At 37.2% G+C, this 72089-nt stretch overlaps 4 protein-coding genes and 1 long non-coding RNA gene across 5 annotated transcripts; 1 reads left to right on the top strand and 4 right to left on the bottom strand.

Moving 5' to 3' along the window:
* Nucleotides 1-5623: 5623 nt before the first annotated feature.
* Nucleotides 5624-6091, bottom strand: LOC115996036 (probable disease resistance RPP8-like protein 4). Its single transcript, XM_031235181.1, has one exon. The coding sequence runs from the start codon at nt 6089-6091 to the stop codon at nt 5624-5626; it is 468 nt and encodes a 155-aa protein (XP_031091041.1).
* Nucleotides 6092-11402: 5311 nt separating this feature from the next.
* On the bottom strand, nt 11403-20463 carry LOC115996035 (pentatricopeptide repeat-containing protein At1g50270-like). The gene is made up of 2 exons (XM_031235180.1): nt 20245-20463; nt 11403-14142 (listed from the first exon to the last, which is right to left on the bottom strand). The coding sequence occupies exons 1-2, from the start codon at nt 20461-20463 to the stop codon at nt 12274-12276; spliced, it is 2088 nt and encodes a 695-aa protein (XP_031091040.1). The 3' UTR covers nt 11403-12273.
* Nucleotides 20464-34208: 13745 nt separating this feature from the next.
* Nucleotides 34209-48836, bottom strand: LOC115996034. The gene is made up of 9 exons (XM_031235179.1): nt 48821-48836; nt 48457-48594; nt 48027-48385; nt 47822-47931; nt 35834-37323; nt 35599-35777; nt 35306-35547; nt 34953-35196; nt 34209-34847 (listed from the first exon to the last, which is right to left on the bottom strand). Exons 1-9 carry the CDS (start codon nt 48834-48836, stop codon nt 34209-34211), a joined length of 3417 nt encoding a protein of 1138 aa, XP_031091039.1.
* A 9875-nt stretch (nt 48837-58711) lies between these two features.
* LOC115996454 lies at nt 58712-65607 on the top strand. Its single transcript, XR_004093621.1, has 2 exons — nt 58712-59131; nt 65290-65607. It is a non-coding gene; the product is annotated as an uncharacterized LOC115996454 (long non-coding RNA).
* A 396-nt stretch (nt 65608-66003) lies between these two features.
* On the bottom strand, nt 66004-67239 carry LOC115996033 (uncharacterized mitochondrial protein AtMg00810-like). The gene is made up of 4 exons (XM_031235178.1): nt 67138-67239; nt 66955-67078; nt 66836-66886; nt 66004-66704 (listed from the first exon to the last, which is right to left on the bottom strand). The coding sequence occupies exons 1-4, from the start codon at nt 67237-67239 to the stop codon at nt 66004-66006; spliced, it is 978 nt and encodes a 325-aa protein (XP_031091038.1).
* Nucleotides 67240-72089: the final 4850 nt, after the last annotated feature.

Genomic DNA, 72089 nt, shown 5'->3' with positions numbered 1-72089 from the left:
CCATAGTGACTCATCAATTGCTCCTACAAGTCCGGCCACTATAACAATTGCAAAAGGCAATCCCTTGAAATCATTGACAATGTGTCTCCATATTGCCTCGACTTCGAAGTGAAATCTTGCAGGATGAATCCTTTGAAGAAATAAATCCCAACTTTCTTCTGAATTTAGAAACAGCAAGTTTAGAGAACAATAATCATACGATCTTGCATGCTTGGCCAGTTCATCATGTCGACTGGTCAACAATATTCTACTTCCATTACAATCTTCTGGAAATGACCATTTAATTTTGTCTCATTGGTTAGTGTCCCATATGTCATCTAGAACAACCAGATACCTACTACCAAGTAACCCTTTGCGTACTTGGAAAGGTAGGTCGTTGTTGACTTGATGGATGAATTCTTTCTCTTTTGGCTCAATACATAACAAAAGTTCACAAAACATTGTATAGTTGTCATATGTTGCAGATGTAGACACGGTTGCCCAGGCAAGAACATCAAAATGAGATTTAACTAATGGATCTTGGTAAAAGGTTAGAGTAAAAGTTGTCTTACCTATTCCCGCCATGCCAATGATTGGTACAACCAGTCTTTCTTTAGATTTGTCCTCAAGGAGTAACCGTTTGATAAGTTCCAATTCAGCAGTGCGCCCTACCATTGTGCTCTGAAGCTTTGAGGCTGTGAAGGGAGGAACTATTACTACTTTCAATCCTTTCCCTTGATGAAAGAATACTGTTATAAGGTATATTCATCACATATGGTATCCTATATATTAGGAAAGTTGGAAACTAGGGTTTTGAGGTTGTAGTATATGGAAACCTGTTACCATACAGAATGGCCTCCAAAGTCATATATATAGGATGGTGTACTCTCCTCAAAACCTTGTGAGACATAGAGCTGCCAGTCAAGGTATTCTCCTAAAACCTTTGAACATGGTATCACAGCCTAGGTTATAAACAATTTTTTTTCGCTCCATTGTCGTTACCTCCCGTCCAGGACGAGTCGCTGGTGACCGGCGACCTCACCCGTGAAGTTCGGCGCCAATCTGCCCGGCGAATGGGCCTCACGCGCCGCCGCAACCAGCCGCCCTCCTCCGCACGCACCGGCGCGTGCGCTTCCTCCGGCCACCGGAAAATTTTCCGGCCACCTTCTCCGAGCTCGCCTTGCTCCAGGGAACTCGGATCTGGTCTTGGTTTGACTAGTGTTGCTTCGGTTATTGCGGGTCTTCAATCAGGTTGTCTCGTACGCCCTCCGGTTACTGTTTTTTGTCTGTTTCTGATCTGTTTGGGCTCCATTTTTTGTGGGTATGGCTGAGAATAAGTTGATTGTTGTTACTGATATTGTTCCTGTGAATTCCAAAATCACGGAATGTAAGCTTAATGAATATAATTACTTAGAGTGGTCTCTGGTCATTAAGCTTTATCTCACTAGTTTGGATAGAAAAGACTACCTCACTGAGACCAAAGAGGATGCTAATTGGGTAAAGGATGATGCATGTTTGCTCTTACAAATTCGTAATTTTATAGATGAGGGTATTCTTGGGTTCGTTAGTCATTGTTCTTCTATTAAAGAATTGTTGGATTATTTGGAATACTTGTACTCTGGGAAGGGGAATATCACTCATATGTATGATGTTTGCAAGTCTTTTTACCGTGCCGAGAAGCAACATTTGTCTCTCACTGCTTACTTTATGGAATTTAAGAAAACATATGAGGCCCTTAATAAACTCATGCCTTTCACTGCTGACATTAAAGAGCAACAAAAGCAACGTGAACAATTGGTTGTTATGAGCTTTTTGGCAGGTTTTCCTTTTGAGTTTGACACAACTAGGTCCACGATTCTTAGTACATCTGAAATCCCTACCCTAGCTGATGTCTTCCCTCGCTTGATTCGATCCGAGTAGTCCAAGATACCTGAAGTTCCCATCCCACCTAATAGTGCTCTTGTTAGTCATAATCCTCACAATGGGAATGGTGGCAATTCCCAAGGGCACACTTCCGGTCATCCTCACAGTGGGAACAATAGATATTCCCAGGGGCGTACTTCCACCATTGTGTGTCACTATTGTCAAAAGCCAGGGCATATAAGGAGGGACTGTAGGAAGTTGAAAAAGGATCGTAGGAATTCTTCTGCCAATGTTGCATCTACACCTGAGGCATCTTCAAAGACTATCATGGTCTCTGCTGATGAGTTTGCCAACTTTTCTCAATACCAAGACTCTTTGAAGCATTCATCCTCTTCGGTCACTGCTATTGCTGACTCAGGTAACCCGACCTCTTGTCTTCTCTCATCATCATCCAAATGGGTTATAGACTCGGGTGCCACAGACCATATGATAGGTAATTCGAGTTTATTTTCCTCCATTTCTTCGTCTCCACATAGTTCCCCTGTCACCTTAGCGGATCGGTCCACCTCCCATGTACTTGGGTCTGGCTCCATTACGCCAATCCCTACGCTCCCCTTACAGTCTGTCTTGCACCTCCCTAATTTCTCGTTCAATTTGATTTTGGTCAGCCAGCTTACCCGTGCTTTAAACTGTTCTGTTACGTTATTCCCTAATCATTGTCTGTTTCAGGATCTTATGACGAAGAGGGTTATTGGTGAGGGGCGTGAGTCTGGGGGTCTCTTCATTCTTGACACCAAGAGGTCAAAGTTGGTTGCTTGTTTGGGTGCTGTCACTTCGGTATATGCTCATTGTCGTTTGGGGCATCCTTCCCTCCCGTTGTTGAAGAAATTGTGTCCGCAGTTTCATAGTTTGCCGTTTAACGTTGTGAGTCGTTTGAGTTTTCTAAGCATCGTCGTGTGCATTTGAGTCCTAGAGTTAGCAAACATGTGTCTACTTTGTTTGAGTTAGTACATTCAGATGTTTGGGGTCCGTGTTCTGTGACTTCTAAACTTGGCTATAAGTATTTTGTTACCTTTGTTGATGATTTCTCTCGAATGACATGGTTATATTTAATGAAGTCTCGTTCTGAATTGTTTGATGTGTTTCGTGGATTCTGTGCTGAAATTAAAACTCAATTTGGTATTCATGTCAAAATATTACGCAGTGACAATGCTAAAGAGTATTTCTCGTACCCCTTTTCCTCTTATATGCATGGCATGGGTATGTTGCATCAATCCTCTTATGTTGACACACCTTCCCAAAATGGGGTAGCTGAGCGCAAGAATCGGCATTTGCTTGAAACTGCAAGGGCCTTATTGTTTCAAAGGATGGTTCCTAAGCAGTTTTTGGCCGATGCTGTTTCCACTGCCTGTTTTTTAATCAATCGCATGCCCTCTGTGGTTTTGGATGGGAAAACTCCGTACCATATTCTGTGTCCATCACAACCTTTGTTTCATATTGACCCCCGTAAATTTGGTTGTGTATGTTTTGTTCGAGATGTCCGTCCTAACCTCACCAAGCTTGATCCAAAGTCTCTGAAGTGTGTGTTTCTTGGTTATTCTCGTGTGCAAAAGGGGTACAGGTGTTACTCTCCAGAGCTTGGTAGGTACCTTGTTTCTATTGATATCACTTTTCACGAGGATGTTCCTTTCTTTCCTTCTTCTCCGGATGCCATTGGTCTGGGGGAGGATGAGGGGGATGACATCCTGATGTATACAGTCACGACATTTGTCCCTATGCCTGTTCCTACTTCTCCAGTTTTACAAGTCTATTCTCGTCGCCCTCGGCCTGCTGCTCCCATTCCTGCTTTGCCTCAAGCTCCTCTTCCTGCCTCGGTACCTACTCCAATCCCTGAAACCACCTCTGAGTCAGTTGATCCATTGTTGAATGATACCCTTCCTATTGCTGTTCGAAAAGGTAAACGCAGTTGCACTTATCCTATATCCTATTTTGCATCGTATGCTCAGCTGTCCTTTGTCTGCTGTTCTTTTGTTGCTTCCCTTGATTCTGTGTCCATTCCTAAACTGTTAAGGAAGCCTTGTCTCATCCTGGGTGGTGAACTGCTATGATTGAGGAGATGAATGCTTTGGATCACAATGATACTTGGGAGTTGGTTGCCATGCCTGCAGGTAAGAGGCCTATTGGTTGTAAGTGGGTGTTTGCTGTCAAGGTAAATTCTGATGGGTCTATTGCTAGATCGAAAGCCCGTCTTGTGGCTAAAGGATATTGCCCAAACCTATGGGGTTGATTATTTTGACACTTTTTCTCCTGTGGCTAAGCTTACTTCTGTCAGGTTACTCATTTCAATGGTAGCCATTAAAGATTGGCCACTGCATCAGCTTGATATCAAGAATGCCTTTTTGCATGGGGATCTTCATGAAGAAGTGTACATGGAGCAACCTCCTGGGTTTGTTGCTCAGGGGGAGTCTGGGAAAGTATGCCGAATTCGAAGATCATTGTATGGACTGAAACAAAGCCCGCGAGCATGGTTTGGAAAGTTTAGTCAAGCAGTGGAGAGCTTTGGGATGGTGAAAAGTAAATCAGATCACTCAATGTTCTATAAGTGGTCCAAGACAAGCATAATCTGGTTAGTGGTCTATGTGGATGACATTGTCATTACAGGGAGTGACACCGAAGGAATTTCATCTCTTAAGTCATTCCTTCATAGTCAATTTCAGACAAAGGATTTGGGACCACTAAAGTACTTCCTGGGTATTGAAGTCATGAGGAATAAAACAGGTATATTACTGTCTCAAAGAAAATATGTACTTGACTTACTGTCTGAAACAGGGAAACTAGGGTCTAAACCATGCAATACTCCTATGATACCAAACATGAAATTGTCAAAGGAGGGGGAGTTGTTTGAAGATCCTGAGAGGTATAGGAGATTAGTTGGGAAGTTGAACTACTTGACAGTAACTCGTCCAGATATTGCATATCCCGTGAGTGTTTTGAGCCAATATATGGCATCTCCAACTGTTGAGCATTGGGCAGCTGTAGAACACATCTTGAGTTATTTGAAGGGAGCTCCAGGACATGGAATTTTGTATAAAAATCATGGGCACACTAAGATCGAGTGTTTTACTGATGCTGATTGGGCAGGATCCAAAGAGGATCGTAGATCAACAACTGGATATTGTGTTTTCTTTGGAGGTAATTTGGTTCCGTGGAAAAGTAAGAAACAAAATGTGGTTTCTCGTTCGAGTGCAGAGTCTGAATATAGGGCAATGGCACAATCAACATGTGAAGTGATGTGGATAAACAACCTTCTGAGTGAGGCTGGTTTTAAAGCTCCAATCCCTATAAAAGTATGGTGTGATAACCAAGCTGCTCTGCATATTGCTTCAAACCCAGTGTTTCATGAACGAACGAAGCACATAGAGATTGACTGTCATTTTGTTCGTGAGAAGATACAACAAGGGTTAATTTCCACTGGATTTGTAAAGACTGGAGAACAACTCGGGGATCTATTCACGAAGGCCCTAACTGGGACACGAGTTAGTTATCTGTGTAACAAGTTGGGCATGATTAATATCTTTGCTCTAACTTGAGGGGGAGTGTTATAAGGTATATTCATCACATATGGTATCCTATATATTAGGAAAGTTGGAAACTAGGGTTTTGAGGTTGTAGTATATGGAAACCTGTTACCATACAGAATGTCCTACAAAGTCATATATATAGGATGGTGTACTCTCCTCAAAACCTTGTGAGATATAGAGCTGCCAGTCAAGGTATTCTCCTAAAACCTTGCAGATGTAGACACGGTTGCCCAGGCAAGAACATCAAAATGAGATTTAACTAATGGATCTTGGTACAAGGTTAGAGCAAAAGTTGTCTTACCTATTCCCGCCATGCCAATGATTGGTACAACCAGTCTTTCTTTAGATTTGTCCTCAAGGAGTAACCGTTTGATAAGTTCCAATTCAGCAGTGCACCCTACCATTGTGCTCTGAAGCTTTGAGGCTGTGTGAAGGGAGGAACTATTACTACTTTCAATCCTTTCCCTTGATGAAAGAATACCATTCATTTGCAAATCTTCGTTCAGATACTCCGTCAACTCTTCAATTGCATTTCCCAAGATGTAATGAGAGCTTTCAGTAATAGTACTCGTACTCTGCCCTCTTCTATAACTATCAATTACTTTTGATTCAATTTCATCTTCTATTCTCAAGGCAACATCTTTAAGCCTTGCTTTGCAGTCTTGCATCGACACATCTTCAGCGTTGAATTGATTCTCAGATTTCTCAAGAAAGTCAACCAACTCACGTAGCCTTCCATGGAGCGCTTCCGCTGCGTTTGTGTCGTCAAGAACAACATGTGGGTTGGGTGGTAAGAACTCAAGCTCTACCGTTCACATCAGTGAAGTCACGGCGAACCAAGCCATGCCTTACTCGATCTTAATTTCCTGGATCTGCTGCATCTTATTTCTTCTGTTAGTTTGTGATTATGTCTGTAAACTGCAGTTATCGATCTGATATACACTATTTATCTTTCTCTGCTGTTGACTTTTGAGGGTGTTGAACTGCTCAATGCAATTGATTGATAACCAAATAATTACGTGGAGATTAAAAAAAGTAAAAAACCACATGGACTAGTGGAGATTAAATTGAACAGAACGCCCCCTTAATGTTAACGAATGATTGGTACACCAGAAACTCGTTGACCATTTAGGAATTCAGGAGTATGCACATCCCCGAGTATTCCATTATTCGAATCAAATTTACACACCGTGTCGCAACTAAGATATGTTTGATCTTGCGTTGTATTCAAGTTGTTCATGTATTCATTAATTGAATTGACAACATGTAGTGTTGGTGCTAGTATTACACGACTTCAAAAACACTATTATCACCGCTACCGGCACTGGGCATAGGGAACGTACTATCAACGATTGTTACTATCGAGTCCCCATTTGACGGCAATAATATCTCGAATGGTATATTAACTTCATTATTACCATCATTATGATTACAGATGACTCTATCACCAATTGATGATGCAAACCATTTAGCAAATTCTTTAGATTATTGTTCCAAGCCTAACATCAAGTTCCCTTTGGTCGTAAACCACCATTTGGAAGTACGTTTCCTATCAAATGAAAGTTGTGACCGTTTATTCTAAATATGGATGGTGTCTGTCCAGTATCTACAGTCCGAATTAATAACTAATCACCTTTTATAATCACAACTTTAATGTATATGAGGCTTTTTTAGGGTGCGTTTGGAAATCCGGAAAAGGACTTGTGAAAAATAGTTTTTGGGTTTTATGTGTTTGGCAAGAGGGAGAAAAATGAGGTCAATGGAAAATGATGCTTTAGTCAAAGGAAAATAGGTATGTTTGGGGGGAAAATGACTTTCTTTTTTTTTTGGGGGGGAAGTCATTGTCCAAGGGATGCACGTCAAATTTTGTCAAAATAGTGGCTTTTAGGGGGGTGTATTCAATCATAACTTTTATAGAGTTTTAAAGACTTTTATCAACTTTAAAAGTTTGTCGGTATTCAATTTAGACTTTTAAAGACTTTTTAAAAGTCTACCTGTATTGGATCCAGATTTTTCAAAACTCTTTAAAAGTATACTAGTCTTCGATCCAGACTTTTATAGTCTTTAAAAGTCTACTGGTATTCAAAAAGTTGTTAACTTTCATAGACTCTATCAAAATAGGATTTCTGTAGACTTTTTCTTTATTAATATAAATAGATGAAATCCAACCCTTCAACCCCAAACTTTTCAAGATTCTCTACAAACCTTTTTTCCTCTATCTCAATAAACTTTTCATCAATTTTACAATATGTTTCAAACTTTGCTACGAAAAATTATTTGTTCATGTTGACAGTAAAATTTTGTTTTGCTGTTCGCAGCAGAGATTTTCTACTGCAACCAGCAACAACTTGCGGCTGGTTGCAGTAGAATTGGTAAAAATTTAAAATTTAAAAATTTATTTAATATAAATATTTATGTAAGAAAAAATATATATATTCAATGCATTGAAAAATATACTACCTCCGTCCCAAAATGGTTGTCTGGTTCGTTTAACGAGGCTTGACTGAAGTAATTTTTAATACAATTTTTCATAATATTAAGTTTAGCATTAATATATAAAATTTATATATTTAGAAATTACATTAAAAGTACTATTAAACACAAAAAATTAAATTTAAAAATAATAATAAATTACTAAAGAAAATAAGCAAAGAAGAAAGAGTTGGTTTGACCAATGAATAGTAAATAGGACAGGTAAAATGGGACAGAGGGAGTATTATTTAAGGTTTTATTTAATATAAAAATATTTTGTAATTACGATTGGTTGTATTTTTTTTTTTGCAATGCATTAATTTATTTATTATTTATAAAAATATATTTTTGTAAGAAAATTATAAATAATATATTAATAGAAGTTATGGAATGTTTGTAATGGTGTATTTCATTTAGAGTTTTAATGACTTTTGTAGAATTTTTAATATGAAAAAGTTTTTAAAAGTCTACAAATGTTTATCATATGGATATTTATAAACTTTTACAAAGTTGATGAAAGAAAGATTCTAGGAAAGTCTACAAGAACTCTATAAAAGTCAATTAAAATCCATCACTTTAAAAGTCTTGATCAAATACACCCCCTTAGTTTCTACAACACTGGTCTGCAGGTTAGGGTTCATGCAACCCTAGCCCGCCCCACATGGGGCCGACATCGCTTTTTTTTTTTTTTTTTTTGAAATTCAAAGTTCAAAAAAGTAAGTAAAGTCTATAAATATTAACATTATGAATTTGAAATCCAATTTTAAAGTCTAACAAAAATTAATATTAATTCAAAGTTCAAAAAAAAAAGTAAAGTTTACAAATAATATTAATTTTTTCGTTTATTTAAAAATTAAAATAAAATTACATTTTAAAATTTTTAAAATGTTATATATATATATATATATATATATAGAAATAATTTCAGGTGCGGCCGTGCTCTCCCGTGCGGTCACACACCACTGAATGTTACGAAATAGACCACTCAATGTTAAAAAAACACACCACAATGAAACACACCACAATGTTAAGAAACACGCCACAATGCATATTTGTGTGGTGTGTTTCTTAACATTGAGTGGTGTATTTTGTAACATTGAGTGGTGTGAACTGCACGGCCACACGGGAGAGCACGGCCGCACCTGATCATGACTTTTATATATATATATATATATATATATATATATAGGGCTTGGCCCGCGGGACTTAGAGGGCCAAGAGTAAAGTTCGCAATTTTGCGAGCCATATTTTTTGTGGTCCTAACCTGAGAAATTTGTAATATATTATACGCTCTACAATTCTTTTCATTTTCCAGCTTATTTTCCGAAAAAATGAACCAAACACAAAAATACAGTTTTTCTTTGTGCAGCCAAACACCGAAAAGAAAAATATCTTTTGAAAAATGACTCATTTGTCAGAAAATATTTCTAGAAGGCATTTTCCAAGTTTTCAGAAGTCAATTGAACTTTGTCAAATAGTTCAAGAAGTTGTTTAGTCTTTTTTTTCCCCCAAATACAAACCCTCTAACTTCAAGAATATATTGTTATAAATATTTATTATGGACATTATTATATAGTATTGTAACGTTTGTAACAGCTTGTAATTATTACCATTATGACATTCTTAATCACCTTGTATATATATAGACTCTTGTTTAGAAGGAGATACACAGATGAATAAAGTATTACCCCCCATCTCTACTTACTTTGTCTTTTACTTTTCCTCTGCAAATTTTTCTTGATTAATATGTTTGAGCTGATAGGTCTATTACAACATATATAAGATTATTTAGTTTCTAGCCCCATGAAATCGTCATTCTAATTGCAGCTGAAAAGCCTCAGCATCTTCGATAAAAAGTGATAATAACAAACCCCTTACTGTAATCGTGACTATTGGGTTTTTACTGATTTTAGTCATTGACTTTCATTTTTATCATAAATAGTTCTTCGTTAAAATTTATATAAAATGTGTTTGAATCTAAAGATAGGCAAAAGGGTCAAACTCAAATAGGCTTATGCACTACAATTAATTGTTCATTCAGTACCATGAACTACAATATGGTCCATCTAAACCCTCAAACTTATTATTTTGGAACAAGCAAACCCTCTAACCAATTTGTGACCTGTAATTGCAGGTATTACATGTCATCTAGAGTTTCGACGAACCTCCGGCGAACATCCGACCAAATTTCTGTAACTATAGTCACAATATCAATGACCGACGATCGTTGACTGTCGCTGTCGCCGATCGCGTTCTACCAAAGATGGCTAGTCGCCTTCTCTGGCCGTGCAAAAGGCGACCAACTTGGTCGCCATCTCCGACAGTAGAGAAGGCCATGGTGACCAATTGGTCGCCATCTCCAATCGCCGGAGATGGCGACCAGCCTTCTTCGCCAAAACGCGACCTGCGATGACAGTCAACGGTTGCTAGTCATTGATATTATGACTTTAGTTGCCGAAATTTGGTCGCATGCTAGGCGAAGGTTCGCCGAAACTCTAGATGACCTGTAATACCTGCAATTACAAGTCACAAATTGGTTAGAGAAGTTGCTTGCTCCAAAATAATAAGTTTGAGGGTCTAAATGGACCATATTGTAGTTCATGGTGCTGGATGAACAATCAGTTGTACTACATAAGCCTATTTGGCCCTTCTGTCCTAAAGATATTATCATCAAATTAATCAATATAATTACAATTACATATTTTAGAGAATTATATGGCAACATAATTAATTTCAAATATTAATAAAAATTAAGTTAATATATATATAAATCATATTGTAAAATGTAAAGTAAAATTATGATGAATATATAAATTATTCTCATATTGTTAAGCTAAAATATTATTCTGCTTAGATTAAAATCTCTAAAAATGATAACCACAAGGTCACGAATTTGAGTCCCAGCCTTCTTGATTTGAGTCGATCAACTAGACCATCTAACCTAGGGTAACAAGGCAATGTACACCCTTGAGTAGTGGTTAAGCATTTCCCTCGTCCCAAAAAATAGCAGTAAAGTCATATTGTGAACATTTCGGGCAATGACAGGCCCCATGCTGATTGCTATTAATAAGAAAATTTGACCAAAGAAATTTGGCAATGATTCTAATACCTCAACCAGCCCCTTAAAGTACAAGAGCATGGCAGACAGCAGTTCTCTGAGATGCCAAAACAATTCCATGTAACCAACCATATACACCTTCCATCTCAAACCTTGGCCTATCAAAAAGTGAAAAATCTAACATGGAGAAAACTATGCCGTGATATAAATGTTGACCCCTTGTAAAGAGCTCTGCTTTGAAAGAACAAGATTTAAGGGAAATAGAGAAGCAATAAATATCATTTTTTTTCCATGAATCCTAATAGAGAAGTGCATAACTCTTGCATCAATGACCTATAACATTAAGCAATTACACAGTCACAGTGTGTGTGTATCTGAGGTTCTCAGGGTGAGAAAAAATTCACAGTACAGTGCTTAGGAGACAATAATAGTTCTTAGGACATGGTAAATTTCAAAGTTCAATCAAAACTTAATTATTGACCCATGATGAGGATGAGTCTAGCACTGCTGATAACCCACAATAACCTTTATATTTCACAGCCAGAGACTAGCAAGAAGTGGCTTCTTAATTGCACATAATATATCTCAAATAAGAAGAGAAAATGTATTACATGACTCTTCGAAGAAATAAAATCTTCACTCTAGTCCAACTTGAGTCTAAGGCTAGTAATTCCTATCTTCTTTTCCCTTCAGGTTTAGGTTCTATACTTTTCTTTCAATATTATAGTCCCATCCGTACAGCTAGGACTGCTAGGTTAAGAAAGAACCTTTGAGTCTACTAAAAGAATACTTTGCATCACAAATATTGAAAGTTCCACTTCTTTAATTGTTTGTTCTCTTTCCTTCATTAAAGAGCATCTGACATGTTACCTTTTCTTGTGACAAAATGTGGAATCGCCCACCTCATGCGCCCACACACCCTGACCCGACTGTTTGTGAAGGAATAAATCACGGTGACTCAACTGACCAACAGAGACTAGACTTTTTGCTCACTGCGTACAAGGAGCCCCCACCATTTTGAGAGATTACTCTCACATTGCCGCTAATTAGACTCGATTCTTGGTCTCTTGTGACAAATTTCATCTCTGTGGCTAATTGAGCTGCTCATGCGGGCAACATGATACCTTTTCTACAACCATGAGAGGGAGGAAAATCCATGTACTATCCATTAATATACATTGAAGACACAGCAAGTTCAATCTTGGTGGAATGGATTGCACTTTCACTGCCATTCTATTGTACAAGGGAATTTTCATTTGAGTTATCACCAGTGAGAAGACTACTATGGTGCTAAAACATTCCATCATTGTCAATTTCTCTTTATGCATATTCTCCAAGTGCTTCAAGTAGTGATTTCCCTCTGTTTATTTCAAGCCAACTAGAACCAGGGATTTTCTTAACTTCCCTACTCTCCATGATTTCTCTCAGATTTCCCACGTTTTCCCAATGGTGCAAACTAGCAAATGTGTTTGACAACAATACATACGTTGCAGGATCGTTTTTGTTAATATTTAACGCTTTCTCTGCAGCTCGCTTAGCAGTTTCTGTATCCCCATGAAGCACACATGCCCCAAGCAAGGTTTGCCAGACCAACAAACCTGGTTGATATGGCATTCCCAGAATTAATTCCTCAGCTTCCTTGATACGCCCGGCACGGCCAAGGAGATTCACCATACATGCATAATGATCTTGTATAGGAACAATACCATATTCGCGGCTCATTGAAGAGAAAATACTCCACCCTTCATCAATAAGCCCCCCTTGGCTACAAGCATAAAGCACACATATTAAGGTAATAACATTAGGCTCCACCCCTCTGCTCCTCATTTCATGGAAGATTTCAAGGGCTTCTTTTGGGCATCCATTTTGTGCATACCCCGCTATCATTGCTGTCCATGAAACAATGGTGCGCTCATTCATTGATTTAAAAACCATGAAAGCACCATCCATGCACCCACATTTTGCATACATGTCAAGCAAGGCATTATCCACACAAACATCAATATCATATTCCAGTTTGATTCTCAACCCATGAAGCTTCTCCCCCTCTTTCAAATATGCCAGATTGGCACATGCATTAAACGCAGTTGCAAGAGTGAATTTATTAGGCCTCACACCAGCCATTCTCATCTTTCCAACAACCTGAAGAGCCCAGCTTGGCTTCTCATAATTCAAAAGCCCTGCAGCCATTTGAGTCCAGGAGCGCACGTCTTTTAAGTGTATCTCCTCAAATGCTTTCAACCCTTCACTCAATCTTTGACTCTTCAAATACATATCCACCAAAGAGTTCCCCACACACACTTCACTCCCATGGCCACACTTTATGAGCCAAGCATGAACTTGCACACCCATTTCAAGGTTCGGATGCTCAGCCAATCCGGTAAGCACGCTTGAAAAAGTGAATTTATCAGGTCCAACACCATTTCTTATCATCCTAAGCCAAAACCTAGGTAATTCTGAGCAGCAAAGCTGCACGTAACCATCCAGCATAGCATTCCAGGTCACATTATCCTTATTTGAACAATTCTCAAACACCTCCTTTGCTTCTTCTAATCTATGATGCCTTAACAAACCCGTCAAGAAAGCATTCACTAAATAAATATTAGACTCAAAACCAAACTTAACAATCAACCCATACACTTGACATAAGTGTAGCAAGCTCAAAGAATCCGCAAATGAACACGCATGAAGTGCGCTCACAAAGGTGAACTCATTCGGCTTTATTCCACTGCTGTGCATCCTAAAAAACGAAGAGAACGCCTCAACAGGAAAACCCTTTTGCACGAAGCCCGCAATGAGGGCAGTCCAAGATACAACGTTCTTCTCCGGCATATCATCGAACAGTTTGAGTCCGCCCCCTATGTCCCCGCATTTCACATATGCATTGAGAACATGGTTGTGGAGATACAGAGAGAAAGCCATGCGGGGCGTCCTGAAGAGCTTTGCGTGGATTGCTTTCGCGTAACCTAAGTTGGAAGTCTCCACGCATTTTCGTAGAGCACAAGCGTATGCCGCTTCTTCTCCCTCCTTGTCGGCGTACCATGTCGTTGAGCTGAAGTTGGCTGTCCGTTTCGGCGGTATTGATGAAGCAATGAAACCTTTGCTGCCATGGAATTGGAATGAAGCAGAAGTTCCATACAAATGGGGAGAACGGAAAACAGTGCGTTTTCCGAGTTGAGAATGAAGCATCTGCACATATTATGGAGAGGATAAAACAGACAAAAGCTTAGATAAAGAAATTTGAGTTTTTTTTTTCGCTTTTTTTTCGGAAAAAGGTTGAATAAACCCTCAAAAAAAAAAAAAAATGACCAAGCAGGCAAGCACCTTGCAGATGACATGTAATAACTCTCCCATATGAGAGATCATGAGGGCGATTGACTCTTTGTGCTTCAACCAGTTGAGAAAATATTTTCTCCAGTTTTCTGGAAAATTAGAAAACAGAAAACATGTTTATTAGCACAGTTTTCCATTTTCAAAACAGGAAACAATTTTTCAATTTTCTAGAAAATTGAAACACTATTTAAAACTGTTTTCTAAATGGAAAACAGAATCATCTATCATCTATTAGACTATATATCACTATAACCACATATTTATTCATTACTATAATTACATTCATTATCATCTTCTTTTATTTATCATCATTTTTTATCTTTTCTACTTAAATTACTTATTTAAACATAACTTATTTGCTTATGTTTAAAATTATACATCATTCACATTATCAAAATTAAAAATTAAAATCTATACCACGTTTTATATTTCGATTGAACTCAATTGATTATTAGTTTGGATATTTTTAATTATGTTATATCGGATACAAGTTTGGTCCAAATATTGGATATCGAAATTTCACATTTATTATTATATTAGAATTCAAAATAAAAATTATATATTATATACGTGTTATTCAAATGAATATATCCAAAAATATTTTAAATATTAGCTCCAAAAATATTAATATTATCTAAACTAAATTTTATGTGAACTTAATAGGTTATTGGTTCATATACATTTTTAGTTATGCTATACACAAAAATAAATTTAGTTCGGATATCAAATATAAATAAAAATTACATATATTGAACTTAAAAGTAAAAATTATATATATTATATTTAAACCAAATATATTTTAAAATATTAGTTATAAAAATCCCTCGAAATTAAACTTATGTTAATTTTATAACATTAATCTAAAAAATAAATTTGAAAAAATAAGTGTTAGTAAACAAGTTTTCTAAATAGAAAACAGAGAATAGAAAACAGGGAATGAAAACTGAAAAATTAGAAAACAGAAAACAGTTTTCTGTTGGTAAACAAACCCTAAGTTTTTTTTTTTGCTCATAAAGATTAACACTATTTCCAAATTAAAGACACACTGGAAATTCCAAAAATCGAAGATCTAGGCAGATACTTGGGTGTTCCTTCCTTACACGGTAAACTGAAGATTGATACATTTGATGGGCTTATCAGTAGACTACGGAATTAACAAACTCGCAAGGTGGCCATGCAAGACCCTCTCTTTCGCTGGAAGGAGAACCTTAGCATAGTCTGTTCTATCAGCCATCCACTTCTACACAATGCAAACCACCATACTTCCAAATGGTGTGACAAAAGCCATTGAGAAACTGATACGTGACTTTCTATGGGGTAGTACCAGTGAAGGGAGAAGCTGCAACCTTGTGGCATGGAACAAGGTCACCCAAGATAAAAATCGTGGAGGCTTAGGCATCAGGAACCTAGAATATATGAATATGGCTTTCCTAACTAAACTGGACTGGAGACTACAATCAAACAATGAGGGGCTCTAGAAAGAAGTTATTGACAGAGTAATCACGCAAGCAGACCCAAGACAATGAGTGGACGTTCAAACTAGCTGTTCAGCATTCACTCCAACGGCTCCTTAGCACTCCAATGGCACTCTAACGGCTCATCAGCATTGATACTCCATTTTACTACGCTCAGCATTGATGCTCCATTTACTGTGCATTGAAGATGGAACGTTGCGCTCAGGAATATAAAGGACGCTCACAACACTTGCAGGGACACGACACTTGAAGTTAGACAAAAAACATATACTAAACTCATTTGTACTCTAACACACTATTTTACTCTTATATTGTGCTTCATAATACAAAACATACCGGTAACACATTATTACCGTCATTGGTGCTCTCGTTGAGAGCCGAGATCATATCTCAGGCAAACTTCACACATCACAAACACCTCTATGGCGTCGCCTTCTTCAAGCAGTGTCCTGCTCATCAAGTGTCGTTCGCCTCCTGCTCATCAAGCCACACTTTTCACAAATCACAAAACACCCAGCTCATCTCATCACTGTCGATGGTGCAATTCGGATCCAGCCTTGCTCTCATGGTTCTCATCGAGTGAACAATGGTCATCCCGAATCCAGCAGCTCTCATAGTTCTTATCGAGTGAACAATGGTCATCCCGAATCCAGCAGCTCTCATGGTTCTCATCGAGTGAACAACGGTCATCCCGGATCCAGCAGCTCTCATGGTTCTCATCGAGTGAACAATGGTCACCCCTCGGGTGATCTTCGTAAATAGCTCAACAGTAATCGCATGGGAGATCGCCGCAAGGGTGATCTCCGTAGCCAACTCAACAACAACCACGGGCGCTTCTTCCTCAAGTGCGTCCGCCTCCTTCACTTGTGCGTTCACCTCTTGTAAACAGTGGCGCTACCCAGTGAACGCTGCTCCCATCCAAGCAGTGGACTTACAAGTAGTGGCGTTATCAAGTAAACACTACTCTCATCCAAGCCGTGGACTTCCAAGCAGTGGCGCTTCCTCTTCAAGTGGCGTCACCTCCACGAGCAGCGTCACCACCTCGAGCAGCGTCACCTCCTCGAGCGGCGTCACCACCTCGAGCAAAGTCACCTCCTCGAGCAGCGTCACCACCTCGAGCAGTGTCACCTCCTCGAGCAACGTCACCACCTCGAGCAGCGTTACTTCCTCGAGCAGCGTCACCTCCTCGAGCGGCGTCACCACCTCGAGCAGAGTCACCTCCTCGAGCAGCGTCACATCCTCAAGTGGTGTCACCTCAACGAGCAGCGTCGCCTCCTCAAGTGGCGTCACCTCCACGAGCGGTGTCACCTCCTCGAGTAGCGTCACCACCTCGAGCAGCGTCACCTCCTCGAGCAGCGTCACCACCTCGAGCAGCGTCACCTCCTCGAGCAGCGCTACGTCACCTCCTCTAGCAGCGCCGCCTCTTTAAGTGAGTCGTATCCTCCTCAAGTGCGTTTGCTTCCTCCACTTGTGCATCCGCCTCCTGCACTTGTGCATTCGCATCCTCCACTGGTGCATCTATCTCCTCAAGTGCGTCTGTCGCCTCCATTGGTGCATCCGCCTCCTGCACTTGTGCATCCGCCTCCTTCACTTGTGCGTTCACCTCCATAAGCAAAAGGACCCTGTAGTTGGTCATGGTCTGCCCTGATCAATTTTGTTAAAAAACAAAAATAATAATAAAAAATCTAAGCTCTAATCCCTTAGGGCCGCCACGAGATCCGATCTCGCTAGCTACCTGACGGGAGAGTGTTTTTCTGAGCCCAGCCAAAGGCTTGGATTCAAAAAACACCACACTCTAATCCCTTAGGGCCGACACGAGATCCGATCCCGCTAGCTACCTGACGGAAGAGTGTTTTTCTGAGGTCAGGCCTCGGCCACTTTCGGCCGAGGTCACGCCTTGGCCAGTCGTGGTTGCGGCTGACCTCGGCCACTTTTGGCCGAGGTCACGCCTTGGCCAGTCGTGGTCGCGCCCGACCTCACCCACTTTCGGTCGAGGTCACGCCTCGGCCACCCTTGACAGAGTCCCGACCTCGGCTACTTTCGGCCATGGTCACGCCTCGACCGTCACGTGGTCAAAAAAAAAACAAAAACAAAAACAAAAACAAGAACAATTTTCGCACAAGTCATTACTCCAAAACTACCTCAATCGCTCTCGTTGGCTATGGAGTGGGGGGACTAGTGACAGAGTAATCAGGCAAGCAGACCCAAGACAATGAGTGGACATTCAAACTAGCTGTTCAGCATTCACTCCAACGGCTCCTCAGCACTCCAACGGCACTCTAACGGCTCATCAGCATTGATACTCCATTTTACTGCGCTCAGCATTGATGCTCCATTTACTGTGCATTGAAGATGGAACATTGCGCTCAGGAATATAAAGGACACTTACAACACTTGCAGGGACACGACACTTGAACTTAGACAAAAAACATATACTGAACTCATTTGTACTCTAACACACTATTGTACTCTTATATTGAGCTTCATAATACAAAACATACCGGTAACACATTATTACCGTCAGTTATAAAAGCTAAATATGCCATACACAGCCCCGACCCATCTACATGGCAACCTAAATCATCAATGTCAAATGCGTGGAAAGGAGTTTGAAAGCAGCTCCATTTCTCATAAAAGGCACCACAAAGATGGTGAGGAACGACAAAAACACTTTCTTCTGGTTGGACTCTTGGCTAGGTTACTGTCCTTTTGTTGAGCACATCTTGGTTAATCTCCACCTACCAGAACTCTATGCTAGAGTTGCGGACTACTAGATTGAATTAGTTGGATGAGATTTTCAAAAATTCTCTAACATTTTACCGGTGAAACTAATTGATAAACTTGTAGCTGTTACGTTAATAGAAGGAGACGAACACGAAGATATGCTTGGATGAGGCGATGAAAAGACTAATGAATTCTCTATTTCTTCAGCATACTCACTAATCACAAAGACATCAGATTCCAATGGCTCCAATGCTTGGAGTAATATTTGGAAACTGAAAATCCCGAGCTACATTCACACTTTTCTTTGGTTAGCAAGACAATATAGGCTTATGACCAATATGAACAGGGCAAAACGGGGCTTCACAGAGTGTAACAAGTGCAGGATTTGCGCCGATAAAGTGGAATCTACAGAGCATATATTACGTGATTGCCGAGAAGCCATTCAAGTTTGGGAATAAGTGTTACCAAGCAGGCTCCAGAGAACCCAAAGCCTCCCCTTTGTGGAATGGTTCAATGTAGGGATCAAGGGATTCAATGGCGGCAATCGACAAAACAACAATAGAGTTATCTTTGCAATGACAGCTTTGTGGCTATGGAAATCGAGGAATGACATAATCTTCAATGGAAAACGATTTGGGGTAGGGCTGAGAAGCTACTGGGTGCAAGCTCAGGAGGAAGAAATCAACATAGCCTTTGGAAAAACGAGAATCACAAGCCCTCAGCCATATTGTAATTCTTAGAAACTGATCAAATGACAAAAGCCCCTAGTGGGATGGATTAAAATGTAAGTCTTTTCCCTAATACAATATATATTATATATTGTGGGCCTTAATAATGTGGTGCAAGTAGACTAGGCCCATTAAGCTATAGGTTGGATTGGACATCTAGGTTTAGTCCAATCCACCATATGCCTATATAAGCCTTGCATTGGTGGGATGCAGGACTGACAATCATATAATACCTACAGACATGGTACTCACACTGTCCAAAAAATACCAGTGGCTAGAGATCAACACGATCTATGCTTTTGCTATTACGAGGTTAGGTTACTCGTAGATTCATTCTGTATATGTTTAGACAGTATTATTGTTCTTACATTTGGTATCAAGAGCCTTTATAATCTCTGTCTGGTTATTGCCTGGATGATTGTTTGCCTAAAACAATATTAAGTTTTCATATGCATTAAGTGTTTTGTATACGATTTTGGACTGTTAAAGTTTAATATTTAGACTGCTAAAAATTATTATTTTTTAGCATTAAGCACAATTTTAATTTCTTTTGGATTCTGAAATTATGTTTTTTGTGACTGGTTGAAATTAATGTCGAAATATGTTTCTAAGAATTTTTTGTTATTTTGAGAACTTTATGCATATTTCAAATATTATCGTGTTTGCTTTTATGAATTATTAACCAAATTTTGTTGCCGTAATATTATTCATTCTATTAATTGCGGTTGGAGGAATTTTTGGAATTTGCGCTGCTCTTCTATTATCGATCATGGGAGCTTAACGTTGCCGGACTTTGGACGGAGCAGTGTCCACTTGCTATGACGTAGTCACATAGTGGTGGCGTCGTGGGGAACTCTGAGCTTGTGATTGGCGCTTCACCGTCCATGGATGAACGAAAAACGATGGCAGCCTTAGAGTCACAAGCAGTGCGCAGCGTCGGCGATCACGGCATCAGCGGACCCAGAGTGTCGGTGGTCCTAGCGTTGCGGCGAGGAGGGACGCTGAGCCGGCGATGGCTTTGGATTCCCAACCGGTGCCTCTGCTGCCTCTCCATCCTCCTTCAGGCGATATAGACTCCGGACTGTAGCTGCTGCGTCTCTGCGCGATTCCTCTGGTGCGCGGAGGTGTCGCGAACAACGGCTAGACGCGATGACTGGCAATGGTGGTTGCTGCAACAAACGGAGAACGGCACATTGGTAACAAAGATGCGCTTTGGAAAGTTGATGCAGTTTTCCTGCTTCCTGGTACATTTCCTATTAAAGTGTTTTTTGCAATTTTCCTTTATTCATCATATATTTGGTTGGAAATTGCGTGAGGATAATGAATTTTCTTTATTTACCATATATATTTGTTTGCCTTATTTAATACTTAATTACATATTAATCTTTGTACATGGTAATTATGTGATTTAAATATTGCCATCTTAATGTTACCTTGATTAATATTATATATTATTTTTGGCAAATGGTAAATATATAGTAATATTATACATATTAATTTTGGTAAATGGTAATTATTTGGTTTAATATTGCATATTAATAGTACCTTAATTAATATTGTATATTATTTATGGCATGTAGAATATGTATGGTAATTGCTTGTTTTGGAATATTAATGCCATTTAATTTTTTCCTTCATTGTGGTATTAAATTCATAATTAAATTATTATTCAATTTTGAACAAATTATTAAGTTTTAATTTGTTTGAATTTTAATTTTAATATTGAATATTCGGTTTAAATTGTATTCAGTGTTACAATTTAAATATTTAATTGTGGAGTTTGAGTTCGTAATATGCATAATCTGAGCATGCTATATATGTTTTTTTTTATTGCACTAATTATATTATTTGATTGTTATAATTATGCCTTTAGAAAAGCATCTTCATTAAAATTGAATTTAGAGCCTTTTAGGTGAATTTAGTGCCTTTAAGAATAGATTATGTATATTCTTACTCTTTCAGTCAATACTCCATTTCTTTTGGAGGATTTCAAAGCACATAAAGTACATAAACTCTTCATAGTACTACCCTATTTAAAGTCTTATCCTTAGGTCAATCTACATTTATATAGATCAACCAAACGATTTTACTTCAAATATGAGAACACATTATTTAGGGAAGTTTCTTGGGGAGGAATACTAGTTCCCTGGCCCTGGCTTTCACGCCTTGCTGGCTCAAACCACCATATTGCTACTAGTCCCCTTGCGATGCTACTCTGTCTAAGGAGTTGGTTTTTAATGTAGTCTTAGCACCAACCAACTTTCCTGGGAGTATACCTAATGATTGTCTATCATGTTTTGGTTTAATTTGTTTGATTAGGCTTTAAATACCCTTGCCATTGTGATTATGTTCAGTTTTGGTCAGTTAAATAGTAGCTACAACATCTTTAATTTACTGAAATTTCATATTAAGGATTAATCACATAAAGTTTAAGCAAGAAACCTTGTAGTTAACTCTGCGTTATATAACGAAATTTAGCCCACAGGTAATTTTGTTATATTTAAAGGGTTAATTAGGATAAAATACTAAGCTATGATTATAATTTGCCCACTGCGATTATGCATCGGCATATAGCTTGGTAGTTTTGTCATTAAGGGTGGATAAAACTTACCCAAACCGTACTCATTCCGTTTCCACCATTCAGTTTTGGTAATATTATGTACTTCAGTTACTCTCTCTTAAGAAGGTGTCTTACCATAATTTGGTTGTCAATTGTTAAATATTAATGGTGGTTATAATGTTGATTATTACCATCAAATATGTTAATTAATGAAACCTGATGGATCTCAGCGCTGCACTATGCTTACTTCCCAGGGTCCCGTGACTGTCGAAAGTCAAGCACGCTTAACCACAGAGTTCTTTGGCTATCTGGTTGCCATATCCTACTTAAAACCAATTGGTGATAGGTAGGTGGACATTAACCATTTAACCACATCCCTCCATGGTAAGCCACAGCGCCACGTCTCGAATCGAGCAGGGGCTGAACTCGACCAACCCCGCCGACGCCCAACAATCCCCCTCCCAACACTTGCATCAACCTTTGATCACCAAGCCCAGCTATGCAGCATGCCTGACTCGGTCCGCCTGACCTATGCCCACATCCCACCTGGAACTGGACTCGGCTTTCGCCTCGCCATCAATTCGAACCCGTGACCTACTCTGATACCAATTGATGGATCTCAGCGCTGCACTATGCTTTCAAGCACGCTTAACCACAGAGTTCTTTGGCTATCTGGTTGCCATATCCTACTTAAAACCAATTGGTGATAGGTAGGTGGACATTAACCATTTAACCACATCCCTCCATGGTAAGCCACAGCGCCACGTCTCGAATCGAGTAGGGGCTGAACTCGGCCAACCCTGCCGACGCCCAACAAAACCATTAATATTAATATGGTATTCAGTTATAAATCCTGAATTGTTTCCAATTAAGTTTATGTGACAGTGTTCCAGTTAAGAAAATATTTTGGTCATTATTATATTCTTGGCATTTTTCGGACTTTAAATTTTATTAAGTTTCAAAATTATATCCGAGAATGTTTCTACAGTTAGTGGTTTTAACTATTGTTTTTTTTTATATTTAGTCTCCTATTTAATGTGATAATAATATTATGGCTATTGCTTTTTTATTATTTGTAATTTGCCATTAATGATAATAATATTATTAATTGGGTTATGGAGAATCAATTCAGTAATTTTGGAAAAACATATTTACTAAGGCAACTGGCTATTGCCACTAATCGCATAATTCTTTAAGTTCTTTGAATTATGATTTTAGTACGTTAGACCCATAATTGATTAAGTATGAATAAAGAATATTTAGTGTAAAATTCACACTTTCTAGTTGGTTCATACTTTTCAGTTAGTTTTATACATTCAATCACATTAATGGCCTGTTTGGTTGGATGTAGTTTGGGAGGAATTGCAATTCATTGAATTGCAATTCAATGAATTCCCAAACTACAGTGTTTGGTTGGAGGGAATTGCAATTCCGCAGAATTGCAATTCCCTCCAAATGCTGAATTGCAATTCATGGGGTACCCCCCATGAATTGCAATTCGGTGGAGAGGAGGGGCAATTTGTTGGTGTAAAGACAATTTTGTCCCTCCTCCCATAATCTTTGTCTTTTTTTTTTTTAAATTTGAAAGAATTATTATTATTATTATTATTATTATTTGAAAGAATTATTATTATTATTATTATTTGAATGAATTATTATTATTATTATTATTATTATCAATATTTTTTGAAAGAATTACTACTACTACTACTACTACTACTACTACCACAACATAAGGGTATTTTAGTCATTTTGTCACTTCTTACCTTTCAATTCCCTCTACTCATATTTCTGCATACCAAACACTGTAATTTCAATTCCTACTTTATTCAATGAATTGTAATTCCACCGAATTACAATTCTTTTCCCCCCTAATTCCTTCCTCCCAACCAAACGCCCTGTAAGTGCATAATATTAAGTTTAATTATGCAATTTTAGTTTGTGAGAGTTTGATTTACAAATGACAATATATACTTTTGGTTAGATATTGTTGGAATTTGTAAATTCGGTCTATTTCTCATAAATTTGATCTTTATGTATTAAACCATTTTAATGGGATTAAAGTTTGAAATTTCAAAGTATATATTTATTACTTTACTATTCAAAAATTTGGGTCTCTTTGGTTTGGACTCATTAGAGTTTGAATATTAAGTTTATGCTTTAAAAGCTTATATTAAAAATTATCTTAAGTTATGCGATTTGTTTAGAATATATGAGTTAAATGCCTACTTTTATGCATATTAATTTGTCCAACGCATAATATTTTGTTATGCAAAATATTTTTTTTATTATGCCTTTAGCAATGCATAAATTTAGGATGGAATTATATTAGTTCCTAATTAAATTGGACTTATGCATAAACTTTAGTTACGGTAGTGCCTGAACTTAGCACATTTGGTCAGTTGATTTAGTTCACCCATTTAAGCTTTAATCATAGGTGAACCATGCAATTTTGGTGTATACCCTCCAAATTTGAGGTTTATACCCCCACACAGTTATACATTGAGTGCATATGAATTGAGGAGGCATACTAGTTTTATGGCCATGACTTAAGAACATTTTGTGCCACTAGTCCCATTAAATATCATATATTTGGATTTTCTCATCACGATCTGGTATAATCTGTTTTTTATTTTTTTTATTCCTTGCCAATGTGATTTCATTTCGATCAGTTCATTAAAGAATAGCCATAGTATCTTTAATTTACTGATTTCTCTTAAGCTTGAATCACATAAAGGTTAGGCATTGAATTGATAATTGTCTAGTGATCCTATAATTTTAATTTGGTTGGGGAGTAACCACAACATTCTTTAATCAGTTAAAATTATATATTGAGTGGTTTATCTTGATCACATAAAGTTTTAGACAAATCATTTGTAATTAATTGTATTTAATATGATGGAATTTAGCCCACAGGCAATTTCGTTATATTTGTATGATTAATTAGGATTAAATAGTGGACTATGATCATAATTTAGCCCACATGCAATTATGTATCGGAACGTAGTTTAGTAGTTTTATCAATAATGATAGAAATAAATAAATTTATTTATTTTATGGTTATTTATAAATAATTTACATCTCTATCATAACGTTTAATTTTATGATGCAAACTTTAGATCATATTTCTTAATTTACCCACAGGGATTAAGAAAAAGAACATGATTTCTTAAGCTTTATCATAATAGTTGTAATGAATCTCGTTGATTAAAACTTTAGCCTACATGCAAGCCTCATATCACTTGATTCTTCAACTCATTTGATAATTGTTTTATCATAAAATTTCAGTTGGATCTAATTAAGTAAAACTTTAGCCCACAGGCAAGTTTTATGTCTCTAGATTCTTCTGTCTATTTAATAATTGAGATGAAATTTTATCATAAGGGTTTTAATTGGATTTGATAGAATTAAAACTTTAGCCCACAAGCAAGTTTTATGTCAATAAATCCATCACTCATTAGATAATAATTTTATCACAATTTCTTAGAATTTATAAATTTAGTTCAATTATACTTCTAAGTTTTCATGGTTTGCATTGGCAAAACATGTATTTAGTTACTTCCCAAAATTTAACCACCTTTATTAATTATTTCGCGAATCTTGCTTGGTTAGTTGGACTAACTGTAGTAAGTTACGTGATATATTCGATATACCTATTTTGGTTTCCAAGAATAAAATGTACCTCTTCGAGCCAAATTCCAACTGGGTTTTGGAAAGTGTATTTTATTATTTTAGTATGTCCAACTATGGTGGGGAGTCATGTCCTCATTAGTTATTACTTTAGTTGGATTGGAACCAAATATTGATTACTTAGTATGCCCAACTAATGGTGGGGAATTATATCTTCATTATTTAGTTGGTCAAATCAATTCTAAGTACGTATATCATTAGTTGGTCAAATCAATTCTGCTGAAGAATATTTTAATCAGTGGGAGTGATCATTTAGAAAAAGATCATTAAGATGCTCCACTAAAGATTCCACAAGTATCAATATTGTATTTGTTCACATAAATTCATAAGTTCAAATAATTGAACATTTGATTGTGCAACATATTTATGACAATGTTGTAACAATATTAAGGAGTTTATTAGAACAAAACATTTAACTTGTGATACACTGTTATTTAAATAAATTCTTTAGCATTTAATAGAGTCTTTATATTCTTCAAAATTGATCCTGGGCCATTTTGATTTATAAGGGCTCAAGATAATTTTGCAAGACATAAAAGTAAGACTCATAATGTTCAGTTCATTATAAAGTGGACCTTGAAGTTATTTGGGAAGTTATGGTGTATATTTAAAATTCCACATTTATGGACTTAGAATTTTAGTTTATTGTCTAAGTTGTTGGAATGCTTCTATGACTAAACTATCTTTTGGCTATTTTGATGAGTGAGAGTGACAGACGTGTCAACTCCAAGCTCTTGGCCTTTAGAGGTAGTGCTTAAGTTAAGTTATAAAACTAGTCATGGAACATAGTTAGCATTATGCTAAGAGATCTCTACTTAAGACATAGTTAACATTAATGATCTTAGAGATCATAAAATGTTGGGTTTGTTCATAAAGGACTTAAGTTGGGGAATAAAAATGCATGTGATGCATAGAAGATATTACTCTGTCGAGCAGAAGACATATCGCTATGATTCGTGTGTTTTGTTCTTTGATGAGAGTTGTGCTAGTACTTGCACCAAGTGGGAGACTGTAACACTTTTCCCTAATACAATATATATTATATCAATCATTATTGCATGGACAATGGTCCACACAGTTGTGTAGACCATATATAAAATGTACATTTTAATATATTAAAGGTACATTATTTTTGTACATAAAGTCCATTATTTAAGTACTGAAAGTACATTATTTTATATATACTATGAAATAATGTACCTTCAGTACAAAAATAATGTACTTTTTGTATAATAAAAATGTACCTTATATTCATGGTCCACACAGCTATGTGGACCATGGTCCACCCAATAATTTGCCGCTGGTATAATGTGGTGCAAGTAGACTAGGCCCATTAAGCTATAGGTTAGATTGAACATCTAGGTTTAGTCCAATCCATCATATGCCTATATAAGCCTGCATTGATTGGATGCAGGGCTGGCAATCATATAATACCTACAAACACGGTACTCACACTGCCTAGAAAATACCAGTACACCATCTAGGGTTCTGAGTCAAGTGTGAGACAAAACGACTAACACAGGCAACACAACAAGGCATCAACTATGGCTGGAGATCAACACGATCTATGCTTCCGCTATTACGAGGTTAGGTTACTCGTAGATTCATTCTGTATATGTTTAGACAGTATTATTGTTCTTACATAAAATAAATGTGGATGGTAGCTTTGACCCTGTTTCTAATAAGGAAAGCTACAGCAGACTCGCTAGGAACGAACAGGGGAACGGCTGAGAGGATTCACTTACGGCATCGGAACCTGTCAAGCACAAATAGCTGAAGCATGGGCGTTACTCAAAGGCATACAACTTGCAAAAATCCTGGGTGGCAAACAAATTTGTTTGGAGAGCGATTCAAACGAATTGTGGATGCGATCACCCAAGGGACGGGTTTCAGAAACCTAACGGATAATATCTTGCATGCATGTAGGCGCGAACTCATGAATATTGAGCTATGGCATCTCACTTTTACCCCAAGAGAACTCAATACTGCAGCTGATACCTTGGCTAAATCGACAGTCGGCCAAAGGGGCATTACCCTTCTTAACCATCCCCCCGAGGCCATACAGCAAATCCTTGAAGACGATAGGTTTGGCATCCTAGTTTGGCGCCAGATGGACGATACAATATTGTAATAGGGTGTTCCTAGGGGTGGGCACGGGTCGGGTTCGGGTTCGACCCGTGCAAATAATAGGCACCCAAAGTATTTCGGGTCTATTCTTTTACAGTCCGAAACCGAACCAAAAATTTTCGGGTACTTTTCGGGTTCGGGTGTTTCGGGTACGGTTTGGGTCGGGTCGGGTTTAGGAACCCAAACTTTTACTATTGTTTTAAAAACTTTAAAATTTTTGGAAATTTAAATCTATGTAAGAAAATTCTGAAAACAGATGCAAAATTTAAAAACAAATCTATAAGATACTCCGTAAAATATGCAGAACAATAAATACGGTGCACTACAACCCAAAAGGGCAAAATACATTACCTAATTAATTACAAATTTACAATAACTAAAAGAGACAAACTAAACAAAGCTTAGTGAAATAAGATTGAGGGAAAAACTAAGAGTTTTGTATTGATCCAAAACTAAGCAAATATTGATCCAGTGATCTACTGGTACTCATTTGCCTGCTAATCAGAAGTCAGGACCCCTTACAACAAACAACAATAAAAGTATAATGCAGCCAGTTAGTAAACAAAAGCATTAGACTATCAAAAGGACAACGGAGCATATCAAATTACCATTTCAAATTTGCATTTTAAGATAATCTAAGGGGAAACTAATAAAAGTATCCCAAAGCATTAAGGTATATAATAAAAACTCATAAAAGTCATAAATTCAAGAATTAAGACTTTAATAATTACCAGTACATTCATAAATACATAAAATTCAAAAAAATATATATAAGGCTTTTTTCTTTTCTTTTTTTTTTTTTTTTTTTTTTGCAAAATTTAAGACTTAAACACTACATTCATATATAATCACATTTTAACATATATATACACATATAATCACATTTTCACACACACACACATATATACAAATAACTCAATTCAGTAATGTTATAATGGAGCATGGATAGTGAAAAACTTAGACTTCCGTGTCCTAGGTCTAAGATTGTAAAAGAGTCTTCCAACTATTAAATCTAATTGCTAGATTTGTTAGATGACCTTTAACTATTTACTGAACTAGTGCAGCGAAACGAACTTAGAGTATTAAGCAGTTAATGTATAAAAAGATAATAAAGCAGGAAGAACACCGAGAATTGGTAACCCAGTTCGGAATCTCAATTCCTACATCTGGGGGGCATCACTCTGATTGCCCAACTCTTCATTGATCAATTCTGAAAATGTACCACAAGTTTACAGTAGAGAATCACGTGGTAACTCTAGAAATCTTCATCATCACCATTCTAGAGTTCAACCTTGAAGAGTTGAAGAATACTTGATCTCCCGATCTTCTTGAATTGAGGCTCCCCCTCAATTATAGCACAACTGGCGTTCAGAGTGATTGCTTGCCCAAAACTTCATGAGGAAGATGCATCTTGAATCAAAGGTAAGCTTTGTCAAGATTTCTCGTTATCACATGTGAGGAAACTTTCACATTCAGATCTTTTGTATACTCTGGAATTGAATAGTTAATATCTTTGGGAATTTTTCCTCATATATATCTTGCCCAGATTCGGTTAAGTTTGTTGAAGCCTTCGTAACTGACTCTGATTCCTCTTCTTGTCTTCCTTGTCTTGGTTCAGTGTTTCGTTCAGTAAGCTGTCTTTAAAGTCTTCTGAGTCTTCTGAGCCTTTTGCTGAACTACAGGAAACCTAATACATCACAAGAGAACCTGTTTTTGAACTATCAGCTGAACTAACAAAATTGTCACAAGGACTTGTTACAACTTAGGGGGTTTCACAAATATTTTTCTTTTCTTTTTAGTAATTTTATTAACAATCTCCCCCTTTGTAGCAAGTTTCTTGGAAATTCACAACAATCTTCCTAAAACATCAGTGATAGTTAAAAACAGCGTTCATTCAAAACATAGTCCAAAAAAAAAAAAAAACAGAATCAAACCAACAAAATATGAGGATGATTATATCATCATACAAAACAAAAGGACCATAAACTAACTAACATGAGACCCTATTACAAATAATCCATTGGCAGAGCAAGTGGGGTCTTCAGGCTATCTTTCTTCATCAAAAAAAAAAAATACCAAGTAACCATAGTAACCAATGTTTAGAAGGTTGTTCCTACTCCCCCTATTGCCAGGAACTTGTGAATCTGTAGCCACAAGACTCCTTAGCAAGACCAAGTAGAAAAGGCAACCCAGGTATTAGAAAAGAATCAATCAGATTCTGAGAACTCATCCTCCTGGCTGTTTGCAGTGGAATCAGCTTCAGGTGCAGTGGAATCAGCTTCAGGTGCAATGATTGGATCAGTGGGTGTTTTAGCGACAGTAGCAGTCATCTCTTGGTCTCTCAATCTCAATTGTTCACGTAACTGCATCTCAATTGTTCTCTTTTCAACAAGTATCTGTATGATCATGTTAAGATCTCTGATGCTTTTATCAAGGTTCTGGGCTGTGAGTTTGCTGGTAAACGGTGCATCAAGGTTCAGAGCTGGGGCTGAGCTACTTGCATGTTCTGGAAAGATGTCAAGAACATGAGTTCCTTGTTTTGAGTCTGGCATCAATTGTTCTAACTTGTGGGGCTTCCATAGGCTCATTTGGCTCAGGTCTGAATCCTTGCGAACTTAGTACACCATAGATTGTGCAGGGGAAAGGTAGTTTCACTTTGCTTTCCTTTGACTCTGGTTTCTTGAAAGAGGCCACATGTTTGAAGATTATATCGCCTAAGTCAATAGGAATACCTCTTCCGATTTTGTAGATCAATCAAGGTGGCCATGAGTAAGTTTAATCCTGCTCTGTGTTCATTCGACATCCAATTTGTCATGGCTATTTTGTGTAGAATTGCATACTTTGTTGTCAAGGATTATGCAGGTAGCATGTTGGTTTCTGCAGGCCAATAGCTGTATGTTCCCCCTGTAATGACCTTTGTGATGGTGTTTGCTCCAATGACCGGGTCCTCAATATCACTTGCATCAATATCCAGATACATGTTGATGGTGCGAGTATCAAAACTGTACTCATTTCCTCTTAGCCAAACTCGTCCATACTGTAGTGATCTAGCCTCCTTGATGCTCTTCATTAGGTTGGCATAGAATTCCTTTATGGCTATAGGTGGGTAGCTCCTTTGGGTTGTGACAGACTTGGCAAGATTCAGCTTTTCGAATACTGGCATGAGTTGACACTCAGACTTGAACTTTTCAACATCAAGATACCTTTCGCTCAAGATTTTCCTTTTGTTTGTGGAGTCCCATCTTGTTGCATACTCATCAGATATGAATTGAGGGGTGATTATTTCAAGGGGTGTCACAGCAGAGACATCCGGCTGGCTTTCAGGTTGTTGAGTTGGAGTGGTGTTCTTATTTCTCTTCTTACTTGCAGTGGTTTTCAGGGGGACAGGTTGTTCAGCAATTGACAGTTTTTTCTTTGTTTTTCGAGCTGGTGAGGGGGTTTCCTTTTCCTGTTGAGCTTTGGATGATCTGGTTTTTTGCCTTGTGGCAGGGGCAGGAAAAACTTGAATCTTTGCCACATGATTTTTGTCAGCTTGGTCTTCTTGGATCTTCTTCTTTCCTTTAGCCTTTTCTTGGTTCTTCTTCACTTGTGACAAAGGCAGATTGTCTTCTTCATCAGTCAGTTCTGCAACTTGTATTTCTAGAGGATTTCCTGTTTCAAACTCAAAGTCTAATGGATAATCATCAATGGGGTTGGTAGGAGTTATTTCTGGATTTGGTTCAGATAGAGGTTCAGACCTAGTTTCGTCAGTATGTGAGTTTTCTGACTGGATGGGAAGAGGAGTTTCAGACTTTTGATGTTCAGGGTTATCTGTGTGTGTGGTTCGTGATGATGGTAGAGATAGAATTTGATCTTGTGAGGGTTTTGTATTCTGAGGGATGTTCAAGGGAATAGACAATCTATTTGTAAGAGAAGTTGATCTTCAGTGTTCATCCATGATGTTAAACAGATTGAGTTTGGAGAATAGTGAAGCAGGAGGTTCAAGTTGATGGGGACTATATATTACGGCAGACTCTGGGTAAACATTATCAGGCACAGGTGGATTTTTATCAGAAACAGACAGTTTATCAGGTTCATCATCTATTGGTTCTTGTTTTACAGAGACTAGAGGCAAAGGTTTTTCTACAGTAACATTTTCTGGGTTAGTTTCATCCTCAGTATCCGATAGAACAATAATATACTGAAAAATTTGTTAAAGACAGAAACTATGTTGTTCATGTATATTCATTTGTTGAATAAAACAGATAAAGAAGGAGGATGTTTCAGAATAAACCTCAGGATCCTTGGCCTTTGTTGTTTCTCCTTTCTCGAATGCAAGTGGTTTAAGAAATCCTTTCAAGTAGTCTAGTTGCTCTGCCATCGAGTACCACAACCAGATTGGTTCTCCTCCCAGAGGCTTTATCTTGTTGTTGATTATCATGACCATCTCTCGGGATGCTTGATGTTGAATCTCAGAGGGATATTTGTTTGTGAGTCTGGAGAAATCAAAGTATTGAGTTTCATCTTGATCCATTGTAGAGCTTTGCTTCAAGGTTCCTAGTTTCGTGTAAGGTTTGTGAGAGGGTTTGCAGCTTTGAGAGATTTGCAAGATCTTTTATTTCCCCTTATCGCGACTGGATTTTCAAAGGTCGAAGGACTCCATGATGACCTGCTTTTTCGAGTCACGTGATGAGGCATTAAGAGAGTGGGAGTCGTGCAGATTTTACAGTTGTCATTTCCGAAATTAATGCTATAGCAGTTTGGTCAGTCGGGTGCACTGTTCTTCAGGGATTATATGCTTATCAAGACAGATATTAGTATAGTGAGTAGTAAAAAAAGGATATAACAAAAAAAAATTAAAAGAAATAACCTGAGATGAGGACGAAAGGGTGTCCTACTTACTACACTAGTTCGGTGGACCATTACACATACCAAGTTCTGATTTTAGGATGTTGAATCTGATCGGATCCAATGCCTTTGTAAATATGTCTCCCAATTGTTTGTTTGTTGGTATGTAGTGCAACTTAATGTCACCACTTTCCACAAGATCCCTGATGAAATGATGTCTGATATCTATATGCTTAGTGCGGGAATGCTGGACAGGATTTTTGGCAATATTGATAGCGCCGGTGTTGTCAAAGTGAAGATCAGCACTACTGAACTTTAGTCCATAATCGTTCAACATTTGTTTCATCCATATGAGTTGAGTGCAGCAACTCCCAACAACTATGTATTCTGCTTCTGCAGTAGATAATGAGATGGAGTTTTGCTTCTTACTGAACCATGAGACAAGGTTTTTGCCTAAGAAAAAACACCCTCCTGATGTACTTTTTCTGCCCAGTCAGCATCACTGTATCCAAGTAGTTCAGTCCCTGAGTCACGCGAATACCATAGTCCATAATTTACAGTCCCCTTAACATATTTGATGATTCATTTGACTGCATTTAAATGTGCTTCCCTTGGGTTTGCTTGAAAGCGTGCACACAAACCTACACTAAACATTATATCAGGTCTGCTTGCTGTTAGGTACAGTAGACTACCAATCATACTTCGATAGAGTTTGCTGTCAACAGGTTTCGAGTCGGAGTCTTTTGATAGTTTTACAGTGGTGGAAAGAGGTGTTTTAGCCTCCTTAGCAGAGTCAAGACCAAACCTTTTGACCAAGTTTTGGGCATATTTGGTCTGCGACAAAAACAACCCTGTTTCCATCTGTTTTACCTGTAGACCCAAAAAGCATGTTAATTCCCCTATCATGCTCATCTCAAACTCCTTTTCCATGACTTGAATAAACTCCTTAACATTTGCAGGGGATGTTGAACCGAAAACAATATCGTCTACATAAACCTAGGCCACAGTTATGTGACCAGTGGTCTTTTTGACAAACAGTGTTTTGTCTGCTCCACCGCGGATGTACCCATTTTTTAGAAGATATTGTGTGAGCCGTTCATACCATGCTCTTGGGGCCTGTTTCAGACCATAAAGGGCCTTTTTCAGTTTATAGACGTAATCAGGATAATGTGGATCCTCAAATCCTTTTGGTTGAGCTACAAAGATTTCCTCATTGAGAAGTCCATTCAAAAAAGCAGTTTTTACGTCCATCTGGTTTAGTTGAAAGTTCAGGATGCAGGAGACGGCCTACAGTAATCTTACAGACTCAAGTCTAGCCACGGGTGCAAAAGTTTCCTCATAGTCAATCCCTTCAATTTGTGAGTAACCTTGTGCCACCAGTCTGGCCTTATTTCTGGCCACATTTCCCTGTTCATCGGTTTTATTTCGAAAAATCCACTTTGTGCCGACTACATTTGCGTCTAAAGGGCATAGCATAAGATCCCATACCTCATTTCTCTCAAATTGAGCAAGTTCATCCTGCATAGCCCTTATCCAGTCTTCGTCTTGGAGTGCTTCTTTGTAATTCTTGGGTTCAAATTTTGATGTGTAACACGCGTACCCAGATAACTCAGCTAGACTGCCTCTTAGCATTCCTTTGGTTCGAACACCGGCCGTGGGTGTCCCCAATATGTTCTCAGCAGGATGATTCTTTTGAACATGCGTGGGAACTTGCTTTGACAGTGTAGATGGATGGTAATCTATGTTTGACTGTTGTTCAGTGGCTGGTTCTGAGTCCTTTGGTTCCGATTCTTACTCAGATTTCTTGATCCCTTTTTCATCATCTGACTTTCTTTGGTATTGTTCAAGATCAGCAGCTAGTAAATACTCACCAACTGTTTGCGGTTGATCATCCACAATTACATTGATAGATTCTTGGACAGTCTTGATACGTTTGTTGTAAACTCTGTAAGCTCGGCTGTTAGGTGAGTACCCCAAGAATATGCCTTCATCACTCTTTGGTTCAAATTTTCCAACCTTTTCTCTGTCATTTAAGATGTAGTATCTGCTGCAAAAAATGCGAAAGTACTTCAAATTTGGTTTCCTTCCTCGCCATAGCTCATATGGTGTATGCGACATCCCAAGTCTAAGATACACTCTGTTGATTATATGACATGCAGTATGAACTGCCTCTACCCAAAAGAACTGAGGAAGGTCTTTGCTACTTATCAGGACTCGGGCCATTTCTTGGATGGTTCTGTTCTTTCGCTCAACTACTCCATTTTGCTGGGGAGTTTTTGGGGCTAAGAATTCATGACTGATTCCATTTTTGGAGCAGAAGTTCGAGAAGTACTGATTTTTGAATTTCCTACCATGATCCGACCTAATCCTCACAATTTTACCAATATGCAATCCCTTTTCTTTTTGCAGCTTCAAGCACAGTTTCTCAAACTGTTCAAAGGTTTCTTACTTGTTTCTGAGGAACATTACCCAGCAAAAACGAGAGTAATCATCAACACAGACAAAAATATATCTTTTACCTCCCAAACTTTCCACCTGTGTTGGTCCGATTAAGTCCATATGCAGAAGATCCAGACATGAAGAGGTTCCTATATGGTTGAAATGTTTGTGTGGGGTTCTGGTTTGCTTTCCCAGCTGACAAGGGCCACATACACCAGTTTCCTTAACTTTGAACTTTGGTACACCCCTTACACATTCATGACTTATGAGATGGTTCATATCTTGATAATTCATGTGCCCAAGTCTTTGATGCCAAAGATCTGTATTATCAGTGGTGGTGCTGCAACACAAGATTAGAAGACAGAATATAGCAATTGTCAGAGGATCTTATACCTTCCATAATAACTTTGTTTTGTTTGTCCTTAACAATGCATCGATCTTTCGTGAACCCTACATTCAACTTTTGGTCACACAACTGGTTGATGCTGCTCAGATTTGCTTTAAGACCCTGTACCAGTAGTACCTTCGATAGTGAGGGTAGTCCAGCTACATTGAGGATCCCAATACCCATGATGTCACCCTTAATTCCATCACCAAAGGTTACTTGTCCAGTATATGGAATCACATTCTTGAGAAATTCTTTACTGCCGGTCATATGCCTAGAACAGCCACTGTCGAAATACCATTTTCCCTGCTCTTTTCCAAAAAGCATAGAATAACAAACTAGATCAGATTTTCTTACCCAAACTTGACGACTGACTGGGGTGATCCATTTCTTCTGAAATTTGTCAGTTCTCTGGTCACTGTAGAACCTGTAACATTCCGGTCTTATGTGGCCTTTCTTGCAGCAGTAATGACATGTTGAATTATATTTCCTCAAAATCTTCTGGTAGGTTTCAACATTTGTCCAAGTGCTAGTACCTGCAGGGACAAACTTAGTAGTAAAAGAATTTTGAGAGTTCGAGTGTACCCCAGACCATTTCGAATGTTGGGTGCTCTTCCAGAGTCAAGGATTTGATTGAGAGTTGATGTTGTGTTCATCATTTGGATTTGTTTCTTGTAGGCTTCTAATTCTGCTGAGAGCTTCATCACTTTGGAGTTGGACTCTGCTAGTTCAGCATTCGTATCAACAACTTGTTTCTTCAAGGATTCAATGTTCTTTTCCAGGAACTCATTTTTAGAATTTGTGGTTGTGTGAGTCTTCAAGAGAATATCCCATTTCTTGTACAGTTTGATGTAGGATTGTTCAAGTTCTTCATAAGGTATTTTATCTACATCTTCATGATCTGAACAATTATCCAAGTCCGAGTGAGATTCAGCCACAACTGCAGTAAATGCTACGAAGTTTCCTGATATTTCTTCATCTTCATCTTGAGCTTCTTCATAACAATCTTCATCGCTCCAGGTTGTTGCCTTCATGGATTTCTTTCTTTTGAGGTAAGTGGCACATTCCACCTGAATGTGTCCAAAACCTTCACATTCTCTGCACTGAATTCCTTTGTTCTTATTCTTAACTTCCCCTTGCTGCCATTGATTTTGTCGAGTCAAGTTTTGGTTTTGACCGAACTGATTGATTTGACCAAAGTTCTTCTGTTGATTTGGATTTGATAATTTCCCGACGGTTCGAGATGAGTTAGACGAGGATGGAGCAGTACTGTTAGGTCTGTTTTGTTGATTCTTGCCTCCTCTGTTTCTTCGATTTATTTGTTTCAGAATCTTGGTGAAATTTCTTGTTATCATTGCCACAGATTCATCATCTAATTCTTTGCACTCCTCTTCTGAGTCACATTTTTCGGCAAGAAACGCAACATTCTTACCCCTTTTTGTGTTGCTGTCTTGCGATAGGATATCCATTTCGTATGTCCTTAGATTGCTCATTAATTCCGCAACAGATTTCGTTTCCCAGCCTACGCTTTCTTGAATTGCAGTGACTTTCATCCTGAAGCGTACAGGGAGGGATCGAAGAATCTTCCTGACCAGTTTATCCGAGGAGAATGGTTCTCCCAATACGGCAGCTTCGTTCTTCAATTCTTGAACCCTAGCATTAAATTCAACAATGGTTTCTTCATCTTTCATCCGTAATTCTTCAAATCTTGTGAGTACTTGTTGCATTTTGGTTTGTTTGACAGAGGAGTCTCCTTCATAAAGTTTTTCAAGAATTTCCCAGGCATCCTTTGCAGAGCTGCATCCAGCAATTAACCCGAATTGACTCTCATCAAGCGATCCAGTAATTATGTTCAGTGCCTTGTTGTTATTGTCACTGTCGTTAATTTCTTCGGTGCTCCACTGTTCAACCGAAGCAAGAATATTTGACTTGTCTTCTTGAATCCTTTTGGGGTGAGTCCACCCATGAGTGACGGCCTTCACACATTCACTCCTTGAGCCTGAAGATAGATCTTGGTTCTCGCCTTCCAGTAGGCATAATTTGTACCAATCAGTTGAGGAGGTCTTGCTTGCCCTTCCATATCTTTTTTAGGACACACAGCAGCCAATCTTGAGAAGAATGGTTAGTAACAAGGAAAACAGAGAGATTCAAAAGAGATTCAAATGATCATTATCAAGGGAAAGATCTTGAGGCTGCGCTCTGATACCAAGTGAAAAACATAGACTTCCGTGTCCTAGGTCTAAGATTGTAAAAGAGTCTTCCAACTATTAAATCTAATTGCTAGATTTGTTAGATGACCTTTAACTATTTACTGAACTAGTGCAGCGAAACGAACTCAGAGTACTAAGCAGTTAATGTATAAAAAGATAATAAAGCAAGAAGAACACCAAGAATTGGTAACCCTGTTCGGAATCTCAATTCCTACGTCTGGGGGGCATCACTCTGATTGCCCAACTCTTCATTGATCAATTCTGAAAATGTACCACAAGTTTACAATAGAGAATCACGTGGTAACTCTAGAGTTCAACCTTGAAGAGTTGAAGAATACTTGATCTCCCGATCTTCTTGAATTGAGGCTCCCCCTCAATTATAGCACAACTGGCGTTCAGAGTGATTGCTTGCCCAAAACTTCATGAGGAAGATGCATCTTGAATCAAAGGTAAGCTTTGTCAAGATTTCTCGTTATCACATGCGAGGAAACTTTCACATTCAGATCTTTTGTATACTTTGGAATTGAATAGTTAATATCTCAGGGAATTTTTCCTCATATATATCTTGCCCAGATTCGGTTAAGTTTGTTGAAGCCTTCGTAACTAACTCTGATTCCTCTTCTTGTCTTCCTTGTCTTGGTTCAGTGTTTCATTCAGTAAGCTGTCTTTAAAGTCTTCTGAGCCTTTTGCTGAACTACAGGAAACCTAATACATCACAAGAGAACCTGTTTTTGAACTATCTGCTGAACTAACAAAATTGTCACAAGGACTTGTTACAACTTAGGGAGTTTCACAAATATTTTTCTTTTTTTTTAGTAATTTTATTAACAGATAGAATACCCTTACCTTGTAGCAATGTAGGCTAATCTAGCACTAATGCAAGTCTGGACTATGGACATCTAAATATAGTCTCAAGAAGAGTCAGAACTCACAACTTGTTGGTTGAAACTCTGGAAGTGAAACAGAGAGTTAAAATTAGTATTACACAACTTGAGTTTTATATCATTGCTTTTGAGACTAACAGAGTATACCAAAAAATTGGCATAATTGTATAAGTACAGAATTATGGTTACCAAATATTAACTGGGCACATCAACAAAAGTATCCAATGTAAAACTACCACAGTAGTCTGAACCATATTTACTAAAGTTAAACTACCATTTTAACTGAACCATTCATCTACTTTAAAGATTAGGAACACTTCATCTTACAAATTACAGTTAATTTTCATTTTCTCATTTTCTGAAAAAAAAAAACAAAACTAATAAAAATTTATAAATAAAACCTTAAAAGAATTCAAGAACATTAAAAACACTATAACACAGCTTTTGTTGGAAAAAATTATACGACCAACTACAAAATTATAAAATAAATCTTAGTTAAATTAATACAAAAGAAACAATTTTAAAAAACTTTGTAAAGTCTTAAAACATTAATTATGTGAGAAAATTGAAAACAAAAACTAAAATAACAGTAAAGTACCTCTTTCTCAAACTCGAAGCCTCAATGGAGATCTACCCGGATCTGTAAAGAACGAGATACTGAGAGGTCAGAGGAGACTTACCGAAGTGATTGAGAGAATAGAGAAGGCGGGATTCTAGAGTGAGAGACTAAGAGCCTGAGACTGTTGAGAAAATTTTACAAACACGGTTAAAACATATATTTCTAGAAAAAAATAAAAAAAATTAATAAAATACCTGTTAGAGTGTTGACGGCCTTGGCCTTTGACTCAGAGCCTAGCCGACCGTCGATCACCGGAGAAGTGGAGGAGTCTAAGCCCATCTCCCTATATCTACGTTGTGCTTAGCCCCGAAGGCTAAACTTGAGGGTGTGAAAGGTGAGAAGCGGAGTCTGAGGCTCTGAGCGGCGGAGACCGGAGAGGCAGAGACCGGTGAGGCGGAGAAGGTGAGAGACAGAGAGAGTGAGGGATGGGATAATGAGATGCGTGAGATATGAGAGGCAGAGGGAAGTCTCGAGAGAGAAAGAAAAGATAGAGGTGAAGTAGAGAGAGAGAGGAGTGAGGAAGTGAGGATGCGGAGGGATGAACAGATCTGAGATCTGTAATCTGAAACCCTAAGACCATTACTAACATTTATATACTACCCATATATTTCGGGTTTCTGGTCGAATCCGAACTCAAATTTGTACATCCGAAATCCGAACTGAGTAATTAAGCAGCAGTGAAGGTTTCTACGGGTTGGGCCCAAATCGGGTCGAATCCGAACCGGATTATACTTTTTCGAGTTGGGCCCGAAATATGCCCAGCCCTAGGTGTTCCCCTTCCACTTAATCCAAAAACAACAATAACAACAACAACAACAATAATAATTTTTTGGAATATAATAATAATAACATTAATAAAAAATACAATAATAATAATTTTTTTGGAATATAATAATAATAATCATAATAATCTATATATATATAAAAACAAAATCCTCCCAAACGAAATCCTATTTCCCTCCCAAAATATTGTACATTAAAACAATTAAAACAATAAAATAATATTAAAAGTACAATAATATTAAAACACGAAATCCAAAATAATATTAAAAGTACAATAATATTAAAACACGAAATCCTATAAAATATTAAAAGTACAATAATATTAAAACACGAAATCCTATAATATCAAAACATTGCTATGCATTAGGATTAGTAAATTGTTATAATCTATATATATATATATAGGGTCATGTTCAGGTGTGGCCGCGCCCTTACGTGCGGCCGTGCGGTTTACACCACTCAATGTTATTGAGTGGTGTATTTCGTAACATTGAGTGGTGCATTTCTTAACATTGAGTGGTGTAAACCGCACGGCCGCACGTAAGGGCGCATTGAGTGGTGTATTTCGTAACATTGAGTGGTGCATTTCTTAACATTGAGTGGTGTAAACCGCACGGCCGCACGTAAGGGCGCGGCCACACCTGAACATGACCCTATATATATATATATAGATTATAACAATTTACTAATCCTAATGCATAGCAATGTTTTGATATTATAGGATTTCGTGTTTTAATATTATTGTACTTTTAATATTATTTTATTGTTTTAATTGTTTTAATGTACAATATTTTGGGAGGGAAATAGGATTTCGTTTGGGAGGATTTTGTTTTTATATATATATAGATTATTATGATTATTATTATTATATTCCAAAAAAATTATTATTATTGTATTTTTTATTAATGTTATTATTATTATATGCATTAGATTATAAATGTATTAATCTATATAGTATATATATAGGGTCATGTTCAGTTGGCGCGCCTTCGGCGGCCGTGCGGTTTACCCACTCAATGTTAAGAAATGCACCACTCAATGTTACGAAATACACCACTCAATGTTATTGAGTGTGTATTTCGTAACATTGAGTGGTGCATTTCTTAACATTGAGTGGTGTAAACCGCACGGCCGCACGTAGGGCGCATTGAGTGGTGTATTTCGTAACATTGAGTGGTGCATTTCTTACATTGAGTGGTGTAAACCGCACGGCCGCACGTAAGGGCGCGCCACACCTGACATGACCCCTATATATATATATATATATATATATATATATATATTTATATATATTAACAAAATCCTCCAAAACGAAATCCTATTTCCCTCCCGAAATATTGTACATTAAAACAATTAAAACAATAAAATAATATTAAAAGTACAATAATATTAAAACACGAAATCCTATAACATCAAAACATTGTTATGCATTAGGATTAGTACATTGTTATAATACTTATAAAAACAAAATCCTCCAAAACGAAATCATATTTCTCGCCCAAAATATTGTACATTAAAACAATTAAAACAATAAAATAATATTAAAAGTACAATAATATTAAAACACGAAATCCTATAACATCAAAAAATTGTTATGCATTAGGATTAGTACATTGTTATAATACTTATAAAAAAAGTCCTCCAAAACGAAATCCTATTTCCCGCCCAAAATATTGTACATTAAAACAATTAAAACAATAAAATAATATTAAAAGTACAATAATATTAAAACAAGAAATCCTAAAAAAAGAAGAAAATGAAGCAATTGTAGGGTGAAATTAATTTGATAACTGCTTACTATTTACAACCACCATATGTAACCAAACTTACTCGGTAGTACAATGTCTCATTTCTGTCGTGAAGTCGGTTTAAGATCCTCCATAGGACGATTGTTCTATGTTCCGCTAGGGTGCGGAGAGTTATACTATCTTAGATGTCTTTTAAATTTGGTACGCGGACCTTTTAGCCATGAAGATATTCGCACTATTCCAAGAGTCATTCATAATTCGTTTAGAGATACGTGTTATGAATATGGATTATTAGATGATGACAAGGAGTACATTGATGGCATTATTGATTCGAGTTACTAGGGATCCGCGTATGCTTTGCAAAGGTTAGTTGTTACGCTTCTCACTTCAAGTTCACTTAGTAAGCCAGAAGTAGTTTAGAATGCCGTTTGGGAATTTCTTGCCGAGGATGCACAGGTTCAACGTCGACGTGTCTTGCAAAATCCAGGTATACTTGTTTATTTGCTTTTCATTATTTATAAATAAACTAATTTGTTATTTGTTTTTGTTTCTTTTATTTTTTTTGCCTTTTAAGAGTTGATGTTATCGGATTCATTTATTTTTTTTGCCTTTTAAGAGTTGATGTTATCGGATTCAGATAAAAAATTTGCCTTTTAAGAGTTGATGTTATCGGATTCAGATAAAAAAACAATTTGCTCTGATGGAGTTGGAGAATTTGCTATCTTCGTGGGGAAAAAGCTTGAAAAACTTTCCGGAAATGCCAATTCCGGACGAAAGTAGCATGGGTTTGAGTGAAAACATGTTGATAGCCGAAGAGTTGGCGTATGACAAGGAATCTTTGAAGACAGAGCATGAGACATTGGTAACACAATTGACCCGTGAACAAAAGAATGTTTACGACTCTGTGATGAATGATATTGATTCAAATAATGGAGGTGGATTATTCTTTGTGTATGGTTACGGAGGAACAGGCAAGACGTTCGTGTGGAGAATGTTATCATCAAAGATAAGGAGCCGCGATGATATTGTTCTAAATGTTGCTTCCAGTGGAATAACATCTTTGTTGTTGCCGGGAGGCAAAACGACGCATTCGAGATTTGCTATACCACTTTCTTTGAACGAAGATTCCACGTGCAATATATTGCAAGGTAGTGAACTTGCTGAGCTTATAATAAGGAGCAAATTGATAATATGGGATGAAGCACCGATGACGCACAAATACTGTTTTGAGGCTTTGGACAAAACCATGAGGGACATATTGAGGTTCACCATACCGGGTAGTGCTGAAAAAGACTTTTGGTGGAAAGACAGTAGTTTTGGGCGGCGATTTTAGACAGATCCTACCTGTTATTTCGAAAGCAACAAGACCAGAAGTTGTCGGAGCAACTATTTAATTCTTCGTACCTGTGGACAAATTGCAAGGTATTAAGGCTGACCAAGAACTTGAGACTACGGACCTTAGCTTCAGAGGAAGATAGACATACATTTGATTGATTTTCAAAATGGATTGTAGGCATACAGTTGATTGGTTTTCAAAATGGATTGCAGACATCGGAGATGGGATTGCAGGGGTTGTAAACAATGGTTCATCTGATATCGATATTCCGACAAGGTTTTTGTTGAAGTGTGGACACGATCCCATAGCAACTATAGTTGAGAGCACATTCCCAAGCTCGAGATATGGCATGCTTGATGAGTCGCAGCTAGAAGGCCGAGCGATCCTCTCGCCGACTTTAGATGTCGTTGATCAAATTAATCAGTACATGTGCGACATGAATACTGCAGAAGGACAAACATATTTAAGTTGTGACTCTTTGTGTAAGGCAGAATCAGGCAGTGAAAATCTATCAGAAGTGCACACTCCTGAATTCTTAAATAGTTTGAGATTGTCGGGTCTTCCTAATCATTCATTGACTTTAAAGGTCGGTGCACCTGTTATGTTATTGCGGAACATAGACCACTCTCTTGGTCTTTGTAACGGAACGCGGCTCATTATCACAAGATTGGCAGATCACATTGTCGAAGCAAGAATAGTTAATGGGACACATGAAGGGACCAAAGTTCTTATCCCCCGAATGTCTCTTAGTCCTTCTGATACGAGATTGCCCTTCAAGTTCCAGTGTAAACAATTCCCGTTGATGCTTGCATATGCCATGACTATAAACAAAAGCCAATGCCAAACACTAACTCACGTTGGGTTATTGCTAAAAAAACCGGTCTTTGGTCACGATCAATTGTATGTGGCTTTCTCCCGAGTCAGTCATTCTAATGGCCTGAAGGTGTTAGCGGTAGACGAGGATGGACAAAATTGTGTTGCGACTTCCAATGTCGTCTACAAAGAGGTTTTCAATAATGTGTAAATATAATCAATGATATTATGTTTTTTTTTTCAAAATGATAAAGTTGCTATATATCTAGACAAAAAATATATTATCTCTACAAATGAATTAAGATAGCAATTCATTACTATAACTAAGTTGACAGAGAACGAGCACATTGGGCCAATTTCTAAAAATTCCTAACAATGATATATAAAATCTCTAATGTTACAACACCGCATGCCTACATCTGCACATTAGCTATTAATTTGAGCAATTATTTACTCGAATTCAAGCAATTGTAACATCAACAAACATAAATGACCCAACTCATATCTTCACTTGCACTATATAATATTTGATGTTATAATTTAAATAATTGTATATCCATTCAAATATTCTTAATATATTATAAGAAACTCATTCCGTGCATCGCACGGGTGTAAATACTAGTAATAATAATAATAATAATAGTATATCTGAAGGCGTGAAGAAGAACATGAAACCTTAATAAAAAAATTAGGGAAAAGGTGAAAATAGGCCCCTAAACATATCGCGAAAAGTCAATTAGGCCCACGAACTTTTCAAAAGTGCAATTGAACACATGAACCCACGATTTTGAGTCGTCTAACTCCATTACCCGGTTACCAATCCGGTCAGTGCCGGTACGTGCCTCCGTGGCGCGCCAAGTAAGCTATGTTTTGATTATTTGGATTGCCACATTGCCACATAAGCTTAAATATAAAAAATTAAATTATCAAATTAAAAAATGATATAAAATCACGCATAGCCCTAATTCTCTAGTTCTTCATCTGCGTTTTTTCACTTCATCTTTTTCAGCGCTACGTCTCTTCTTCTTCGTGACTCCTTCTTCTTCATCTTCTTCATCTTCTTCATCATCTTCTTCTTCTTTGTACTCCATCACACCTAGTACATTGTTTCTCCTTTGCCGTCGGCCAAGGTATTAGGGCTGAGATGACATCATCATGTTGGAGTGGTTCACCATTTTCATCTCCCTCAAAGTCAAGGCCGAATTTACAGTACGAACCATCATTGTATTGTCGTTGTGGGTTAAAATCACCACTATGTGTATCACGAGAGAATGGGCAACAATTTTTTGAGTGTCAAAGGTGGAAGGTACATGTATTACAATTAAAGGTCTAAAATTGTTATTGATAAGTTTAAAAGATGCGTAAAAATCTCTTATCAGTTAGGTTTGAGTGAATTTTTTTTTTGGCTCTAGTTTTCAGCAACATGTGTAACATGTTTTTCAATTTTGTGTTTAATGTTGTATTTGTCCAGGAAGGTTGTGGATGTGGATTTTTTTTATCTGGAAAAATTTGTTATGGAAAGAGGAAGAGGTTGAATGTGATTCGAATAAGAATGTTGGAATAGAGTTGAAAAAGATGAAGTCAGAAATTATGGAAGAAATTCGGCTATTGCGAAATGATGTTGAGAAGGGTTTTCAAGCTCAAGTTGAAAGGAAAAAAAGACAAAGAAACATAATAATTAGTTGTATAATTATTATAGGAATTGTTGTGTTTGTAAGCATGCAACAAAGGACAAACCGTATGATTCTTTCATGACTTTGTTGTAGTTTAAGAATATTTTGCTTTAGTTTATTTTTGTTGTTATATGAATATATGTTACCAGGTAAGCCATGTATTAGATCTTGAATGAAGTTTGTATTTTTTATTGTTGATGCAGAAGTGTCATATAGCTAGTTGATTTAGCTATTAGTATTATTACTGCCTATCAATAAGTGTGTCATATATTGGATCTTTAATTGTTGAAGTGTAATTTAACTATGAGTATTACTACTACTTTCCATGATTTCATGGTATGAAATTAAGCACATTCTGGCAACACTGGATATAGACAGTAAATACAAACAAAAAAATGTTGGATAAAGACTGCATTAAACACTGTAGATTCATTGTACAAGTTCATACAGCTAAAAGATTACAATCTGCTATCATGCCCTTATAACATATTCATCCAAAAACTATATTTACAATCTGGCAACAAGAGAACAGATTAAAAAAAAAATTACAATCCACCTAGGTTCATACAGATTACAATATGCCAACAAGTTCATACATCATATTTAAAAAAAAAAAAAAAAAAAAAAAACCTAAGTTCATACAGATTACAATCCGCCAACAAGTTCATACAGATTACAATCTGCTAATAAGTTCATAGAGCAGATTCAAAAAAAAAAAAAAAAAAAAAACCTAAGTTCATACAGATTACAATCTGCCAACAAGTTCATACAGATTACAATCTGCTAATAAGTTCATAGAGCAGATTCAAAAAAAAAAAAAGAAAAAAAACCTAAGTTCATACAGTAGATTCTAATGGCTACTTCATTGGTTCATTGACGCTTGGGAGGCTTGATTGTTTGAGTTTGATCCAGGGTGAATGACTTGCTCCCTTGATTGACCAAGCTACAACAAAAGAAAGGAATATAAACAATTAATGTAATAAGAATTACAACTATAACGAGAACATAGTAGTAGTTGGACTACTTACATTCCTACTAGGACATTCTGGTTTATAATGCCCCGAGTTCTTACAAAGAGAACAACGCATCCCTTTTCCATTCTTTGAAAGTCTTTTCTTTCCAGAGGTAGAGTGATAAGACTCCGAGATACCCTTATTTCAGGCACATTTTAGGGTGTTTTATCGCGTCTATAGCATCCTTATTTGGTAAATTATGTGCGTAAATGTTTGAAAATCACTAACTGATGCACAAAAGCTATTTTTAGCTTAAAAGAAGTAAAACAGGAGCCCCGGGAGCAAATAGGACCAAAAGATGAGCTTAAAGAGCAAACCAGGCAAAAGCGGAGCCCCAGAGGACCAAACTAGAAGGCCACACGCGTGTGAGCAAGCGTGGAAACTTTCCAGAAGCTCCCCACGCACGCTCACACGCGTGTGAGAGGCGTGGAGGCGTGATGCGCGAATTTCAGCTAGGGTTGTCATTTCGGAGACTATTTAAACCCCTTTGATGAATTTCCAGAGGGGGATTCCAGAATTTTAGTTTTCCCTTTTCTTAGTTTTTCCTTTGGAGAACTTTCTCCATTTTTTCTTAGTTTTTAGATTAGATCAATCTCCATTGTAGAAGACAACAAGCTTGGATTGAAGATCTTCTTCTCTCTAGGTGATCTCTATTTCATTTCCATAATTTTAGTAATCTTATTGTTGGATTAAATTAGCTTTTGCTTGCATTTCATATCATGAGTAGCTAATTTAGTCTAGGGATTTGGATTGTGTGATTGAATATTGCTTTTGTGATGATCTTATTTCTATATCTTGGATTTATGAGTTTGTGTTGATGGATTATCTATTATTGTCTTTTGATTGTTGTTTTGATGAGATCTTGTTTGGATTTGGCCAATCTAGATGAGAGATTGAGCTCTTGACTCTTTCATGTCTTTGATTAGAGCTAGGATTTAAAGCTTTACACAATCAAAGTTCCTATGGACTTCTTAAGAATAGTAGGATAGTGTGTAGCTTAAGTGTTTGATAAAATTCCTCTTAGAACTTTGGATGCTTGAAGGCACTCCTAAGTCAAAGAAGCCTTAGTACACAAGGTGGAAAAGGACTAAGACAACACACTCTTGAATAGCCAATATCCTAGCAATCCTAATCCATGACCTTGCACTCTCACTATGCAATATTCATGAACACTATCCAATCCATACCCCTTTTACATATTCCCAAAATCACTTTTACTTTAGTACTCTTTTGCACTCAAACCAACCAATGCACTACACTCTCACTTGCAATTCCACCCTTCACCACACTCAAGTCCTATGCATGATCCAATCAAGTAAACTCCCGAATGTTTGACATACCTCCACGTCCCTCCTTCGAGACCGACACTCGGGGAGTCACAGACTTTCCGTTTTATCATACAAATATCTTTTGACATTTCACCCTATACACGCAAGTGTTGTCATAGAGGTAGTCTTACTGGTAGTTGATGTGTTTTTCTTAGGACGAGATGGACCTTCACTTGCCAGAAAGATCCCATGCCCTACATGAGCAGCTTCTACCTGCAAGTTTGACCTTAAATTGTTGTCTCCCTTTCTTAATTTCATAGCCATCATCTCCATTGAAATCAACCTATCATGATGTATTTAAGCAAAAATTTCAGCATTATATTCAACACATATACTAAGCTCATTCCTCACAAAATGGATATTTCTCGTTGAGTAAACTGCATAGTTGATCATTGTCTTTTTAAACTGTTTCTCATCATCATATAAGATACCAACTTCAAGGTCAACTGACTCCAAATTTGGATTGTACGAAGGGTATTTAAATCTACTTGTTGCTGCATTAGTGATATGCTCAAATGATGTTTCTACCTCTTCCTTTTCAGATTGATAACTCAATGGGTCTTCACAGTCATAATACGCACTTTGCACATCATCCTTCTCACCTAAACCTACATTTTCATTGTCAACTTTTGCCCTAGCCCTTCGACTTTCCTCATTATTATTTTCTGCATTACGACACTCAGCCTCAACAAAATCAGCTTCATCTTGAGGACTTCTTTCCAAATAAGAATCTCCATCTTCATGATTGTTTCCAAATCAGCTTCTTCATCACTAAACCCTAAACCACTAGATTGAACTTGTTCATTACCTGCCTGACTAACTACACCAGGATTATTATCTTCCTGAGTACCCACACCAGGATCATCTTCTACTTCAACATCTTCTTGAATATCATCTACATGCTCAGGTTCTGGTAATGCTAAATTTTGAACCACCTCTGCATCATCTATTCCATGCTCAACATAAAAGTCAATTGCACCCTAATCTGTAGCCAAGTAACCCATGTGCAATGTACTTTTATCATTATTCAACAACTGTTGGCTCTTTAAACTCTCATGTGGTAGTTTAAATGACAGAGACAATATTTTAGCAAAACTCTCATCCTTAATGAATTTCAATAAGTGAGGATATGATAAAAAAATTGGGGTCCATTGTCACTATTTTCACCTCACCATCTACATAGTCCATCACAGGTTTTTGGACAAAATTCCCACCATGGTGAATTCTAATTTTAACGGCGGAATACATTCTAAAAAATAAAAACATGTTAAATTGTATTAAAAACACTCTTAACTGGATTACAAAAAAGATACTCAGTATATTTGCAACAATAATAACCTATTACAGGTTCTGGCAGTATAGGATACTTTTTTACACCTTATAAATGAGTATATTATATTGGCAGATTTGACTGATTATATGGAACAGCCCACTTTTTTCTCTTACGAAAATACATGAATTTTTTTGTTATAGGCAGATCTTTGTTATGGGCAATAGAATTAGTTAGGTTATATTATCGTTGGTATCAGAGCTTAGGTTGTAAGATCTTTGTTATGGGCGATAGAATTAGTTAAGCTCTGTTATAGTTGCTATCAGAGCCGTACACTCCGTTGGGATAGGCGTTACCAAGTGAGGTGTTAAAGTTGGTATCAAAGCTTAGGTTGTGAGATCTTTGTTATGGGCAATAGAATTAGTTAGGCTCTGTTATTGTTGGTATCAGAGCTTATGTTGTCAAATCTTTGTTATGGGCTATAGAATTAGTTAGGCTCTGTTATAGATGGTATCAGAGCAATACGCTCCGTTGCGATAGGCATTACCAAGTGATGTGTTAAAATTATATTTGCAACAATAATATCCTATTATTATTCATTTGACAGTATAACATCGTTTTAACACCTTGTAAATTAGTATATTAGATACACTAATTTGGCTAAGTATATTTGCAACAACATATTATTAGTGAACTGGCAATATAACATATTTTTTACACCTTTCAAACAATAAGGCATATTTTTACAGCTTTCAAAAATGTAAAGCATATAAAACCAAATTGTACTATAGAAAGGAAACATATCTGTAGGGACCATTCAATAACCTAATATATAAAATACAACTATACTTATTGAAATGCATTCTTTAGGATCGCAATACCCAAAATGTCTACACTATTGACAACATAATGAGACCTAATCCATAAACAAATACAGTCAAAGATAAACAAATAAGCATTCAAAAAGCATATTTTGAAAGCTACTGCTCAGTCTTTTTTTTATTTTTATTTTTTTTTAAAGCAAGTGCAAATCATATAGTTATGAAACCACTGTCATACAAAGAATCAAAGATGCAATGCTAAAACTAGATATACTGGTGGTGCTAGCCTAGCTGCTGGCCTGGCCTGGTTTCACTACTGCCGCCGCTACTCTGCTTTATCCCGCCGCTATAAAGAATCAAAGATGCAATGCTAAAGCTACTGCTCATTCACCCTAAAGATATAAAAAGCTTTACTTTTTCAAATCCATAAATAAATGCATATATCAATGGTAGCATATTAGTAGTAGCAAAACCAATTCCTACTGCCCATCTATTACTAGCATATCAGTGGTAGAAGAAAAAATGAAAAATACCTAATGGTGGTGTGATTAGGGCTGCGGTTACTGCTACAAATGAAGGTAGTGCGGTTAGAGCCGTGGTGGAGCGTCAATTACTGCTGTGAATGGTGGTGGCAATGGGGTGGAACTACGATTACTGCTATGAAGTCGGATGGTGGTGCGATTAGGGCAAGGAAATCCGTTGGTTATGGTGGTGCGATTAGGGCCAGGAAGGGCGATGGTGATGGTGGTGAGATGATGGTGTTAGTGCTAAGTTCTGTTTCGAACCAGACAAGGAGTCATCGATGGTCGTTTAAGCATTAGGGCAAGGATGCCGTGTTTTAGGGCTGGACGATTTGAGATGATTTTAAGTTTTGTTTTATTTTTTTATTTCATTTTTTTATTTATACTTATGTGGCGAGAAAAAAATTAAAACATAGCTTACTTGGCAAGCCACGGAGGCAGTTACCGATTCTCACCAGAGAGGTAATCGGGTAATGGGCTTAGAAGACTCAAAATTGTGAGTTCATGTGTTTAATTGCACTTTTAAAAAGTTCGTGGGCCTAATTAACTTTTTGCGATATGTTAGGGGCCTATTTGCACCTTTTCTCTAAACAAAATATAAACACGCTGAAGGAAAACAAGAAACCGTGTGAGCAAGAATCAAACCTAGGACCTTAGAGTAAATAGCTACTGTTCATGCATGTATCTCCATTTCTCCATTTAGAGAACTTGTTTTATGATTTCTCCAAAATCCTTACAGCCCGTTTGGTTGGGAGTAAGGAATTAGGGGGAAAAGAATTGTAATTCGGTGGGAATTGCAATTCAATGAATAAGGTAGGAATTGGAATTACAGTGTTTGGTATGCAGGAATAGAAGTACAGGGAATTGAATTGTAATAAGTGACAGAATGACTAAATGCCCTTGTATAGTAGAAATAATAATAATAATAATAATAATAATAATAATAATAATAATAATAATAATAATTTACCATATGAATATTTCATAAAATACACAACCTATTCACATTCTAATTTTACCATATACTTCGTAACAAGTTTAATAAACTGTTAAGCTTATTAAAAGCTTACATCTAAAAAGTACATCATAAAAATATTACAATACCATGCTAATAAAATGTTAAGCTTATTACAAGCCTACATCCAAAAGATACATCAAAAATAATACAAATATTACAATACCACACTAATAATAAGTTAAGCTTATAAAAAACTTACATCCAAAAAACATCATAGAATATTACAACCAAAGCTTGCATACAAAAACCATCAAACCATACTAATTTCACTAACAACATCAACATCCACCAACAAAGTTAATGTGTAGACAGAAAAGCTCTCACCCATTCTAACCTTCGATCCGGTGGAAGGCTAAAAAACACAAGCATCTAATTTGGACTGTCAGGGAGTTTGATCAATGCCATCAAATACTCTTCATTTGATAATCCATCAATATGAATTAACTCTTTATCTAATTGTTGCACTTTTTCTTAAAGAGTTAATTCAGTTCCAATGCTTTTGCTAAGTTTATCACCAACCATTACCAATGTTTCACTCAACATCACTGCAGCATTGTGAAATGATTGTGAAGTAACCGGTTCATCTCTATCACTAACCTTCATCTTCCTCTTTCCAGCACTAGACAATGATTCAGAATTTGTATCACTTCGTGCCTTATTACCTGATGAAGATTGAGTTTGGGTAAATCTTAAATTTATATCTAGCATTTCTTCATCACCAACATCTTCATCATCACTAGCTAGATTGATCCCACCAATGCCTTCCTCATTAGTCATTTCTTCAATAATATCTTCTCCAGTTTGTGCATCCCTCCCTGTAGCATGATCTTTTGCATATATAGAACTGAATTCGTGATAGAAAGGAAAACTTTTCCTTCTGAACTGGGCTGCTTCTTTGTGAGTCTAAATAAATGAAGTTTTCATATAAGTATAAATTAACTTAAAGTTTTAACATAAGTAGAATGAAATAAAAATACTCACACTTATATAAGAATCCCACACATCGTCTTCAGCCGTGACCATCTTTCTTTCTTCATCCCATCCAAAGCCGCTGTTATTACTAGTGAAAAGATCATGCACCATGCTCCAATCTTTTTTCAAAGTCCAGATCCTTGACTCAATATGAGGTTTAGCTTTAATGTCCGAAGTCGATAATTTAGCTTTTAACATCTTCTCTAGCTCATACAAATACCCAGCTTTGAATCCAGTATCAGCATTCTTTGTTCCTAAATTATGTAGGTCAACCATACAAGAAACTAAAGCAATATCTTCTTCATGGGTCCACCTCCTTGACTTGCTTTTTGAACTGCCGGTGTCACTAGTTGCCATAATTCTTACAATAACAAAAAGTATAATAAGCGGAGGATTAATATGTTGCACACATAAAAGTTCATTCATAAATTCACTCTTAGCAAATAGTTCACAATAACAAATAAAAGCAACCATTACATCATAGCAAATAGTTCACAATAACAAATAAAAGCACTTATTACATCATAGCAAAGAGTTCACAATAACAAATAAAACAAATGAAACATTGTTTGACTACGAGTACTACAAGCCATAATAAAACAAATGAACCCTAATGTTGCCTAGATGCTTGCCATTCATTGAACATTTCTGTTGCTAATTCCATTCGCCAATTCATCCAAGCATCCAAGGGCTCAATCGTATGGATTATATTCTCATCATCTTCACCAGGTTCATCATTTACTCCTACAAACTCATCAAAATCATTCTCCAATGGATCAACACTCATAAATTGTCTAATAAAGTTATGTAGTAAACAACATGCTAGAATAATGCGGTTATGTGTCCTTATAGGATAATAAGATAGACTTCTAAGAATAGCCCATCTCATTTTTAATAACCCAAAACACCTCTCAATTACATTGCGGGCTGCAGCATGTTTCATATTAAAATATTCTTCGGGACTTGTTGGTTGATAACCTTGACGCCATTCATTTAAGTGATACCGTTGACCCCTAAAAGGTGCTAAAAAGCCTTCAGAATTTGCATAACCCGCATCAACTAGATAATAACAACCTATATTAAAAAAAACTAATAAGTGACTTAATTATTAGACAATATAATGTCATATCTTAATTCTAGACAAGTCTTACCATAAGGCACTTTCAATGGATGTGCTCTAGTAATTGCATCACGAAGAACTCGACTATCGGATACTGATCCTTCCCATCCAGAAAGAACATATACAAATTGCATGTCAAGAGTGCACACACCTAAGACATTTGTTGCAATATCTCATTTACGTGTTCGATATCTAGGCTTATCAGCATTTTGTACATAAACCTTGATAAACGTTCCATCTAGCGCACCCAAACAATTCTATGATTCAAACAAAAAATATTTAATTAAAAAAAACACCTAAATATATACAATATTTAGTTACATAAAGTGCTAAAATGGTTAAATACCTTAAATACCTTGGGATAAGCTCGGGTTTTGCAAACAACTGACCTTGTAAATGCATAAGTGCATTTGACACTTTATGAAAACTTCGGGTAATACTCTCACCCGATCTTCTAAAATTTTGTCTAATAACTCGATTTTTAACATGGTGAGCAAGAATATGCAAAAATATTGCAACTTTTTCGTCAACAAGCATGTTTTTTGTTGGTTTAAGACCTCCTATACTTTCAAGCATCCCACATAGCTTGAAAAATGCTGCTCTATTCATCCTAAGTAGTGAAGTGCATGCCTCATCATTGTCATATACAATTCGTCTCACATAATCTCTCTTGCCATAGAAATCTAGAGAATAACGTCTACTAATTCTTGGTCGGGATGCTGTTGATGCCATCAAAAATAAAAAACTACTAATGGTAGTATACATCTTCAAGAATAATGTCAAAGCAACTGCAATTCGTTTTCTTCTTTCATCCATTGCTATTCTTGTTATCTATATAAAGAATGTTGCTTGAAGTAAATTTCATTTTTAGTCAATTCAACAAAATGCATGCTTTATACACAAAACAGTAGCATGAAATAACAAATATAATTTTCTTTATTACTAGATTGTGATACTAATTACAATTCGTATTTGATTTTTTATATTCTAATGAATATATTCTTATGAAAATGAGAAAATATACCCAAATATATAGATAACATTTGCGAAACTACCTTCTATATACAAAATTTTAAAATGGGCTACTAGTCATACTACTATGCCAATATATACATAATTCTTACTGCATCTAAACATATACTCCATCCACACATGCTATATATAACTAAATTTTTAAATGAATAAGAATAAAATTGAGTAGGAAACAATGTCAGAAGGAAAGCGTGTTGATGAAATAATTCAGTGAAATAATAACTGCCTTCTATAAACATATACTCCATCCACACATATAAACATATTACTGCATCTCCATCCACACATGCTATATATGCATAATTCTTAACTGTCTTCTATAAACATATACTCAATCCACACATATATAAGCATATATTACTGCATCTTTTTTTTTTCTTTTATATTCTTCTTGCTAATTCTTTATACATGATTTCTCACAGAATACATAATACATATATACACAGAATACATGTTGGTCCCGATAGGGTAGGGAAAAGTCTAGAGGGGGGGTGAATAGACTTTTCTAACTTTTCAAAAATTATTATAACACTTCAACAGAAAGAATCCAAGTGAATAAATTCAACTTGAATTGCGCAGCGGATAAATAAACGGTAAAGTGCTATAATCAAAGTTACGCAAAAATGAAGAGCTTCACAACATGCAACACGTTAGAAACGTCAGATATAACTCCAATAATGAGTATATAAAGTTTGGCTCACATGCGGACGTGGGAACTATCAAACCCAGATCAAAAGATATAACTAGTGAATAGTTGGGTTCGTAGTATAACAACAAATATAACTTTCACAGGATGAGGTTGAGTATGCAAATATGTCTTGCATGCAAAAATGATGTCACGTATACCAATAAAGCACTTAGCAATAAATGTGACAAAATATGCAATGCATGTGATGCTCAGATAGATAAATATGCAAGCAAATATATGAGCTGATAAAGTAAATGACACAGGGATTTATAGTGGTTCGGAGGTGATGTAATCCTCCTACTCCACTTTCTCCTTCCTCCAGGAGAGATTCCACTATTTTCAATCACTCAGATACAATAGTGAATCTTGTGCTCTTCTAGCACTCCTCTACTCTGAATGCACTTTCGCTACAGCAACACTTAAACCCGAACGTCTTGCACCCAGCTACGTTCACGAGCATCTTGCACCTAGCTACGCCCTTCAACCAAGTGTTTTGCACCCAGCTACACTTAGTCTCCACAAGTGTTCTGCACAAAGCTGCACTCCTCCGAGTAATTTGCACAAAGCAATAAACCAAGTGTTTTGCACCCAGCTACACTTAGTTTCCCCCGAGTGTTTTGCACAAAGTTACACTCCTATAATTTCTTTTTCAAGAAATAAAGTATTTCTCTCTAAGACTTGATTTCTCTCGTGTATAGCTCACTGCTTAGCACTTTCAAATCTAATATGACTTGTAGTGTATTTAGTGCTAATATTTTTCTGTGTCGTGCTCTTTTTCACGTATCTACTTTCTATTCAGTTCCCTCGTCTGTGCATTAATCAAGTGCTTCTTTGTATCAAGTCTTCTTGGGTTTATATAACTAAATTAGCTATTTGCCCGTTGTAATTCTTCAGAGCATTAAATGCTTTCAGATGATCTTTGTCAACTTTGATGGCTCCGTCAGATGAATTTGAATTTTTTGCTTCTGATAATCCTCCAACGTTCTTCTGCAATCACTGATATGATTTTCCTTGTAACTTGTAGCCATCCATCTTTGACTTTGGTAGTGTGAACACTTGACTTTGTTCATAATCCATAAGTCAGACTGCTCTGAGAATATATCCGTTCGGTGACTCTTGCTTGAGCATAATTGATGCCTCTGAAAAGTATACTGACTTTTCTCATTCAGCTCCTTGTAGCAAATTTGAATTTACCTTTCTTGAATAAAAAATAGACCATCCTATTTTCCTCCTTGGTTATGCCATACTCATCCTCAAAAATGTTTTTTGTTCTTCCCCCTATTGATTTTGATTTCTCATAAATCATGCATGGCATACTAGGTTGACCATTAAATGTAGGTCATCCTCATCCTCCTTTCAAGAATATACATAGTTAGCCTCATCTCCAAAATGACTTGTAGCTAAGTTATCCTAATCCTCCTTGAATTAATTCCAATAGGCTAAGTCATCCTCATCCTCATTCTTGAACTTAAATTCGGTCAAGTCATCATTTTCTCCCTTTAATTTAATTCAAGTCATCCTCATCTCCATTCTTGAATTGATTTTCGGCCAAGTCAACCTCATCTCCAAACTTGATTTAATTTTCGGCCAAGTCATCCTCAATGGCCAAGTCATCCTCATTTCCATAAATTAAAGAGGCAAGGTCATCCTCATCACCAAAAATATTTTTGTGAGAGAACCCATTCGAGATTGACTTCAATTTTGACTTTTAATTGCAACATCTTCATCACGAATTAATTAATTCTTCCAAAGAATTAATTCTTTCAATTTGAACCGTTGACTTGCTTCGGGATGTCTTCGAGTCTTCAATTTGAACCGTTGACTTGCTTCGGGATGTCTTCGAGTCTTGATCAATCTTCCAAATTCTCCTCAATTTGTAAAGTGGAAGCGAATGACTTACAAGAATTCTCCTCAATTTGTAAAGTGGAAGCGAATGACTTACAAGTATAAACCTCAATTTGTAAAGTGGAAGCGAATGACTTACAAGTATAAATTAAAATTTGTAAAGTGGAAGCGAATGACTTACAAGTATAAATTAAAAATTGTAAAGTGGAAGCGAATGACTTACAAGTATAAATTAAAAATGTATACTAATGTAAATTCCGCTTAACCGATTCGGCTCGTACTCGACGTAATCCTATACTAGACTCAAAATAAAATTGGGGGGTCTAATATTATATTTTTGGTTCATCAAAACAATTACAATATATTCCTAACAATACATAATACATATATACACAGTATCCACACATAGCCTACTGCAAAAAAAAAAAAAAAAAACAAAACAAAAAAACAAAAAAAACAAAAAACAAAAAACCAAGAACCAGAGCCGAAAAATTGATGAAGAACAGATTAAAAAAAACAAGTAAATCCCATTCTCAAGCTAAAAAATTGAAGAACAGATAAAAAAAAAACAAGTAGATCTCATTCTCAAGCTAAAAAATTGAAGAACAGATAAAAAAAAAAAACAAGTAGATCTCATTCTCAAGTTAAAAAAATGAATGAAAAATTCAGAATTTGCAAAACCCTAGATCCAAATTGAAATCAAGAACATCCAAATAATGAAGTTAGACAAGATATTTAGAAGGCAGAGAGTATTTTACCTGGAAAACTAGAGAAAAGCTTGAAGATTGCTGGTCGTCCTTTGCTCTGCTTCTCTTCTGCGCCAAATACAAGTAGAGGCGAGAGAAAAATAGCGATGGAGATGACAATGAGATATTGGGATGACAGATAGTGTATTAATTTAAGAGGGGTAATATTGTCCAGCTTGCACCATTTTTTTCTCCCAATCAGCGCCGAATTCTAATTCTGAGGCGGGGGGGGGGGGTTCGGAATTGTAAATCGGCAAAAGGAGGAAATTGCAATTCGGTTGAATTGCAATTCCCTCCAACCAAACGCCATAATTTTGCAATTCGTTGAATTTAAATTCACCCCAACCCAAATTACATTGAACCAAACAGCCCGTTAAGAAATGTGGAGAATGGAGATGGAATATGAATTTGGAAGAGTAGATTTAGTAAACAAGTTTTCCATTTTTCATTCTTCCACTTTTCCAATTCTCCATTTTTCCAGAAAATCTTCCATTTTTTAATTTTGATAAACGACCCCGTAATATCTTTGAGGGTGATGACAACATCTTTGTATGCTTGCAATCTGATTTTCACATGGAAGTTGAAAATAGTCTTAGAGCATATTGTGCTATGGAAACTGTTTTCCCTATTCTTTGGTTCTAGGCTCTATAAAGTAGATTTCTGTTGGTTAGAATGCAAAATTTGCTGCATGTAGCAGTGTATTGTGCAAATGAATAGACGTTATAATCTCATGGAAGAAAATTGTGAGCATCTAGGATTATTCGATTAAATAAGATGGGAAATGGTGCATGTGATGTGAAATTTTAATATTACCCTCAAATTAAATAAACTTTTGAGTTTTGATGCTGACCGAACGAAGGGCCAAACTGATTAACATTTTCAAAGTTGAGAATCTTATTAAACAAAAAAAAATCGATGACCAAATTGATAATTTCGCTATAGTCAATGGGCTATTTTAGTAATTAACTCAACTCTATTATTTATATGCTACTCATAACATTTTAAAACTAACCTAAAAAAAAAACCTCAATCCTCTATTCCTCTGTTCAAACCTTTTGTTGTACAGATAACACAAAGCGGGCACGACTGAAGAGTCGAGCCCATAGAAGACAAGTTGCAATGGCTTCCAGAGCGGTGGCATCAAGAGCGAGCCGAATCAAGACGAGGCTATTGTCTGCGCTGGAAGCGAGCCTAATTGAAGTGGAAGACGTCTCCTACCAGCATGCAGGCCACGTGGCCGTGAAGGAGAGCGGCTCTAATGGCGAGACCCACTTCAACGTGAAGATCGTCTCCGGCAAGTTCGATGGCCAGAACCTTGTGAAACGACACCGTATGGTCTACGATCTGCTCTCTGATGAGCTACAATCTGGACTCCACGCTCTCTCTATCGTCGCTAAAACCCCCAAAGAAGCTGGCCTTAACTGAAATTTCTGGGTATTATTCGATTTTGGTGAGTACTGCAAAACCTTGAGGAATATGCTTTGCATCTTTTTCATTCTTATAAATCTTTATTTGTTATTTTGATTTCTTAATTTTGTTTGCTTCTTGCAATTGTAGGGTGGATAGTGGGGAAAGGTTACGACCTTCGCCAATAATACGCTAATAAGAACCTAAAAAGAAGGGATTAGAAAATAACTGGAAGTTCTACAGCATTGATCTTTTTGTAGAATTTATTAGGAATATTTATTCTAAGTTGTTTACTATGCTGCTTCATGTGTGTCTGTGTGTGCTCTTTTTTATTTTTTTTTTTTATTTTTTTTTTATTTTTTAATTTTATTTTAATGGATATATGTGACCTAAATTGGTAGGCAAAAATTGTTTTAATAAAATTTAGTAAGCAATGTTCCTGGTGCAAGTTGTAAGCTCAGATTGGGCTACTGTTGAAAGTGGTCGAATATGGCATTATTTGAGCAAACCACTCTTTACTTGGATGTGAAGATCTGACAAAAATAAAATGCTGGAAAACTTACTTTCAATGGTTATCAGTGCTGAATTTTAGTGGTAACAGATTATTTTGGTCCTTTGCATTGAACAGTGTGATTAAAATATTCTCTTCTGGGTTTCCTTCTGAAGCCTACTAGAATGAGAAACAAGGGTAGTTTGATCCTTAATTCACGATGATTGGTATTGCATTTTTGTTATTGGTTGATCCTCATATTGTTAAGAGTTTTGGGGGGGGGGGGGGGGGTGAGTTCTACTTTGGTTCCAAGAAAACTGTAGGGATGAGGAAAACCATAGCATTCTGCTAATGAGGGTAGGACCCTAAAGGTAATGTATTGAAAGGGATTTAATGGTCTCTTCACTGAGGAGTTCTGAACCAAACCAACTTGAAAGTATTGTTTGGATTGTGGGGTTAAGGGATCCAATGCAGCAGTGCCCCCAACCCTACACTTGGTTAACTTTAACCAACCTGGGATTAGGTGGTGGAGGACCTCACCGAAGACTAGAATGACTTGAATTTTGGGATAACTGGATAAGAATAAATAGGGGAGGGAGTGGGATGGTTTATCCTGAACTTTAGGATGAAAGGCTTGTTGTTTTTAATTTTGCTAGTGAAGGTACTGTAAATTCTTTCACTCCATCGATCTCATTGTTCAGGATTGAATAATCTCACGTTCTCAGCCTCCCTTTGTTTAAGTCCAAAATGTGTTTGGGTGAAGTCTTGTGACCTATCCTAAATACTTGGTGCTAAAATGAAGAGGATGGGAGAGTGGGGTTGAGTATAGTCCCAATATTTGCAAATTTTTAAAAATAATGCCTTGTTATAGTCCCAATATTTGCAAATTTTTAAAAATAATGCCTTGTTGGTTTGAATTTTGCCAGTGAAGGTACAAAATAATGCCTTGTTGGTTTGAATTTTGCCAGTGAAGGTACCTGTACCTATCCTAAATACTTGGTGCTAAAATGAAGAGGATGGGAGAGTGGGGTTGAGTATAGTCCCAATATTTGCAAATTTTTAAAAATAATGCCTTGTTATAGTCCCAATATTTGCAAATTTTTAAAAATAATGCCTTGTTGGTTTGAATTTTGCCAGTGAAGGTACAAAATAATGCCTTGTTGGTTTGAATTTTGCCAGTGAAGGTACCTGTACCTATCCTAAATACTTGGTGCTAAAATGAAGAGGATGGGAGAGTGGGGTTGAGTATAGTCCCAATATTTGCAAATTTTTAAAAATAATGCCTTGTTATAGTCCCAATATTTGCAAATTTTTAAAAATAATGCCTTGTTGGTTTGAATTTTGCCAGTGAAGGTACAAAATAATGCCTTGTTGGTTTGAATTTTGCCAGTGAAGGTACTGTAAATCCTTTCACTCCATCGATCTCAATGTTCGGGATTGAATAATCTCACGTTCTCAGCCTCCCTTTGATTAAGTCCAAAATGTGTTTGGGTTAAGTCTTGTAACCTATCCCAAATACTTGTACTAAAATGAAGAGGATGGTAGAGTGGGGTTGAGTATAGTCCCAATATTTGCAATTTAAAAAAAAATAATGCCTGCATTCTGAGATATCTGAACCAAACAACTCTACCAATGTGTTATTTTGCTTATAGTCTAGATATTTGAATAATGAGGGAAAACAACCCAAAATATTATTAAATGACCTAACATTTGGTTTGTCATTCTAGTTAAACCCAGACTTGTCTAAGTATAAAATAAAGCAAGCCTAACCAGATGACCTGGCAGGACCCATATAAAGTCAAGGATACAATTGAACAAGTATCCATAAGGCCATACGGCCATACCTAGCACACCACCATCCCACCCTCACAAATCCAAATACCCAGAAGAGAATCCATCTCTCCAAATCCTACTTCATATAAGTGGAATTGTTTTTCCTGAACTTTACCGAGAAACCTTCCTCACCTCTTGCTGCTACTGCCACTATGAAATCCCAAATGCTTGCCCCAGTTATTTACTGGTGTCAACCAATCAACCTCACAGAGATGGCAATCTCCATCAGTACACAAATATGTGCTGTAAATTTCTGTTCCATTTTCCTCCATTTTTCCTAGGTTTATTTGAGCTTTTTGTGGCATGTTATAACTGGGCAGCACTCCATACACCATTCAGGTCACATGTCTCAAATTTGAGGTAGATATGGGATACCGATGGTGATCTGTAAAGGGGAATAGTCTAGCAATAGTCTTGTATAGGAGCAGTTCTTGGAGTTCTGGAGGTGTGAAGCCATAGTTTTCAAATCAGTCTCACATGGGTTGTTTGGGGGAGGTGAAGTGGGTTTGACCTTGGGATGAATCTTTGGTGGTTTGTGGGTGATGGAAGTGCTAGTGGGTGCCTGCTGCCTGGGTTGTGAATTAGGAGTCTTGTGGAATTGTGGCCTGACAACCTGCTGTGGCTGTGTTAGTGTATTGTCCATTGGATGGGCTCTTTCTGGGAGGGAGAGAGTAGCGTCATGAACTCATTAACAAGTGGAATAATATGAAAACTCCCAGTTTGACACAGATTATTGTTTATGAGCACTACCATCTTCAACAACATGATACAATACTGCATGAACCTTATTGTATTTTCTCCATAATATGTCTTGCATCACCCCTCTTTTGCAACCCATAGTTTGCCAGATTATTTTTCATCTAGATAGGATCAGATGTGACCCATACTTGATAATCATTCAAGTAATTTTCAATAGTCAGTCACTTTAGCAGGCTTTAGTAAAAGTAAAATCACCTTGAATCAGATAGGACCAGATGTGACCCATAAACTCGTTTCCCAGGTCAACCCAGCCCAAATTAAAAAAAATTCTTCCGGGCCAATTATTATTATTATTATTATTATTATTATTATTTTAATCATGGGTCAAGATTTCAATATATAACAAATGAAATTAAAACCTAAAAGATTTGTTCTCCCTTCTTTGCATTTTTGCCATTGCCATTTCCCAAGTCATTGCTTCGATTTGCTTTGGTCTTCTTTGATATTTGACGGAAGATGAATTTGACGACACAAGAACATCTCTTTAAGGATATTTTTTTTAAATTATAAATTCTGTTTCGTTTTTTTGGGTCAAAATTTGCTTGAATGCAAAATTTCTAAAAATATGAAATAGAAATTCCAATCATTGTTTCACTTGTTTGTCTGCAATTAAGTTGACACTAATGGGCTGCTATAATCTAAAGATTAAGAATAGTTTAGAGTTTGAACATTGCATTTTTATTTTAAATTGACTTTGTTGTAATTGGTATTTAATATTTATTGGTAATTTGGTGCATTACTTTTATTTTTTAGTGTAATATTTTTAATCATGAAACTAATAGTAGATAATTACTCTGTAATATTTATGCATGATTAAGGAAAAATATTTGCAAATATACGTTTATTATTTTAGAGTAAATTCCACTAAAGGTCCTCCGAGTTTGAGGCATTACCAGGCTACCAGCTTCGATCCTCAACTTACAAGCCCATAATAAGTCTTCCAATTTCTCTAAAGCTACCACTAATAGTCCAAATTCCACTAAAGGTCCTCTGAGTTTGAGGCACTACCAACTTTGGTCCTCAACTTACAAGCCTACAACAATATAAGGGGTACAGTGAAATTGGAGGGCAAAGACGCAAAGTAGTAACATCCACTTTTCTTTCCACTCTATAAGGATAACCTTAAAATCAAAATTTGCAGGGGATTGAGAGAACTGTTGTGTGAAATGGTCTGCATAGCTATTGTGTGAAATGGTCTGGACTATGAAGATTTAGTAGAGTTTAACTATTATATCTACCATAGTTTTTACCAAGTACAGTAAAAAAAATGAGTATTCAAAATTATGAGTTAATGTTTAGGGTTTACAATTGGGCAGTTTCATAACTATGAAAATCAATTGGTAAATTCTAACATTTGTTTTTAAATGTGACAACTTAACTTAAGAAAAAAAAATAGAAATGATTCGTAATTGAAATATAGAAATACATTTTATACTATTGGATATTATATTTAAGCTATCAAAGTAATACCTATATAATCCAAAATACAGAATATGCACATTTAGATCCAATAAGTGTGTTTCTAATTATAGTACAATTTTTAGGACTCATTTACCTAAAAATAGAAAGACAAAGGACTACTTGTGGTAGCTTTAGAGAAGTTGGAGGACTTATTGTGGTAGGCTTGTAAGTTGAGGACCAAAGTTGGTAGCATCTCAAACTCAAAGGACTATTATTGGTATTAGAGAAGTTTGAGGTCTTATTGTGGTAGGCTTCTAAGTTGAGGACCAAAGCTGGTAATGCCTCAAAATAGGAGGACCTTTAGTGAAATTTACTTATTCTTCTTCTTCTTCTTCTTCTTCTTCTTCTTTTTTCGTTTTTTTTTTGTTTTTTTGTTTTTTTGTTTTTTTTTGTTTTTTTTGTTTTTTTTTTGTTTTTTTTTGTTTTTTGTTTTTTGTTTTTGTTTTTTGTTTTTTTAAATATTGCTTTAGTTTCATCTCTACCTTGAAGATGAGGAAATGGACTTCCACCATATATCAACTTTACTAGGTATGCTAGACAAGTAAAATTTGATGACATTGTGTCAATTGTATGTCTTTAGATGGTCTAAAGAAGACCTTGAAAGCCAAATATTGTTTTATATAGTCTTCATGGAAATAGAAATATCTTATGATTTTTCCATGCCTTGGCTGCATATAGAAATTGTTCATATTATTTATTTTGTATTTATAGCTGTTCTCATTGCCTAACTTCCTTGGATAGTTGAACGAGTAGTGCATGCACCCTCTTTATTTATTTTCTGATTTTGGGAGCAAAATTGATCTTGAATTCATGTTGAGGAGTAGTACTATTTTATGCTTCCATCAATTCTTGTGGTATTCCCTCTGAACATTCCTCTAACAACATTTAAAGTGGGTAACACTATGGGGGTGTTTGGGTAAAAGCAGAAATCTGTATCAGAATGAGTTTTAGTGTAAGTGTTATATCTGCTTAGAATCATAAGAGGAATGGAAATAAAAACAAAAAAAATAATGTAAAATTATTATTAAAACAAAAATAAGAGGAGCTGATGAGAACAATAGTTCTGGGAATGATCTTATTATTGATCAATCCATTATATTTAAAGTACAGGAAGATATGTATTTATAAGGATACAAAGAGTCGGAGGAATGGTAAATGATATATTCTCAATAATACAGGGAGAGGGAGAAGGAATTCTAGTGTGTCTAGAATACAGAGTCCTAATAGAGCTCACTCAGTAACTCACTTGTCTCTCTATGTTGATTTCTTCTGTGTATCTATATCTATTTCTCCCTCTGTACCAAACAGCCTTTATGACTTCCTCCTTGCTGTGAAACTAAAGTGTAGGAGTTGAGAGGACTTCAATCAAATTTCTGTAGTTTGCAGAAGTTCTATAGAAATTGGGAGAGCCCTGTGACTTGAGCTGTTGAGGATTGAATTATTAAGCATGAATTTAATAAATCATTGTGGAAAATAGGTAAAACAGGATAGGGTACGCAACAACAAAGTAATTTCTTTTTCTACTGTGCTAAATTAAGTTCAATTTTGTTACCTTGAATTATAGTGATGGCTAGAAAGAAGTTGTTGATCCACGTGGTTCTTGTTTTCATTGAAACATCTTCCATTTTCAAATTCTAAATATTCTACTGTTAATGCAGGGTGCTTCTGCTTGAATGAAATGGAAGAGTTTAGGTGTTCAAGTTCATTTGCACTGTAAGGCATGCAGTCCTTCGTGGCATGTTCTAATTATTCCTAGTTTTAAGTGTTCTTTTCTTCATATCATCTAACTTGTTCTCAGGATATTGAGCTCTTCATGGAAATTGTGGTTGTTTATCGTTAGATGCAGCTAGAAGTGTAAAAATGCTCTGATTTGATATTATTTTCCATACCAAATTTCCCTAAAGTGGAAAATGTAGTTGATATATGCCCAACATCTACTAAAGTATACTAATTGAATAAGAGTGAGTCTTCCTCAATTGTTAATTTTTTTGCACAAGATTTTAGGTTCGACCTAGGAGAGAAGGGGAAGCAAAAAGGAAAAACAAGAAGGGGAAGCAAAAAGGGAAAAAAAAAAAAAAGAAGTAAAAAGTATGAGAAGTATTGTGTTGTATTCAAAGTACTCAAATTATAACTGTTCAGATTACATAAATATATATACTAGTGGAATTTCAAGTATATTATGACAAAGACTTATATCATGACTCAACTACATAGAGTTCTAATACTCCCCTTAAGCAAAGGGTATATCAATAACCTATAGCTTGTCTCGCAAAAACGAGAACCTGGGAACTTGGGCCCAAATAGAGGTTTGGTAAAGATGTTAGCTAGCTGATCCTTTGTAGAGATACATGGAAGACTGAATTGGCACACATTTAGGTAGCACCAAGGTTGTCACACCAAAGCTTGGGAACCGGAATACTGGGTGCACCTATCTCACGCAGCAGGGAGAGAATCCAGACCACCTCAGCACAGACATCAGCTAGAGCTTTATACTCAGCCTCAGCCTCAATAGAGGACCTAGCAACTGTTCTCTGTTTCTTGCATACCCAGGACACGAGATTGGTACCAAGGAATACAGCATAACCACTAGTGGACTTCCTGTCCTCAGGACAGCCAGCCCAGTCAGAATCAGAAAACGCATGCATCTCAGTTGAAGTAGATTTTCGCAGTCGCAGGCCCATAGAAAGAGTGTCATTGACGTACCGTAACACACGTTTCAAGTGTTCCCAGTGTGTGGTAGTGGGAGCATGCATGTGCTGGCAAAGAAGATTAACTACAAAGGATAAGTCAGGCCTCGTGACGGTCAAGTATTGCAACGCACCAACCAGACTCCTATACCGAGTAGGATCATCATACAAGTCTGTACTAACAGAGGAGGATGCTAAAACAGACAGAGGAGTAGCAAGAGGCTTGCAGTCTATCATATCAGCACGTTTGAGAATGTTAGTCATATACCTCCGCTGTGAAAGCATAAGACCATCAGTACACTTGATAGTCTCAATCCCAAGAAAAAAATCAGGCTCTCCAAGATCACGAATTTTGAATGCACAAGATAACTTGGAGAGCAAAGCATCTATCACATAATAAGGATATCATCCACATAAACCAGTAAGTAAACAGTAGCACACGCTTGTGAAAAATAAAACAGGGAAACATCAATCTTAGATGCCTTAAAACTATCAGACAACAAGAAAGCATGCAAACGATTGAACCAAGCTCTCGGAGCCTGTTTTAAACCATACAAGCTCTCGGAGCCTGTTTTAAACCATACAGAGACCGCTTAAGCAAACAGACATGATCAGGAAACTAAGGATCAATATAACCTGGTAGCTGACGCATATAAACAGTCTCACTCAATTTGCCATTCAAGAATGCATTGTGAGCATCCAGCTGCCTCACCGACCAGCCAGAGGACAGAGCAAGGGATAGAAGCAACCTAGAAGCAACCTGACCATAGTGGGTTTAACCACTAGACTGAATGTGTCAAAGAAATCTTGACCAGGTACCTGGTTAAACCCCTTAGCCACTAACCTGGCCTTGTGCCTCTCAATCGAGCCATCTGCCTTCCTCTTGGTACGAAAAACCCACTTACGGCCAATGACATTCATAGCAGAGGTGGTAGGGACCAGACACCCTGCAAGAGCGCATTGAACTCCTGATTCATCGCTTCTCTCCATTCAGGAAACTTAACAGCCTGTGTATAACAAGTAGGATCAGTAGTAGAGACCTGCACAATCAAACCTCTAACCGGAGCAACAGAGCGACTCCTAGTGGCCATAGAATGAGTCCGCTCTGTGGGGCGAGTGGTTCGGCCACGAGACCGTTTCTGAGTAGCCACAACAGGAGGAGAGGGAGCCACGCGAAGAGCAGTCGTGCTGTGAAAGATGGTCTCAGCCCAGAGAGATGATACAGAATCCGAAGGAGCCTGCAAAACAGTTTTAGCAGCAAAGGGAAACACACCCTCATCAAAACGAACATGACGACACAGATAAATCTTATTAGTCTGCAAGTCCATGCACCTATAGCCCCTAAAGGACTTAGGATATCCTAGAAAGACACAAGGAGAAGACTGATAGGACAGTTTATGACGATTATAAGGCCGTAGATGAGGAAAACACAGACAGCCAAACACACGTAGGAAAGAGTAGGAGGGCGGTTATCTGTGCAACAAAAGATGAGGACTAGACTTCTGAAGAGTAATAGAAGGCATTGTTAATAAGAAAGAAAGCAGACTCAAAAGAAAAATGCCAGAAACGAGAAGGCATAAAAGCACGAAACATAAGCGCAAGACCAGTCTCAACCACATGCTTGTGTTTTCGTTCCACACGACCATTTTTTTCATGTGTGTAAGCACAAGATTGCTTGTGGTTAATACCGAGTTGCACAAAAAAAGAATGCAATTTCTTATATTCAGCACCCAAATCAGATTGAAAAGCCTTAATCTTGCATTTGAAAGAACGCTCAACCAGACAACGAAAACGCTCAAAGATGGAATAAATATCAGACTTCAATTTCATATGAAAGTACCAAGTAAAACGAGAATAGTCATTCACAAACAGTACAAAATAACGATAACCATCAGAGGACAAAACAGGAGCAGGTCCCCAGATGTCAGTATAAACTAAATCAAGTATATTCGAACTAACTGACTCAACTCGTGGCAATGGGAAACACACATATTTGCCTATTTGACACGCAGAACACAAACTAAAACTAGATTTATTCAAGAATACGTTGGTGTGGATGACCCAAACTATCGTGCCACGTAGAGGCCGAAGCACGAGCATAAAGAAACGTAAAAGGGGAAACATCTAGAACTGGTAAAGTGTATAGCCCACCAGAACTATGGCCCTGGAGAAGGATTTCCTTGGTCTGAATATCCTTCACAACAAAAAACGAGGGGTGAAACTAAAAAAATACCTTATTATTAGTTGCAAAACGCTGAACAGATAATAAAGACGCAGACAGAGACGGAACATGCAATATATTTGACAAACGAAGGGTCCGAGAGGGAGCAGAGAGAGAAACATGACCTACATTACTAATAGATAGATGCGTACCGTCACCGACACGGAGAGTGTCACTACCAGTGTATGGGTTTGAACTAGAAAGGGAAGCTATGTCAGGCGTGGCATGATGAGTCGCACCCGTGTCAGGAAACCACATGTGAGACTGCGAACTAGACGACGAGGAGTCACCTTGATAAACAAAATTCGCCTGGGATTAAAACCTTGAGGTAGACGAAAACAAGATAAGGTAGAATGCCCAAAATTGCCACATATTTGGCACTAAATCTGGCCAGATATTGCTGTCTGCCACGACCCCTGACACCTTCACGCTGCTGTTGGCCGGAAGCACCTCGCCACGGACGGCCGCTACGACCACGCTACTGGTAACCAGGAGCCGAACCAGACACGTGACCACCGTTGCGACCTCGTCCTCCTCGCTGAATAGAAAACGCCACCGCCGGTGGCTGGGCAACAGCAAATTCATCACCGGCGACGAACTCCTGGGCTCTAAGCAAGTCAGCAAACTCCGGGATGGAAACAGGACGCCTAAAAACAGCCAATGACGTCGTCACAGTGCAGAACTCTAACCGAAGCCCCCGGAAAACGTAGAGATTTTGCTCTTCCATCGAGACAACCCGGCCAACGAGAGAAAGGTCTTCGATAAGCAACCTGGCGCGTTCGAGATAATCTGCAGTGGAGTCACCTTGCCGGATGCTATGGAGTTGGCCGAGGAGATGTAGCTGCCTGGAATGCGACGCCGACGCCAACGACTGCTCAATAGCATCCCATACCTCCTTCGACGTGCGGAGACCGACGACAATGGACAGTACCTCCTCGGACAACGAGGACACCAACATAGATAGTAAGGCCTGATCGCGACGCACCCACAGTGCGTAGGCCGGATCCGACAGCGGTGTGGCATCGACAGTAGTCGGCGGAAGGAGAGGCGCTAGACAGGGGTACGTGCCGTCGACGAAACCAATGAGATCGTGACCTCGTAGGAACGGAACCACTTGCGTACGCCAAAATAGAAAATTCCGGTTATTGAGTTTGATGCTCACAAAGTGATGAGCAGCGGATAACGTAGATACGGTAGAGGAAACCAAAGATCCCGTAGCTGCATCAGAAACGGTCCGTTCTGAAGAATTAATAGAGCCTTCGGGATCAGCCATGGGATTAGAAAACCCTAGCAATAATACAAGATGAGAACTATTGTGTTGTATTCAAAGTACTCAAACTATAACTGTTCAGATTACATAAATATATATACTAGTGGAATCTCAAGTATACTAGGACAGAGACTTATATCATGACTCAACTACATAGAGTCCTAATAAAAAGGAAATATAAGAAAACTGAAAAGGAAAAAAAAAATTAAAAAGTCTCCTTAACTCACAAACCTGGGTGAAAATTGTATTTTTAGTGATGATTAAAAATAAGAGTATCGTCCTCAAGGAATGGCTTAAATGAGATTTGAGTAATAAGGGGTTAAGCATGGGTTCATACAATGTTTGAAAGCTAACCTAAAGATATTGGAGTATTGCATGTTTAAGAAATCAATAACGAGAACAAGTAAAGGAATTAAAAGATAATAAATGAAATAGAGATTTGAACCAAATATCCTTGAATAAAATCTCATTTGTGTCTAAAGTTTAAGTTATGCAAGTGTAGATGATGAACTTGGGGAAATGGTTTAAGTGCCAATGTCACTCTCGTGATCAATTAGACTATCAACTAAACCTAAGTCCCATTCTCATGGCAACTTGGCTAGATGAGGCAATTCTACAAACACTTTGTGTGCCTATTTTCTTCAAACTCTGTTTTCTCAAAGATGAGTAAGAAATATGAGATGTATGGCTATAGTGTAGCCCTATTCTCATTGGTGGAACACCAATTCCAAGTATCTCTTGCATAATATGTCCATAATTATGAAGAGTCAATTCAATTCCACCCAATTCATAGCCAATTTCAACATTAAGACAATACAAACCTAATTTATGCAATTTAATTCATATTGGGATTCATACTTCAAGGAAGCTCAATTCAAACCCTAGGAATGTTTAACTACTCATGCTTGAATTGTAAAACTAGAAGCAATTGAAGTAATAAACATAGAATTCAAAAACAAAGAAATATAAATGCAAAAATATGAAATAGAGTACTTAACTTGATGATTTAATTGAAGGAAATAATCTGGAAATTGAACTTGAATGTTGTAAATACAAAGGAATTCTTCTTCTAAATTTCCTAATTAATGGTAGATTACAAGTGTGGGAAAATGTTTTTCAAGTTTCCTAGAGAGAAAAACTAAAGGGAGAGTTCAGACATTCAAAAGTATTCTAAAAAATAACTTCCAAGAGGTATTTATAGTCCAAACTCGCGCACTTTCACACTCTTCAGGACCAGGAGTCACGGTGGAACTCACGGTGTGAGTCCCACCATGAGTCTCAATGATCAGAAACTGATCATTGAACTCACGCTAAGACTCACGGTGTGAGTCCACCGTGAGTCTCAGCGTGAGTCCCTGATCATAAATCCTGCTGAGGACTCATGCTGACATTCACGGTGTGAGTGTCAGCGTGAGTTCTTCAAGTTGAACTCCACGCCATTGTTTTGCTCCTTCGTTCCCCAGTGTGTCTTCGAGTGTTTTCCTTGTGCTTTAAAGTCCCGTTTTCTCCAAAGATTAGCATCTTTTCATGCTTGCTTGCCCCTTACTCGATCTTTTCTTCTTGCAAACAAAATACAACAAATTAAGCATTATTCTACATTTCTTTATATAGCATTTGAATAAAAATCAAGCATAAATGAGCATAAATATGAGGCTATTTAATGACATATCAAATCTCCCCACACTTAGACCTTGCTTGCCCTCAAGCAAGACAAAACCAAGTTAAGCATACTGAAATACCAAGCCTCTTCAAAACCAATCATACATTCCAAAGATCAAGTAAATAAGCTATGGACAAAAAAATTAATGATATGTTGTTCCTTTTCCTACTTTACAAACATGGAGAAATGAGTGTGGTACCCTCAATTGGTTCAAAATGTAAGGACTCCCAAAAACCCCAAGGTCACTCATTGTTTTGCATGGGAAACCCTCACACACACATTAATTCACAAGCACAAGGGTTTGATTCAATCCACAATTTTCGCAGGCCTACCAAGTCGATACCACTAATGAGAACGATGCACACGGCCTTTCCAACTTTGCCTCATTTGGCCCCAAAGACCCATTTAGATAAGTGTGATAATGTGACACAAGCCTCTCCACGCGTTTTGGCTTAGCGTGACCTCTCCATTTTCTAATCACCTCTAGGATACCCCGTTGAGTCAGCCGCCTTTACGTAGAGCTCTATGCTTTTTTGAAGTCTGTGCAATGGTTGCCCAAATCCTACGAGATGGCTCACCTCATGTTTTTCCCTCTCAAGCAAGGATATAGCTTAAAGTCT

This window comes from Ipomoea triloba, chromosome 11, assembly GCF_003576645.1.
Source record: "Ipomoea triloba cultivar NCNSP0323 chromosome 11, ASM357664v1".
NCBI lineage: Eukaryota > Viridiplantae > Streptophyta > Magnoliopsida > Solanales > Convolvulaceae > Ipomoea > Ipomoea triloba.
The sequence above is the reverse complement of the archived record's forward strand: the minus strand, read 5'-3'. Positions and strand labels throughout refer to the sequence as shown.

Bases quoted from the DNA above. Each gene is read 5' to 3' on its own strand.
- LOC115996036 (XM_031235181.1), bottom strand. From the start codon at position 6,091: ATGCAAGACTGCAAAGCAAGGCTTAAAGATGTTGCCTTGAGAATAGAA.
- LOC115996035 (XM_031235180.1), bottom strand. From the start codon at position 20,463: ATGTACCAGGAAGCAGGAAAACTGCATCAACTTTCCAAAGCGCATCTT. The intron at 14,143-20,244 runs GTTGGGAATCCA...TAATATGTGCAG, and splicing joins GAGAGGCAGCAGAGGCACCG to ATGCTTCATTCTCAACTCGG.
- LOC115996034 (XM_031235179.1), bottom strand. The intron at 48,386-48,456 runs GTAATGAACAAG...ACAATCATGAAG, and splicing joins TGGTGTAGTTAGTCAGGCAG to ATGGAGATTCTTATTTGGAA. The intron at 35,778-35,833 runs GTCTGGGGTACA...TTGTCCCTGCAG, and splicing joins AGCACCCAACATTCGAAATG to GTACTAGCACTTGGACAAAT.
- LOC115996033 (XM_031235178.1), bottom strand. From the start codon at position 67,239: ATGAATGTCATTGGCCGTAAGTGGGTTTTTCGTACCAAGAGGAAGGCA. The intron at 67,079-67,137 runs GTACCTGGTCAA...CACTATGGTCAG, and splicing joins TGGCTAAGGGGTTTAACCAG to GTTGCTTCTAGGTTGCTTCT. The intron at 66,705-66,835 runs GTTTGCATGCTT...ATTATGTGATAG, and splicing joins TCCGAGAGCTTGGTTCAATC to ATGCTTTGCTCTCCAAGTTA.